Here is a 72089-nt window from a genome sequence, read left to right on the forward strand (position 1 = left end):
TTGATTGATTTGTGAATATTGAACCACCCTTGCAACTCAGGAATAAGTAAATCCCACTTGATCATTGTGAATGATTTTTTTAATACACTGTTGGATTTGATTTGCTGGTATCTTCTTTTTAATGTTTATTTAATTATTTACAGAGAGTGTATGCAAGTGAGGGGAGGGGCAGGGAGAGATTAGAGAGAGAATCCCTAGCACTGATAGTGTGGAGCCCTGTGCAGGACTTGATCTCATGAACCGTGGGATCATGATTTGAGCTAAAATCAAAAATCAGACACTTAACCAATTGCAGCCACCCAGGATCCCCTTGATTTGCTAGTATCTTGTTGAGGATTTTTGCATCCATGTCCATCAGGGATATTGGCCTATAGTTCTCTTTTTTAGTGAGGTCTTTGTTTTGGCAACAAAGTACTGCTGACTTCATAGAATGAGTTTGGGGGTTTTCCTTCCATTTTTAATTTTTGGAACAGTTTGTCAAGAATAGGTATTAGTTCTTCTTTAAATGTCTGATAGGGACACCTGAGTGGCTTAGTTGGTTGAGTGTCGGACTTCAACTCAGGTCATGATCTCACTCTTCCTGACTTCAAGCCCCACATCAGCCTTGCTGCTGTCAGCCTGTCAGTGCAGAGCCCACTCTCTCTGTCCCTCACCTGCTTGCCCTATCCCAAAAATAAATAAATATTTTTTTTTAATGTCTGATAGAACTCCCCTGGGAAGCCATCTGGCTCTGGATTTTTGTTTGTTGGGAGATTTTTTATTGCTAGTTCAATTTCTTTGCTGGTTATGGGTCTGTTCAAGTTTTATATTTATTTCTTATTCAGTTTTGGTAGTTTACATGTTTCTAGGAATTTATCTATTACTTCCAGATTTCCCATTTTGTTGGCATATAATTTTTCATAATATTCTGTTATAGTTGTTTGTATTTCTGTGGTGTTGTTTGTTCTTTCACCTCTCTCAATTTTTTTATTTATTTGGGTCCTGTCTCTTTTCTTTTTTTTTAATTTTTTTAATTGTTTATTTATTTTTGAAAGAGAGAGATGCAGAGTACAAGTGGGAGAGGGACAGAGAGAGGGAGAGCCTGCCTGAAGCAGGCTCCAAGCTCTGAGCTGTCAGCACAGAGCCTGATGCAGGACTTGAACTTGTGAACCATAAGATCATGACCTGAGCTGAAGTTTGACGTTTAACCAACTGAGCCACCCAGCTGCTCCTCTCTTTTCTTTTTGTTGAGTCTGGCTAGGGGATTATCAATTTTATTAATTTTTTCAAAGAACCCACTCCTAGTTTCATTGATCTGTTCTACTGTGTTTGTTTGTTTGTTTGTTTCTATATTATTTATTTTTGCTCTGATCATTATTATTTCCCTTCTTCTGCTAGCTTTAGGCTTCGTTTTTTTGTTCATTTTCTAGCTCCTTTAGTTGTAAGGTTAGGTTGAATATTTGATATTTTTCTTGTTTTCTGAGGTAGGTCTCTATTGCTATATATTTCCTTTTTATGACTGCTTTTGCTGCATATCAAAGTTTTTGAACTATCATGTTTTCATTTTCACTTGCTTCCATGTAATTTTTAAATTTCTTCTTTAATTTTCTGATTGACCCATTCATTCTTTACTAGAATGTTCTTTAACTCCATGTATTGGTGGTCTTTCCAATTTTTTTCTTGTGGTTGACTTCAACTTTCAGAACATTGTAGTCTGAAAATATGCATGACATGATCTCAATCTTTTTGCACTTATTGAGGTCTGATCTGTGACCTAGTATGTGATCTGTTCTGGAGAATGTCTTACATGCACTTGAAAAGAATGTGCATTCTGCTGCTTTAGGATGAAATGTTCTAAATATATCTGTTAACTCCATCTGGTCCAGTGTTTCATTCAAAGCCATTGTTTCCTTGTTGATTCTGCTTAGATGATCTACCCATTGTTGTAAGTGGGGTGTTAAAGTTCCCTTCTATTATTGTATTATCATCAGTGAGTACCTTCATGTTTGTTATTAATTGTTTTATATATTTTGGTCCACTCAAGTTAGGGGCATAAATATTTACAGTTGTTAGATCTTCTTGTTGGATAGAACCCTTTATTATGATATATTGCCCTTCTTCATCTCTTGTTACAGTCTTTTGTTTAAAACCTAGCTTGTCTTGGGTCACCTGGGTGGCGCAGTCGGTTAAGCGTCCTACTTCAGCCAGGTCACGATCTCGCAGTCCGTGAGTTCGAGCCCCATGTCAGGCTGGGCTGATGGCTTGGAGCCTGGAGCCTGTTTCCGATTCTGTGTCTCCCTCTCTCTCTGCCCCTCCCCCGTTCATGCTCTGTCTCTCTCTGTCCCAAAAATAAATAAAAAACGTTGAAAAAAAAATTTTAAATCTAGTTTGTCTGATATAAGTATTGCTACTCAGGCTTTCTTTTGATGTTCATATGCATGGCAAATGTTTCTCCATCCCCTCAATTCCAATCTTCAGGTGACTTTAGGTCTAAAATGAGTCTCCTATAAGCAGCATACAAATGGGTCTTGGTTTTATACCCATTCTGACAAGCCATATTTTTAATTGGAGCAATTAGTCTATTTACATTCAGAGTAATTATTGATAGATATGAATTTAGTACCATTTTATTACTTTTGTCATTGTTTCTGGAGATTTTCTCTGTTCCTTTCTAGTTTTTGTTGCTTTTGTTCTTTTTTCCCAAAGAGTTCACTTTAATATTTCTTGCAGGGATGGTTTAGTGGTCACAAACTCCTTTAGTTTTCATTTGTCTGGGAAACTCTTTATCTCTCCTTCTATCCTAATTGATAACCTTGCTGGATCAAATATTCTTGGATGCAGATTTTTCCCATTCAGCACGTTGAATATAGCATGCCATTCCCTTCTTGCCTGTCAAGTTTCTGTGGAAAGATCTGTCACTAACCTGCTATATTAAGGGTTTTCCCTTCTATATTAAGGGTTTCTTTTGCCTTGCTGCTTTCCGGATTATTTTCTTATCTTTGTATGTTGCAAATTTTACTATGATACATCTTGGTGTTGGCCTGCTTTTGTTGATTTTGATGGGAAATCTCTGTGCCTCCTGCATTTGGAAGTCTGTTTCCTTCCTCAGATTAGGAAAGTTTTCAGCTCTAATTTATTCAAATAAATTATCTGCCCCCCTTTCTCTCTCTTCTTCTTCTGGGACTCCTATGATATGAATGTTATTACATTTTGAGTTCCCTAAATCTACTTTTGTGATCCAGTATTTTTCTTTTCCTCTTTTTATCAGTTTCATTATGTTCCATAATTCTATCTGCTATGTCACTTATTGGTTCCTCTGCTTCTTCCATCCTTGTGGTCATTATACCCAGTCAGTTTCAAATCTCCATTATTGCATTTTTCATTTCAGCTTGCTTGGTTTTAAGCTCTGTTATCTCCGTGGTAAGGGTATCCTTGATGTCTTCTATGTTTTTCTCAAGCCCAGATAGTATCCTTATGATTGTTGCCCTAAATTCTAAATCAGGCATCTTATTATATCTGTTTCAATTAGATCCCTGGTCATGACATTTTCTTGCTCTTTCTTTTGGGATGAATTCCTCCGTCTTGGCATTTTGTCTGGGTCTCTGTCTTCTCCCGTGTATTAGGAAAGACTGTTATGTTTCCTGCTCCTGAGAGTAATGGGTTTATGAAGAAGAGTTCGTGTAGAGCCCTGGACCTAGCACTTCAGGAAATGTCACTGGTATATGCTATATACCTTTTGCTGTTGTATTATGGCTTCTCTATCCCTCAGGTTAGCCCTCTTCTTAGTTTCTCCTTGCCTGCAGTGAGGAGCGTACGGACCTTTGCCAAAGCGTAGTGAGTTTTAACTAGGTGTGCTCTGGTCTGCTTGTTAAAAAAGACCTGTGCTTGCGGCGCCTGGGTGGCGCAGTCGGTTAAGCGTCCGACTTCAGCCAGGTCACGATCTCGCGGTCCGTGAGTTCGAGCCCCGCGTCAGGCTCTGGTCTGATGGCTCAGAGCCTGGAGCCTGTTTCCGATTCTGTGTCTCCCTCTCTCTCTGCCCCTCCCCCGTTCATGTTCTGTCTCTCTCTGTCCCAAAAATAAATAAATGTTGAAAAAAATTAAAAAAAAAAAAAAGACCTGTGCTATTCCCACTAAAGCTCAAGCTTTGGAGAACTTTATGGTCAGTAGACATGGTGCATGCATGGGTTTGTGCTGGTCTTCTGAGGGAGAGGCCTCCTGGGCTAGTTCTTGGGCACACCTGCCCACGAAAAGCACTACTGGAAGAGCACTGCAGGGTAGGATTTTGTGTAAGCAATTTCGGTGGCTAGTGTTGATACTGTACTGTTTACTGAAGTTAGTTTATGCTGACAGGAGGGGGAAGGATATAGCACCAGCCAGCTCCTTTGTGCCCAGAAAAAGGAATTTGTGCTCCCTGCTGTCAGGGAAACTGTCCCAGAAAAGGAAATAGTTTCCCCTCCTGAGTCCTAGGTGTTTTTCAGATAGCTGCTTACACACTGTCTGTGTCCAGGTTGTTTGCCTGCTGGGAACAACACAGTGCATTCTGGGCTCTATCCCATCCAGGCCAGCTGGGTTTTAAAGCTCCAAACTTTAGGGACCTGGTATGGTGGGGACCTGTGTTGGTCTTCTAGGAGAGGGTCTCCACACTCTAGGGTTGATGCAAGTTTGACTCAGGAGGGCAGTTGCACCAGAGCTCAGGAGCATGCTGTTTAGAAGCAAAGTACATAAAAGAGCCAGTGTCCAGGTTAGCCACTCTTAGCAGGTGTCTTTGCACCTATGCTGAGGGGCAGGGAAGGAAAATGGCACCCACCAGTTCCTTTGTCCCAGAAAGGAAATTCCACCTTTCTCAGATGCAGTCCAAAATGTGGGAACCATCTTTTCTGGAGCACTGCAGCACCCTCAGGGCTCTATACCAGCCATGTCATAGGTCTCTAAAACTCTAGTCTTTGAGCCCCACTGGTTGCAAAAACTCACAAAAATCAGCCCCTCTTTTTTTCCCAATCAGTGGCTTTGGGTAAGTATTTTCCTTGTGCAAACTCCTGTGCATTCCTCTCACATGCATGCACATGCGTGTGCCTCTCTCCACAACCAGTGCTCCCTCCCCTCCACAACACCTGTGATCTGTTTCTCCCCCAAACCACAACTCCGTACCTCCAACCTTCTAGGATGTGGCCTTTTCTCTCCTCTTAGTTGTGCAGTTTGTTCTTTCTTAGTCCTCAGATCAGTCCCTTGAGTATTCAGAATGATTTGATATTTATCTATCTGTGTTCCAGGCATAAGGCAAGCTTAGGGTCCTCCTACTACTCTGCCATCTTAGCTCTTCCCTCCACATATTTATTAAATTATTTTAATAATCACAAATCACATTTGTTAATATTACCACCATGTCATTAGAAAAATCTTTAAGTATTATAAAGCTGTCAAGCCTATGACAAATCCAAGTTTCTCAAAATTCTATATTTTGCATGAAAGATTGAATTTTATCATTGACAACACATAATGTCAATGATTTTCCTTGAAGCTATTTTCTCAGTTAGCTGTTTTCCAAGAAAATATTTGCCAAATACCCAAAATCTGAATAAACGTAGTTCATCAGTACCTCTTTCTTTGTTTTTAGTTTATTTATTGTTAGAGAGAGAGAGAGACAGAGAGAGCATGAATGGGGGAGGAGAAAAGAGAGAGGGAAAGAGAGAGAATCCCACTGTTCATGAAGAGCCTGATGTGGGGCTTGAACCTATGAACCATGAGATCTTGACCAAAGCCAAGAGTCAAATGCTTAACCAAATAAGTCACCTAGTCGCCCCATATCAGTCCCTCTTTCAAGCAAAAATTCTGTTCCATAAGAAAAGCAACTAATTCCTCTTTCAATCCTAACAGTTGCATAAATGCTTTTCTTTAAGACAACCATTGTATTTCAGTATGCAACAGAAAAGCATTATAAATACTTTTGATTTTGCCACACAGAATGCCACAAAGACATGCTTAGGAGTCAAACTTTAATAAAATTAATAGTTCGTAATGTTGCCAAAAATTGCTTTTGCATTATATAGTACAGATGTTAACACATATAAAAAGCAAATAAATTCCCAACTTTACTATGAAAATAAATTTGACCTCATGGATCCCCTAAAGGTTTTGGAGACTCCCTGTCACTAACATCTATGTACCTTAATTTGAGAACTTCTAAGCTACAACATTAGAGTACCAGGAACCAAGGAATTGGCACAGTTCTCCCATTTATCTCCTGACAGAAGTGGGTAACTCATTACCAAATAACTGCAAATTTATGTATTAATCCCCATGCCAGACTAAGCAGAATGTAAAGGCCAAGTTTGTATAGAACAGATTAGAAGAAAACCAGGAGGAGGGCATTTGCAAGCATTCAAAAATAATCTAATAGGAGGTTGAACCTAGGGTAGTAAAAATCACAATAGAAAAAAGGAAAGATATCGAACAATTTAAGAAGAATTGGAAAAGTAAACATGTTAATAATGCCTTGGCTTTGAGAAAACATGGCAGAGATGAGGTAAAATACAATCAATTTCTCAAGTCCAACATTGGTGGTACAAATAGAATAAAAAGTAGAATCAGGAGAAAACAATGGAAAAGAAAAATAAAATAATAATAATAACTATAAGTGGCATTTACTGAACTTTTACTATTATATTAAGCTGTATTCTAAGCACTTTGGTTTTACACACCTTTTAATTTTTAGATTGGAGCTTTAATTTTTTTTCTTAATGAGAGAGGATGCTAATAAACTGACAAATTGTAAAATTTCTGTCCTGCCTCTTTGGTAGTGCATCTTTCTTCTTTCTCTTTTACCATATTACCACTATAGTATCTGGCAATTGTGTCATAAACACTATTAGGCACAAGACAAAGGGTAACATTAAAATCTTAGCATTTTAAATCTTTAATGTATAAAAACAAAAGTACATGCTTATTTAGTAAAGGGAATGTGGATCAGTCAACACGTTAGTCTGTGAAATTATTGCTATTAAATTAATAAATACAGATTATGTGATGTTAATAAAATGAATATCAATGGTCCCAGGAACCCTCTCCTGGTATTCATGCCCTATGTAAGTCCCTTCCCTTGAATGTGGGCTGAACTTAGTGATTTGCTTCATAAATAGAATACAGGAAAAATGGCAGACTATCACTTCTGAGATAAGGTTACAAGTCTGAGGCATGCAACTTGTTCACCCTTTCTTCCTCTCCCCCTTGCTCATTCTGATATGAGCCAGCTTTCATGTTGTGTGTCCAATAAAGAGACCCACCCAGTAAGGAATCTGAGGGAAGTCTTCAGCCCACAGACTATGAGAAACTCAGACACTAAGCCAAACAGCCCATAAGGATATGAATCCTGTCAAAAACCAGGGTGAGCTTAGCAGTAAATCCTTCCTTATTCAAGCCTTCAGATAAGATCACAGCCCTGACCACCCCTTGACTTCAGCCACAGGACTCAGTAAGCCAAACTCAGATTTTGGACAAACAGAAAATGTGACATTGATAGACGTTTTTTGTGTTAAGCTGTTGTGTTACTGAGTTTTGGGGAAATTCATTAAGCTGCCATCAAGAACTAATACAGATGGGAATAGTTTCTCAGCATTCATTCATTTGTTCAGTGAGTATATATTGGATGTCTTTGTGCCAGTCACTAAATCAAGGAGAGGGGAAGGCAATAGGACTATGACATGGGCCCTGCCCTCAAAAAACCAGTCTGGTGAAGGAGATAAATAGGTAAATAGATAACATGCAATATCTATAATGACATAAGAATAAATTACATAGGACTATAAGAAAGAAAATAACTAACTCTTTTTGAGAAGACTTCATTTAGTAACTGACATTTGGTCTAGATTACAAAGTCTAAGCACATTCAGATTCTATTACATGTACTGATTCTGTTGAAGCTGCTAATTCCAGAAACCAAACCAAGGAGACTGCATGTAGTCATTTTTGAGGCACCTACATACAGTTATTAGATAAAGCCATGACAGAGAATGAGACTTTTTCAGAGAAAAGCAAAGACTTCAAGACACATGTAGGTAAAATACAGGAAGACAATGTTTGATAAGATGAATAAAAACATGATTATAAAGTGCTTGTCTGGGATGACTTTGGACAAAGACCAAATTTTTCCAAACTGGAAAAAGCTTTCTGAAGGAGGTGATAATTTTAGGAATTGTTCAAATCATTTAATAATGAAAAAAGTGATTTTTTTCAATATGAAGGGGGTTAGTACCAAAATCAGAAAAATTGATTACCAAATTAAAACAGTACACAAAAACAAGTACTTTTGCAAGAAACTAAACAGAGAGATATGTAGTTTTCTAATTAGTTTAAAACTACAAAATGAAATCTTAAATTATAATTTAATCATTTTAAAAATCAATTTCACCAAAATAAATAAAAGCACAGTACCAAAAGTATATGGCTCTCAGTATATACAGGTTAAACAGAAAACTGAATACCAGTAAAATCTGTGCTGCCTAGTTACATAAAAACCTAGACTTTGAAGAAAAGTGTTCGTGACTCCTTGACTTACATAGGTGAGTCTAGACAACTAATGTGTTTTATATAAGCCTAAATTTTTTACTTGAAAACTTGAGGTTATTATAACTGCATCTTTAAAACCATATCTTTTGTGAGCTCATATTAGGTAACATAAGTGAAAGCACTCTGCAAATGTTTAAACCACTAAACAATTCTTGTAGCTGTTCAAGCAAGGCTATCAGACCATAAGCACCAAAACTAATTTTCAGATTACAGCAACTTAAAACCCTACTTTCTAAGCAACTGACAAAAAAGTGTATTTTGATTTTTAGCCTTGACATATGGAAATGAAACATGAATTACACATTGGATTCACACATAAATGTCAGAAAATTTCCTTGATTTTTTATATGAAAGTTACTCCATTTGGAGAATCTGTTGCATTTTCATAGGAAATCAATAACTTGATCGAAGCCACAAAATAAAGTTTGCTGAGTTTACACTGACTTCTTTCACACAATGGCTCTTTGAGATCTGGGTGTGCTACCTACCTTTGCCTCACAATATGGAAAGGAGACCATTTACTAAAAGAGACTATTTGCTCTGTGTATCTTTGAGTTTTGTTTGCACTTGACATTTGAATTAACATGTTCCAATTCTCACTCCAATTTACTTGAGTTTATTGTACCTGGTTAAAAAAAAAACCTGCAGGTAAGTCAGATAATAAACTGTGATTTACTAAGCCATTAATTTTCAGTAATAAGTAGGAGTCAGAAAGCTGCACACACTATTGGGCTATAGCATTCAATAAGACAACTGATAGTGAATTAACATGTCACTTCCTATATCCTATTCTGTATGCCTCAATGAAGCAACTGGCATTTTCTTCCTCTAATAAAAATTAGATAACCTACTCCTTTTAAAGAAAAATCCTTACCTTACAAGAACATACAGAAAAGAATATATTTTAAACACATTAAAAACCCCAATGGTGGGGCACCTGGGTGGCTCAGTGGGCTAAGCGTCTGACTTCAGCTCAGGTCATGATCTCACAGTTCATGAGCTCGAGTCCCACATCAGGATCTGTGTTGACAGCACAGATCCTGGCACCTGCCTCAGATTCTGTGTCTCCCTCTCGTTCTGCCTCTCCCTGGCTTGTGCTTTGTCTCTCTCTCTCTCTCTCAAAAAATAAATAAAAGCATTATAAAAAAATTTTTTAAAGCCAGTGGCATGATTTTCTTCAACAGTATTCAATAGGAGATGAACTGAAGAGGAAAGGTCCATTGTGGAAAGAGACAGAGCAAGGAAGGAAAGACTGGTCTGGAACGGCTGCAGAATGCTTCCCAGTGAACTCAAAAGTTACCTGCCTATCCACCCTGCTCTCCTTACCTTTACCCAATGATTTTTCTTTTAAGTGGACTATGGAAAAAAACTTAACATGTTTTTACCTTTACCTCCAAATACCTTTATTGTACCCATTCATACTCCATTTCTTCTGATTATAGGGACTAGTATTGTCCCAACCTTTCCAAGGAAAGCATGTCTTCCTATGTTCTCCATGCAATCATATTCAGTCCCCTTGACTTTAATTCACTTATAATGCTACATCTAGGCTGTCTTTGCCCTCTCAATCCATAAACACATTCAAGCTTCCCCAATATCTTAGATCGTTCCTTATTTTCATCATTCCCTCAATCTACATTTTTTTCTTTTACTGCCAATAACCTTAAGAGTCATTTATATTTATTGTCTTCATATTCTATTTGATTTTTCTGTTACTTTCATTATTACAAATGCTAATATAATGGATCATTTAGATCACCAGTGCCCTCCTAACTGAAAGGGCGGAACTACGCCGGCCCTCCATCTTGTTCTGTGTCCTCCACCTTGACCACCCTCCTCCCCTTGAGTAACCTCCTGCTCACCCGTTCAAACTTCCCGATCAAAACACGCCCAGCGACCTGCGTAACAGGACTCTGACACTTCCCCAGCCAATCGGCTGAGGCCACAGCCATTACCTCACCAACTGCCCCTAGACCCCAATAAAACCTTTGTGCTTTTGAAACTCGCTCTCCCCCCCTCCCCCCCCCCCCCCCCCCCCCCCCCCCCCCCCCGCCATCTCACCGCTGCGTCGGTGCAGGTAGGGGATTGAGCTCGAGCTAGCTCAAATAAAGGCTCTTTTGCTTTTGCATCGGACTCAGCTCCCTGGTGGTCTTTGGGGATCATGAATTCTGGGCATAACACTAACCAGAACCAAAGGCCTTTTCCAATTGTAGTACTTTCACTCACTGCATTTGACACTTCTCCTCCCAGAAATTCTCTTCTCTTGGTTTTGTCAGCACTGTTCTTTCCTTGCTTTCCTTCAACCTCTCTGACAACTCCTTGTCTTGTTTTCTTCAATGTCTTTGTATGTTATATCTTCCTGTGTAATGAATCACCCTAAAACTTAAAACAATAAATTTTATTTAGGCTTAAAACAATAAATTTTAACTAACTCAAAGTGTCTGTTGGTCAGGGATTCAGGAGCACCTTGGAGTGGGGGGATGGGGCCATTCTGGCTCAGGGTCTCTGATGAGAGGCAGTTAACACATTGACTGGGGCCACAGTCATCTAAAGGCATGAATGAGCCTGGAGGATCCTCTTTAATGATGTGTCTTCCACATGGCTTTTGGCAGAAGTACTCAGTTCCTCTCCACTTTTTTCAGATGATTCAGTTCCTCACCAGCTGTGTGCTAGAAGCCTCAGTTCCTCACTACATGAGTCTTTCTGTAAGTTGCCTGAGTGTCTTCACAACATGGCAGAGGACTTCCCCCAGATCAAGCAAAGAGACAGACAGACAGACAGAAAAGCTGCAATACCTTTTATGCCCTAGTCTCTGAAGTTGTACACTGCCACTTTTACTTTAATTCTATTTGTTGGAAGTTAGCCACTGAGCTCAGCCCAACACTCCAGAAGAGAGGAATTAGGTTCTACCTCTTGAAAAGTATCAGTTAATTTGTGGACATATTTTTATATTACCACAGACTTGTACATTTCATCCCTTGAATGTTACTGTTACCTAAGGGTTTCATCTCCATGCTCTTGCACTCTTGCTTTATTCGCTCTTTCTTGGTGATCTCAACTACTCCCATGGTTTCAAGTGCCGTCTATATTGTTGAATATATCTGTCTATATTGAATCTCAAATCATTATTTGAGATTCATTATTCTAGCACTGACCCCTCTTCCAAAACTTGTATTTGTAAATATTTATTTATTTTGAAAGAGAGAGTGTGAGGGGGGTAGGAGCAAAGAGGGGTGGGGGGGAGGGAGAACCCAAGCAGGCTCAGCGTTCTCAGCGCCGAGCCCAACACAGGGCTCAGTCTCACAAATTGTGAGATCAGGACCTTAGCAGAAATCAAGAGGAAGACACTTAGCTGACTGAGCCACCCCGGTGCCCCCCAAAACTTGTGTTTGTAATGTCAACTGCCTATCATACATCACCAGAAAGCCAATTCAGCCTAAACAAAATCATATTCTTGTTTTCCTCTCTCCTTGCTTCCAATTCAGCTTTCTTCTGTACCTTCAACCCAGTTATTCAAAATAGAAAACATGAAATTATCCTCAACTCACACCTCTCCTCACCTCTTATATTCTTTGATATATTCTCATTGTTTATACCTCCTAAATAACTCTCGATTTATTTCCTCTATCCATCATCACTATCTCTGTAAAGGGTGCCATCATTTCTCTCCAAGACTACTACCGTAGCGTAATCATTGATCTCTATGTCTAGTCTCTCCTCTTTCTAATTTATCTTTTGTCAGATTTATCTTGGCTAAAATATATATGTGAGATCATACATCTCTATAAAAACCTTGAATGGCTCACTAATAACTTCAATTTAAAGTCCACGTCCTTTAAAATGATATACAAGGTCCTTTAAAATCTGATCCTAAAACGTTTTTAGCTTCATCTCTTGTCACTGTGTTAACACATCTTCACCAAATCATTGGTGTTCCCCAAAAGTGTCATCTGCTTTCACAGTCATATGTTTGCACATACTATCTTCTCTGTCTGAAATATCCACTACTCCCCACTCTGCTTGGTAAATTTGTATATTCAGAGTTCAACAGCACCTCCTCTAAGCTCCTCTCTCTGACTTCTGAGGTGTGAAGTCATTTTTATCACACCATTACATCTTGCATATACTGATGGCATATCTTTGTCACCTATATATATAATGAATGTTTTTAGGGCTGCTTCAATTTCAGATGTTCTGTCTTTATTTCTGTACATGAATAAATTTGTCAGACTATGTTTCCCACTTTTTAATTCAGAAAATGTTACTCCTCGTGACATTCCTTATACCCTCTAGGAATTCCAGAATAACTAATTGCAGGAAGACACTTTCTCTCACAGAATTTTTGGAATATTGTTAGATTTTATGTTGCAGACATGCACCATTAAAGAGGCAAGAGTCATTTCAAGCCCAGAGCACAAGTAAATATTTTATTAGCATTTATACCCTTCTCCACATTGCCCATTCCCCATCTACCACAACCCCCAACACACCTTTGCAAACCCACATTTCATAATAAGCAGCTGAGATGTCATCAGGAGAACTGGAAGAAAGGAAGCCTACAAATGTGTCTCTATACCTAATTAAAGATGTTTATCTTCAGAAATCTCATCTATTAATTTTGTCCTTTTCTTGTGGAATGTTGGCATTTAGTGACATATATAGCACATCTCCATAATTACTGGAAAATTCCCCAGATGGAACTGGATGCTCAAAACATTTCGGCCCAGAGGCTTTTATTAAATTCATCTCCATAGATAAATACCAAAACTAAATTTACTCTTACAGAGAAAATGGGAAGGAACTCTCATCTCTCACCTTAGTTCTCAGCCATCATTTACTTTTTTTTTTTTTTTTTTTAACACATTTACGGAGTTCCTTCTAAGAGACAGGTTGTGTTAGGCACTTTTAAGGCAAGAGACTCAGGATCCCTACTCCCAGGAAGCCTACATCCCAGGGCAAGAGACTAAGAAACCAATTAAGAAATAAAGAAACAAAAGCACAAAGTAATTACAGATTGTGGCAAAAGCTATTAAAGAATTGAGGGCTAATGAGATAGAGACTAACTGGGAGCAGGGGATGGGAGCCCTTTGTATATAATGGTCACAGATAGCCATTTGGAGGAATTGGTATCTGAACTGAGACCTCTGCCAAGAAAATGAGCCAGGCACGTGGAGATCTGGGAGAAGAGTATATATACCCCAAAGAGGGAACAAGGGCAACCATACCCTAAATGGTTACCCTAACCACAAAATGCAGGTTACCAGCAGATGGCAGTATCCATATATACAAGAAAAGAAATATAGACCAAGACTGAAATATCTAACATCAGAATTTCATGTCTTAAATTGAATGTCCAGTGCAATTCATCCTAACTCTAAACGTGTAGCCATATTTTTAAACCAACTCCAAAGTCAAAATTACCCTGTCGACAACCTCCTACATGAAAGATTCCTAAGTATCCCTGTCACAGTTGCCTCTTCTCACTTTCCTCCCTGAGCTGCTTTTTCTATATTTGCCTTTTAAATGTTGTTCCCCTGCATTCCTATTATTTTTGCTATATATTCCCTCTCAAAGTTGTCTATTCCCACTGACACCCATATGTTCCAAAGTCTCTCCTGAGTTTCCAATAAGCCATATGTCAAATATCCACATGCTATTGGATTTCTCCACATGAATGTCCTGCTAGCACCCAAAATTCAACAGAACAAAAACTGTGTACATTACTGCCTGCCTTGTCTGCACACTCCATGCATTACCAATGTAACCTACCTAACATCATAACTGATTATTTGGCCATGCTTGACACGTGGAAATCCTCTCCTTACTTTCTGACTTCTTCCCCCTCAGCTCCCACACCTAGTAGCCCAATCTCTCAATTTTGCATTCCTGATATTTCTTGTAACAAATTCCTTTAGAAATTAATGAGTCAACACTAACTTACTTCTTTACACTATGACTTGGATCATATAGTAATATAAACTAATAATGTGCTTACTATCTGCCAGGCACTCTAATTCACATGCATTAGATCATTTCATTCTTCTAACAGCTTTATAAGCTACGAACAGTATTAGTATTTCACTTTTATATATAAGGACACTGAAGCTTTGAGGCATTCGGCAATTTGCCTAAAATCACTTACAGAAGTGGAAAGGATGAGGTTTAACCCACACACTCTGACTCTAAAATTTGATCTTTTAAACACTGTATCACAGAGAAGTAGAAAGCTAACTTTCATAACAGGAAAATCAAGCAATTAACTTGATGGTTCTTTCCAGGAACAAACTTGCCACCTCAAAGGTTTTAGCATTCTGGGATAATTGGCACTAAAAGCAGATATGTAGGTGACATGGTATTTGATTAATTAAATCAGTTATTCTAAAATGTGTTCAGGTAGCAGACGTCTGGAAGTTGTGGTGTTATTTGGACAATAACAAAAAATGTATACATTTCACAAAAACCTAGATATGTGTCTAACAGAAAATAAGACTATTTTATATAATATCCTCAGATTATTTGTAATGTATACATAACATTCTTTCATCACATGAAATATTTTATCCATTACTACTTGTTGCCTCTTTGTTCATTTGATGATCTGCTAACTAAAAATGTAGCAATCTACTAACTTTTTAAGAATAAATGTGAGGGAGAAAGCTTGAAATTGAGAAAAAGACTTTCTTGCAACAGCTCAAGCAAGAGATGTGGTCCTGATATAAGGTAGTAAGGTGAGAAGGGCAAAATTCGAAAAATATTTAAGAGGTAGAGTAATTAGGACTTGACTGGATTTGGAGGTTGAAGGAGGAAACAAAGATAACTCACCAAAGTTTCTATTTATGGTGCTTGGAGAAAAGGTAGACAGTTTCTGTTACATACATAAGGCTATATATGAAAAGCTCTAAGAGTGTAGAGAATATATTGGATACAGAGGGGATAGGAAAAGTTGACCTAAAATGGAGAGTATAAACTGAAATAACCAGATGAAAAGTAGACACTCTTGAGCTGAGGAAAGTGTAGAATCCTCAGTATTGAATTCAGAGGGGCGTGGGAAATCATCAGAAAGCTATTACTAGGGAAATGACATGAGTGATGGGAAATGGTTTTAACTTCAATGAAGCAAAAAATATTTGGAAATTGTACATCTTGATATCTTGACAAATGCCATAATAACTATTATCAGAATGACACCAAGGAATATTTCAAATAGCAACAGATAAGTCACCCACACAAGTCACCCATTTAAGAAAATTTTATGTCAGTGTAGGTTGAAGTGAAAGTTTACAGAATTGAAACTCAAACTGACAAGTTGAAAGAGATTTTACATGCTCTATTGAAACATTAGCAAATCTTTTGTAATAGTTTATTATTTTGGAGAGAAAAAAATGTCTTAAAGGAAACTGCCTACATGTCAGAAGCTTTTTGAAGAATCCAACACTTAAATCAAAATACTTTCTAATATGTACTGCCTCAACTCATAAAATGCATTGGTAACTTACATGTCCAGATTAGTCTTGTCTCTATGACAAGACTTTATTTAGAAAAGCTAGCAGTCCTGTCTCTGCTCACCATCAGAGCAACAGCCACAGCATAGATCGGTCCTTTATCAGTCAGGGTCTATTTGCTAGAGCTGCCATAACAAAATATTACAGACTGGGTGGCTTAAACAACAGAAATTTAGATTCTTATGACTCTATAGGCTACAAGTCCAAGATCAAGGTATTGGTTTCTTCTGAGGCCTCTTTCCTTGGCTTACAGATGGCTGTTTTCTTGCTGTGGACATGTGGTATTTTCTTTGAGTGTAGGCATTTCTAATACCTCTTTGTGTGTTCAAATTTCCTCATCTTATAAGAATACCAGTTAGATTGGTTTAGAGCCAACACTAATAGCCTCATTTTAACTTAATCGGATCTTTAAAAGCCCTAGCTCCAAATACAGTCACATTCTGAGGTGCTGAGATTAGTGTTTTTAACATATGAATAAAGGGGGTATAATTCATCCCACAACAGAGTCCTTAGTTGCGGACAACTAAAATCAAGTCTAACTTAAGTCAAAAGGGAATTTATTGGAAAGATTGCTCACAGAATTTAAGGAATCCTGGAAATCTTAGTAAATCAGAATCTTGGGAAGCCTAGAAACTAGGCTAGGAAAACAAAAGCAGCAAGAGATAATAGCAAAGAATGCAATTAAAGTCTAGTACAGATGCTGCCACTGGCCTACCACCACTGGACTTGTAATACATTTAATGCTCTTTAGGGGAAGAAAGGAAATGGGTCAGAGGGGAGGGATATAAGCTAGAGTTTGTCAAATATAACATCTTTTGTAGCTTTGCTTTTAGAGCCATGTAATTATTTTATAGTTATGAAACAAGGGTTGTGTCAAAATGGCTCGGGGGTAACTTTCAAAACCTGCCAATGGGCCAATATGGGACAATTTGAGGATCAGTGCAAATTATAACTCTATTTGTATGAAATTATACCAAAATAAAAGTGAGTATCATTCAAAAAGAAACAAAACAAAACGAACTCCTCAACGCTTCCAGAGTCTTGTCTCATTCCTTTGAGAGCAAAAGCCTTACGCATAGGTAGGGGATAACAGGAAGAATCTGCCTAACTCTAAATTATGTATCTAGGATTTGGTTGAGATAAGGGAAAAGGAAAAACTTGCCCCTTTTAGCTGGTAAAGTAGGAATTTTAATGTAATGGGGAATTTCTCGCTCACACATACACACACAGGGAGGACCTTTGCTTTGTTTTCAATCTTGGATCTCTACCCCTTTCTCTTTCTTCCCCCATTTTTATTGATACAAGTAACATATAACACTGTGTAAGTTTAAGGTGTACAACATGATTTATGCATACACTGTAAAGTGATTACTACTATAAAATTAGTTAACACATTCATCTCACCTCACATTCACCTCACATAGTTACTTCTTTTTTATGTGTGAGAGACCTTTTAAGATCAACTACTCTCTCAGCAACTTTCAAGTATACAAAACAGTATTATCAACTATGGTCAGAAAGGACCTTTGGATGTTGGGTAGCAAAAAAAAAAAAAGGAAAAAAAGAAAAAAAATTCTACTTCAATACCAAATCTCCTAGAGCCTAGTGACTCAGGTTTGAAAAATACATTCTGATGTCTTCTAAAGATGTAGTTTTGGGAATGGTATCCAAGGCAGTAAATTCGCAGCCTGTCCCTCAAATCAGCCAGACATTTTTTGCATCTTTTTTTTTTTTTTTTTTTTTTTTGAGCTCTTTTATGGTGGGCATTTACTTCAGGTTTGGTACTGGTCCCACTATTCCCTAATGTATTTCACTCATCTTGACACCCAAGTTTATATCCCTGCCTTCTGGGCATTTGAATTTGTAACCCCAGACTACAACATCAAACTTCATTTAGTGTAAGTTCACTTTGAATTATGAAGAAGTAGAGTAGAAGGTCATCCCTACTCCTATTGCCATTTTCTATTAGAGACCGCAAACAAGAATTACCTTATTTCAGAAAATAGTGAATTCAATGACTGAGACTTATTTCTAATCTATGAAGAAATAACTATGAGAGGGAGAGAACTATCAGAGAAGATACCACATTTAGAAATGTATATATTTCCACCTGAGGCCAGGAAGGATCTTTTTTCTCTACATATCACAACTTCAGGGCAGAAACAAAAGCAAAGGCTATAGGCAGAAGGTATAATAAGAATTATGAGCCTGGGGGCGCCTGCGTGACTCAGTCGGTTAAGGGTCCAACTGCGGCTCAGGTCAAGATCTCACAGTTCATGGGTTTGAGCCCTGCATTGGGCTCTGTGCTGACAGAGCTTAGAGCCTGCTTCAGATTCTGTGTCTCCCTCTCTCTCTGCCCCTCCCCTGCTCATGCTCTGTCTGTCTCTCTAAAATAATAAACATTTAAAAAAAAAAAACAGAATTATGAGCCTGGGGCGACTGTTATAATTTATGAGATTCTAGATTCTTTGTATTTTCCCTATACTTGTTACTTATTATTATTCATTAGTTTCATGATTGCCAGTAAAAATTCTTCAAAAAACAAAGGACCCAAAGTGTATCTTTGAAAGCACTAAAAAAAAAAAAAAAAAAGAATAAATTAAGGCAACTACATTCCACCCCTACAGGAAGGCTTAAAGGAGAGGATCTCCAAAGAATCAAACTGATTATAACACTGAATAAAGGGGGAAGCAGGCTGGGTCCCTCTGTGCTCTAAGAACAACTACAAGAACAAAAGATAAACAAGGAAGTAAATAAGTAAGTAAAAGACAGCATAGTCCATCAACCTGAGACAGGAGACCAGATGAAGTAAATTTCATGAGTGTATACACAGACAGTCCCCAACTTATGATGGTTTCACTTACAATTTTTTTGACTTTACAATGATACAAGACTGATATGCATTCAGCAGAAACCATACTTCAAATTTTCAGTTTTGATCTTTTCCCAGGCGTTTATGTGATAAGATACTCTCTTCTGAAGCTAGGCAGAAGCAGCAGCCACAGCTCCTGGTCAGCCACATGATCACGCCATTCTGTTTTTATGCTTTCAGTACAACATTCAATAGATCGCATGAGCTATTCAATACTTTATTATAAAATAGGTTTTGCATTAGATGATTTTGCCCAACTGTAAGCTAATGTAAGTGCCCTGAGCACGTTTAAGGTAGGCTAGGCTAAGCTATAATGATCAGGAGATTAAATACATTATGTGCATTTCAACTTAGACGATATTTTCAACTTACCATGGGTTTATCAGGACATAACCATAAGTTCAGGAAGCTCTGTATATACACACTTCAACATTATCTATCTTAACATAGAAAGCTACTATTCAAATAATCAATTGCACTAAGTAAGGAGATTCCTAGTTCTCTTCTTATGGAAATTAATGGAAAAGATTTTAATTTTTTAATGCTTTAGTTTTAGTTTTGAGAGAGAGAGTACACTCGTGAGCAAGAGCAGGGGAGGAGCAGAGAGAGAGGGAGACAATGGATCTGAAGTGGGCTCTTCGCTGACAGCAGACAGCATGATGCAGGGCTGGAACTCACCCATCAACCAACCCCAACCGTGGGAACATGACTTGAGCTGAACTTGGATGCTTAACCGACTGAGCCACCCAGGCACCACAAAGAGATTTAAAACCTTTGTTTATAAAGATGACTTCTGGCACGACAATACTTCCTAACAAAAACAGTTTAATAATCATGGAACAATAACAGCCAAGCATTATATATTTTTTAAAAAATAGCATTTTGGTTTATATAAATATTAATGGGCACCAATCACTCATTCAAGTATTTTTTCAAACACGACCACTTTTGTAATGTTAGTGATAGGAATTTAGACTTCAGAGTTTAAATCCCTGTCTCAGCCTTTACTATGACCTTGGGCATGTGCCTTCCTTTCTGTACTTCATCTATAAAATGCAAATAGTAACAATTCCTACCTCAAAGTCCTTGTAATAACTAAATAAAATAATGTGTGCAATGTTCCCAGTAGTTCCCAGACTTTCAAGCACTTCATGAAAGCTGTTGAGATGTGCTCTTCACACACAAACTACGTTTGGTTAATTTCACATTAAATTTGGGTTTTTAGGTTTCATCTAGGCACTTTCCTAAAATCTGAAAATAACTTGATAAGTATTGGACATCAAAAGATTTCAAGTTCCCCTTCTCTGGGAGGTTACTCCTGGCGCCCTTCAAATGAAACTTTCTCATTTCTTTATAAACCTTCACAGGAACCTGAAGCATGCTGTGCTCGCCGGCCGACTGGCCCTGTTCCATCTGTGCACGAGAAGAAAGTAACTGCATAGTTTGGCCCTGAGTTTTGGTGGCTGCTCGGTGATCATTCAGGATAGAGACAGTAAGGGCGACCATTAACCGAGCAAGCAGGATAAAAGAATCTCCCATCTTCAGCGAAAAAGAACGCGAAGGAAGGACCCAAGCGCAGCCGGCACCAACCAGCTCGCCCCACTGATCCTGAGGCCTGCCACAACCTAGAGAGCCAGGTGGATGAGCGACATCACAAGTGACGCCAAGTCATTTTCCCACGTCCCTTCCCTGCCCCCTCCAGGCCTGCCGCGGCACAAGCGCACGCGCAGCTCCACTTCCGGGCTCCGCTCCTCGCTACCCACCATGCTCTGCGGCACCGACCTGTCGCAAAGGCCGCGTTTCTGTGGTGAGTGAGCGCCTCGCTTTCCGTGCGGTGCGGCGGCGACGGAGGCCCGTGTCCTCTTCCTCCTGCCGCGGGGCCAGATCCCCTGACGGTGTCCAGCTGCGCTTAAGTCTGGCCGGTGCCACCTCTCTCCGCAATGCCCCCCAAGAAACAGGCTCAGGCCGGGGGCAGCAAAAAGGCGGAGCAGAAAAAGAAGGAGAAGATTATTGAAGTGAGTACCCACCCCCCTCCCCCACTCATGCTGCGAGCCCTCAGGGAAGCAGCCTCCTGGTCCCCGGCTCCATGGCTCCTGCTCGCGTCTTCCGGGGCGACGTGTCCCTCTGTTTGACTCTGTGTAGCCCACTGCCCCTTCTCCAGCCCCGTGATGAAGCTCGCTACCTCTCATCGCTATAGTGACGCTGCTGGCGCCCCCGCACCCAGCCTTTGCTTTGCTTCTCCGCCCACACGCCCGCCTTCGCCGACCCCGGTTCAAGAGGGCACCCCCACTCCAGTGCCCGCTTCAGGGATTTTGTCCTCCAGTCCTTAAAATTGAAGACGTTTCTAGGCTTGTGTTTTTAAAAAGTACGCTGAATGGGGTCGGGCTAGACTCCTTCTAGCAGGCCGGCTCAGGACGAGCTTTGTGTTCTTTTTTTACCTAACACTTAGGAGTACTAGTTACTTCTTTCGAGCCAACAAATTACCATTTCGTGGTTTTCCGATCCATTTCTAAACTGGTACAAGTTGCATAGAGAGTGGAGGTTTCTTTAAGGTCGCAGCCCACCGATTTGTACATAGCTCTTGATATATACGTTGTAAATTACGTCGACAGTGCTTGAAGAGATTACGTTTCAATGTCACCGGCTGTGTTGTGTCGTATCTGAATTTATTATATATATTCATTTAGCGCACTGAACCTATATAGCTCTTTAATGGCAGAGAATACTGTTGACGTTTTTGAATGTGTTGTATTTGCCTTCCAACGACTGCTAGTGAGTTTCTGAAGAGAGTGAACCATCAGTGAGTTTTAAGTAGTTCTTCCTGAGCTTTGGATGTAATTGGAAAAAAAATGACCATTTTTCTGCGTGTGGTATACCGGAATAATGGACAGTCTTTGTGGAATCGTTACTTTTTACTACAGCCCGACCAAAATGCCTGTTGGGTGTTTTGAAATGATAAGTTTATTTATAAATGTTTACTATTTTTAATATTTGGTATTTACAGCCGTGAAAAATAGCATGAAAGCGCTCAGGGCTGCATAGTATAAACTTAATCAGTACTTGTGTTTGTTTCTTTTCACATAATTTTTAACGTTGCTGGTTTAACCTGCCTATAAAGAATTCTAGTAATCTTGGCCAAGTTCCAATTCTGAAGCAGAACCTGTGTTCTAATTGCCAATTTGTACTATTTAGAACTGTGAGGAAGCAACATAGCCAGAACTTTAAAGGCAGACTGACTGTCATCTTCACATCTGTGTCTAGTATTATCGTTTTGAACAATCTGGACTACTGGCACTTAAGTAGATCCCTGGGAATGGTGATCTGCTAGCATTCAGTGCTGTGTAAACCAAGGATATTTTAGGGATGACATTTTACTTGTCAGTTTTCTTTACTGAGAATGAATTAACATGATACAAAGTGAAATTTCCTTGTAGATAAGAAATTAAATGTTACCTGACAAAGTACCTCATGTATTATTGAGCTTTAACTCTATGAAGTTATTTGTTTCATTTGTAATTGGTAGGAGTATTTTTGTTTTAAGTAATTGTGAATGAAAGTCATTGATAGTATTTATCAACTAAGAATGTCGATAATGGCTTTGTTCATCTTGTACAAGGTTATTCTTAAGGTAAAGAGGAAGCAGCCTTAGTTTCATTAATGAAGACTTAGCCAAAGAAAAAAACAAAATTAAGACAGTTGCATTCTTTCATTCTTTAACTGACCAAAAAAACCCTAACAGAGTGGTGAACTTAGCCTGTCCCCCCCACTCTCATTTATCATAAATGATGAGCACCTTTTTTAAATTTTTTTTTATTTTAATGGATGTAAGGTTTTGCAGATGGAAGTGTGTTGCATGGATATTTACTACCACTCGAGAGGTACAACAATACTGTGAATTAGTGTTAAGTTTTATCATTTGTTGTAAAACTAGATTTATAGAGAAAATTCTGTTACCCAGCCTAGTTAGGAAATAATATATTCCTTTTTGTTAAATACTATAATAGGTGCCTTTTGTTTTTGTTTTGTTTTGTTTTTAACTTTGCAAAAGCCCTAGCATGTCTTGATGGTTAGTGCATGGGGTTAAGGATAAAAATTGATTATGCGGAGCTAAAACTGATGTACCTCTCATCAGCAAAATGGAGTGAATTTCTGTATTACAGAGTTATATGATTCATGGGTTAAATGAGATGACATGTAAAATACCTGACATATGATACATACCCAATAAATGGCAGCTACTATTATTTATTAGAATTATAAATAAGAACTAGTTAGGAGAAATAATCAGACTGACCTATACTGTCTGTACAGGGCTTACTTTCTGTCACTTGAAATAATTTCTTTCTATTGCCTACATTTTTTCTTTCCTTCTTTAAACCTCCCAAAATTTATGAATTCATTTGGATTAATAGGTATTTTTTTTCTGAAATGAGTATATCGAAAAGGTTATGGTTCTGTTAGACGTTCATGCAGTTGTCCCAAATGGCATATAGCATTTGCTTTCTTACAGCTAACATTTAATAAACTGAAGTCAGCTTTGAGAAATAAAGGGTTTGATTATGGAAAGAGAGAAATAATCTTTGTGTTTGGGACAAGTCAATAAAGGATATCCAGCCAAGGACTTGTAGCAGCAAGGAAGTAGTAATAAGACACCAATAGAGATGGGATCTAGATGTGTGAAGGATGGAGGAAGAGAAATGATTGGTTGCCAATGAAAAACTTAAGTCCAAATCAACTGTTGATTACTTGAAGCTAGATTAACCAGCTGCAGAATATCTCTTGTGTGAATGGACAACAAAAATACATTAGACAGTAAGTACGGGGGGGGGGGGGGGGCGGCGGTGGGTGAGCGTGACCAATTAATGAAATAAAACAATGCTAGCCTCTATTTACTCTAGTGACCCAAAAGGTAGACCACAGTTATCTTGGAGCACTAGTCAGTATTGACCTGCTTTCCCAAACCCTTCCTTTTTTCAGATATTTTGTTTAAGGAGTGGAGGCTGGCTGTAAAAGAAGCATGAATATATAATAAGGTGGGAAAGGGAAGAAGGCTCAGTTTTTTTTAATGTTTATTTATTTTTGAGAGAGAGACAACACAGAGTGTGAGCAGGGGAGGAGCAGAGAGAGGGAGACACAGAATCTGAAGCAGGCTCCAGGCTCTGAGCTGTTAGCACAAAGCCCGATGCAGGACTCTAAGCCATGAACCTTGAAGTCATGACCTGAGCCAAAGTCAGATGCTTAACCAACTGAGCCACCCCGATGCCCCAGAAAGGGTTAGTTTTAAATGAAGTCTGGAGTTCACTGAATGTTAAGGCTGTGGATCCTCAGGGAGCCATCCTTTTTTAAGAAATACTACCTGTTTTCTAAACTCCTTTGTATTCAGTTTCCCAAATCTGAAACACGCACACAGACACCTACACACACTGTTCCTTCCTTATAACCTAACTTTTGGGGCCTTATTGATCCAGTGAGGACTATTTGTTTTATTTTAACCATGATTTGGATTTGATTGTAACCTCCAGTCTTCCTGTCTCATATCCCTCAGGCCCCCAAATCCAGGGTAATCTTCAGGTTAGTGTTTGTCCTAAATTCAAGAAAAAGGGAGAAAGTCCTTTTAAAGTATTCCAAATTATAAACCATTCTATTTTCACTAGGTGTTGTTGATATCCCAGATCAACAATGTGGTATTCAGAAAGTTTTTTTTGTACCAACCTGCACAATAACCTAATTAGGTTTCTCTGGGAAATAGTTTTTCACAGTGGGAAGAACAAAGACTTTGCTTGGAGTCAAATATACCTTGGTTCGCATATCATCTGTGTCACTTAATAGTTAACTCTTACTGAGCCAGACATAGTTATCGATGTGTTGGAGAAAGGAGAGAAGACAGCCATCTACAAGTGATAAACTTATGCAGCTTCTTTAATTCTCTCAGTAAGATAAGTATTATTACCCTTTTTATAATTGGGGAAACAGGAACAGAGATTAAGCAATTTGCCCAAGGTTACTAAACTGGCCATTGGCAGAGCCAGGATTTCAACCCTGTAGGTTTGGCTGCAGAGTCCTTACTGTTAACCAGTGTGCTATACGACTTCTTTATAGTGAATCTTTTAACTTTTGGGGCGCCTGGGTGGCGCAGTCGGTTAGGCATCCGACTTCAGCCAGGTCACGATCTCGCGGTCCGTGAGTTCGAGCCCCACGTCAGGCTCTGGGCTGATGGCTCGGAGCCTGGAGCCTGTTTCCAATTCTGTGTCTCCCTCTCTCTCTGCCCCTCCCCCGTTCATGCTCTGTCTCTCTCTGTCCCAAAAATAAATAAAAAATGTTGAAAAAAAAATTTAACTTTCATAACAATCCTAAGAGGTTAGAGTGAGACCCACTTTATAAATAAGAAAACTGTGGCAAAGAAGGTAATTTGCCCAGTTTTGTTTGAGATTAGAACTTTGGCAGTCTGACTCCAGAACTCATAAATCGTCACACTATACAGTCTGACTTAAGAAGAATTATTGAAGATTTCTGAGCTTCAGTATCCACATTTATGGAGTGAGATAATAGTACATCATAGAATCGTTAAGAGGATTCAGTAAAATAATATTGAGGTGTTTAGGTTTCGTGAATGCTAAATGGATGTGTCCCCTGTCTCCGTGGAAAAAATAATTTCTGAGCTCCAACCTAATTAGAGACTTTAAAAACACAACTCATTCATTATCTCTTAGGCTGGTTAATTATGTGCTAAAGCAGTGTAATTAAACCTGAAAAACTGTTTTTCTTCAGGGATCTGGAGCTTATATACCTCCACCAGAATCTGTTGTCATGAGTACTTCTTTCTAGCTGGTCAAGTCCCCTTAGAGGACTTTTGTCTTTCCTAAATCTTTATATGTCAGTATCTGCCTTGATATTTGGCCTTGTTTATTCATAGTTTGTTCATTTTCTGTCGTTAACGTTTGGGGCATGGTTTGAACTCCAGTTATGCTTTTCTCTGGCGAGGCATATGTAGATGCTGTTGCACTTTTGATACTGATTTCTTTTTATCTAGGGTTTTCCATCTTCCTGCCCCCCATGAGAGCTCACTTTTTGTAAAAGGAAAGTATGGCATTTCACACTAGTTGATGTATGTCCTCACCTCTCTTCATATGTCACGTTATACTTGACCATCTTTTCTTCTTACTGAATTGAATGTTAAATTTTCTTACCTAAAAACAAGGAAAACCAGCCATTAAAAAACTCAATTTCAGCTTGTATGTACCTTCTTTTTAAAAAAATTTTTTTTTTAATGTTTTTTTTTTATTTTTGCGACAATGCAAGAGACAGAGTGCAAGCTGCGGAGAGCAGGTAGAGAGAGACACAGAATCTGAAGCGGGCTCCAGGCTCTGAGCTGTCAGCACAGAGCCCAATGCGAGGCTTGATCTCAAGAACCGTGAGATCATGGCCTGAGCCGAAGTTGGACACTTAACCAATTGAGCCACTCAGGCTCCCCACCTTCTGTCTTTTTTTTATATGTACATAGGTTATAGAAAATTCATGTAGAATTTTGTAATATGGGATATTAAAACACGAGAATAGAAATTTAGGGGAAAGTGAGATTTTGATATATGGATGTGTGATATATGGATGTGATATATATATATCATATATATATGATATTTGATATATGGATATATAGGTGTGATGAATGAATAAAAAGAGAATTTTGTAGAGCTAAACCCCTCTTCAACTTATAGTCTTAAGAACATTGATCTATTTTATTGATTCTGAGATTCTGCAAAGTTATGTTGTGTTGGAATGTCTTCACATACTTATCCTATCAATACTGTTGTTCTTTTCCAACTTGTCCACATAGGTATTCTTTACCTATAATACTTTCTTCCTATTATCTTGTCCCTTTCCTCAGAAATAATACCAAAATAAAGGCTTCAAAATAGTCCATTTATTTCAGACTAAATTCCTCTCAGAGGGTCTCAGGTCCCTTTCAAAAGTAAAGACCTTTTTGCCTCTTCTTCCTTTTTCAAACCCACCCATAACCGAGAATGAGAAAGAGATGCAAACTCCATTTTAAAATTAAACATCTAGGGGTACCTGGGTGGCTGAATTGTTTAAGTGTTCAACTTTGGCTCAGGTCACGATCCTCATGGCTTGTGAGTTCAGTTCTGCTTCGGGCTGTCTGCCTTGAGTGTAGAGCCTGCTTGAGATCCTGTGTCTCCCTCTCTCTCTCTGCCCCTTCCCCACTTGCATGCGCTTTCTCACTCTCTCTCTCTCTCTCTAAAAAATAAACACTAAAACAAATTAAACTTCTATTTCAACCTCAACCTACAAAGTTTGGTAGTGTATGGATAAGTGGGTAACTGGCTCAGTAGAACAGAGCATTCAGGCCTGAGTGCCACCTAGGATTGTGTCATTAAGAACCAAGTGGATTTGCTCTGCAGAATTCTGGAAAAACTCAATAATGGAAGGCACTGGTTAATGCAGAAGATGAGAGGCTGGAAACTGAGGGTTATAAGTCTTAGAAGTAGCTGATGGTTCTTATCTACGAAGACTAAGCCAGATAATTTTCCCAATGAGAAATCAGGGGTGGAATAAATCAAGAAGCCTCTGTTTCTGGAACTCTAGGCACAAAGGAGGTGGAGGGGAGAGTAGGAGTGGGGGTGGTTAAAATATGAGACTGAAAGGAGTCTGTGCAGTGAAATGAGCTAAGAGACACTCTCTCTCACCTGCTCTCTTCTCAAGATCTTTAGTCAGGCTTAATGTACTCCTAGGCAGAGGATCCTTCTGAGAAACAGAAAAGCCATTTTAAAAAAAAAAAAAAGACTTCAGATACCAGTATTTGGTGATTTCCTGACAGCCTTGCCACCCATTCATCTAAGGATGGAACCCACACACCAAGCCTCCTGTATTAGTTTCCTAGGGCTGCTGTAACAAATTGCCACAAACTGGGTGACTTAAAACAACAGAAACTTATTTTCTCACAGATGTGGAAGCTAGAAGTCTAAAATCAAGGTGTAAACAGGGTCATACTCCCTTTCAAAGCTCTAGGAAAACATCTTTTCTTGGGTCTTCCAAGATTCTGGTGGTTTCTGGCACTCCATGGCATTCCTTAGCTTATACCTACTCAAATACACACTCAGACTTGTAGAGTGGCTTCTGAATGTTTTTGTACTAAATGCTTATGAATAGATAGCCAAAGATCATTAGTGCCTTGCACATAATAAGCATTCCATATGTGATAGCTGCTATCATATTAATAGCTTTCACAAATTACTATATTGATATTCCAAATTTAAATAAGGTATCGCTTTTAGTTAGGTATACCTCAATTTTAGTATTTGCATATTAACAACAGCTAGGAATGTGTACGTTTCAGTAATTTGAGTTCTATAAATTTAACTGTTTTGAAGGTCTCCTGGCTGGCTCAGCATGCAACTCTTGATTGTGGGGTTGTTAGTTTGAGCCCCACATTGGGTGTAGAGATGACTAAAAATAAACTTAAAAAAAAGTTGTTTTGAAAAGATAACTTACCAAAACAGAACAAAACAGTGCAGAACTTAATGTATCTTATGCAGTATTTCCCAAAATGTGTTCAGCACTACATAATCCTGTAGGATACTCTGAGAAGAATGCATTCTGAGGTAAAATAAGATGTGGAATTGCTCCTAACTATATCCCTTCTGGTAAAGACTCTAAGATATTGTACACTTAAGAATTAAAAATACTGTTAACCAAGCATTTTCCTAAACTTACTTGACTGTAGGTCATCTTGTCATGTATCACAATTCTGCACATCCAGAATTTATATTCAGAAACAGACTTTGGAAAAAGCATCATAGAGTAACAGGTTTAGTAATGATAAGTATGTATTAAATTGTAAAGAATCCTGGGTCATATGTTGCCTTGACTTGATGTTTTAGCGTTTTGCATGTCTATATAGCATAAGAAGGAATAGTTTTCTTACCAATAATTAAATGAAAGAATGACTTTTAGATATGACTGAAAAAAAACAGATAAAAAATAATATAAATTGCTAAGTTATTTCTGTACTCTTTTTCATTCAGGATAAAACTTTTGGTCTAAAGAATAAGAAAGGAGCAAAGCAACAGAAATTTATCAAGGCTGTCACTCACCAAGTTAAGTTTGGTCAACAAAATCCACGTCAGGTAAATAACTTAAATTTCTGCATTTTCTTCATATGAATGTAATAAGGCATCTGTTACAGATAAAAGTATTTGGCATGGTAATTGTATTTCAAAATGTAATCCTCCTCTAAAACTTTTCTGCATCTTCCCTTTGTTACTCAGCAATACCTCTTAGATATTCCTCCAAGCCATTTTGATATAGCTCTAATTTATTCTAATGGCTGCGTACTGTTCTAGGATGTGGATGTACTATATCCATCTGTTTCAACTATTTATAAATGATCTCTTTGTTTCCAGCGTTTTGACACTAAGAACAATTCTGCAAGAAGTATCCTTGTACATGTGTTCTTATAGGCATTTGTGCTTTTTTTTCTGTGGCGTAAATTATCTATGACACATTTCTAGATCAAGGGAAATGGATTTCATTTTTTCTTCCAAAGGAAATGGATTTCTAATTTAATAAATTATGTCCCTTTCTGTAGAGATTGTAATACTTCACATTTTCATTTTCAGTACATGAGTTATAGATACTAAAGTTCTTTTTAAGGTTTTCCAATCTGGTAAGTATAAAATGAGATCTCATTTTTACTTTGTTTCCCTCACTACTAGGAGTTTGAGTATCTTTTGGTTTGGTTTGGTATGTTTTTGTTTTGTTTGAGTATCTTTTCATATGGTTGTTGACTGTCTGGGTATGTACTTTTCTGACTTGTCTATTCATATCCTTTACTTTTCTGGATGTCTTTTTCTTGTCATTTATGAGAGACACTTTATGTCTGCATTACAGATAATTTGTGATGTTTCTATTATATCTGCTATACAACAATTTTTACTTTTTGTATTGTTAGATATGTCTAGATTTTTTAAATAATCTGCACTACTAGATCTTGTATGTTTTCTTACAGTCTATAATTTGTCATAAATTTTTATGTCACAAAGTTAATTTTCTTTCAAATGAATAGCCACTCATACCAGCATCATTTACCACTGAATTGAGATACTACTATTGACATATAGTAAAGTCTCAAATATGTTAGGATCCATTTCTGGATTCTCTTTTATGTTCTATTTATTATATGTCCATAAACTAGTGTCACATTGATTTTGATTCTTGTGGCCTAACATATTCTATTAGATAATAAAGGGAGTTCTTTCCCCCAGATGTTACTCCTTTTATATTTTTCTTGGCCAACTTAGGCATTTATTCTTCATATGATTTTGAAATAATTTTATCTATTGGCAGTGCATTCAAAAAAAGTCCCTTTTCTTCAAGTTATTTAAATCTTTCACTTTCTTGAATTTAAGATTTTACAGACCTGCATCTTTACTTTTAAAATGTACTTTTTTCACCACTCTGTCCTTTTTCTTAACTTTTGGAAATACTTTTCATCTGTGATATCAGAATATATATTTGTGATCCCAGTCTGAAACAAATTTCTGTCACTCAGATTATCTCTTTAAATTAGTGCCTCCAACATAGAGACACAGCCAAAAACTATTAATCTTCCATGGTGCTAATTTAGTAGCCTGGTTTAATAAAAACTCATGCTGAGATCTTGGAGTCAGATCAGTTTGGGTATGAATTCCCCTATCTTCTTTGTTATATGATCTCAAGTTATTTAGCAACACTGGTCTTAATGTGTACAGTGGAAGGGCACTTGGGAGGGTGGAAGGAACCCTTGTAAGGTTCCTATGGTGGTTAAATGAGAACATAACATAAATCTTCTCGTGTAATACAGGTGTGTGGAAATAATTCACTTTTCTTCCCTTATCCCTTTTTTCAATCCTATTCTGCTCTCCATATTTTCACTTGTGGGAAGTATATTGACTGGTAATTTTATATTTCATAGACCTGAGAAAGTCATAACATTCGTGGTGGTGGTAATTGGGATTCGTAGTACATTCAGGATTATATTTTTTGATAATTTCTTGGGTACCTGGGCTTTTATCTGTGAAATGAGCAGCAGTCCTGCTGTTAGAGCCAGGCAATAGGCACCCTATTGTAGGCCTTGTGTTGCAGAGGATGACCCTACTCTTTTGCCTCCAGACATAGCTCTCCCACAGGCAAGGAGTCAATGAGGTAAAGGGAATTTGTACCATCTCTCTCCACAATAGTTCAGGGCCTGCAGAGGTCATGTTACCCATGTTTATCTTAGAGTATCCTGTGCTGCCAAGTAGCACATATGCCTGAAGTAGTCAAAGGTAGGGTGTGTGTTCACTTCAGTGACACATGTATGACAAAAGAAGGGTGTGTGCTAGGAGTGTGGACAGAGCCTGAATCCACACCATATCCTACCCCATACCTTCCACCTTCATGCACTCACATGATGGGATGAAATTCAGGGTGGGAAGAGGAGGAGGAGGAAGGCGTTGACTGCTGCTTTACTGCCATGCTCCAGTGTAGAACTCCATGGAACCTGAGCATTTTAAATTTGAACCTGTCCTTCCAGGTCACAAGGTATATTTCTTAAACAGAGGTATAAACCGTACTTTGTTTAGCATTAGCTTGATTTCTAACTTACAAATATTCTAACTTACAAAAATGGTTTATGAAGCCTCCATTGTACTCTTGCTCTAGGCCCCATAAATGTTAGACATGTGCCTAGTGAGCAAAAGATATTTTCATTAAGATAAAATGACTTAAATTTTTTCTTTTTAAAAAATGGTTTACAATTTTTCTGTTTAAACACATCCCATCACATCATCAAAGTCAGGATTTGGGATGTCTTTAACCTAGCATTTAGTCATTCCCTTCCTAAAATTTCTTCTTTCTCCATGAATACTTCTTTGTGCTGGATTTCTATCTATTTCTTTGATGTTTCTTGGACCCTTTTGTAGGCTTTTTAAGGTTCTGTTGCCTCATTTAATATTAGTATTCTTCAGGGAACTGTGCTCTTGTCACTTTTTTTTCCTTGTCACTTCTTCATGCTGTCCTATCTCATATACCCTAAAGTTTTAATTATCTATAAGCTGTTTCTAAAATTTTTATTTTAAAGCAGACCCTCTCTCCAGATACCAAGATCTATGTCCACTTGCCTTCTGAGTATTAGCTCTATCCAGATGCTCTGTAAGCATCTCGTACTCAGTATGTCTAAAACTGAGCTCATCTCTAATTTCTACCCTGAAACCTGTTCCTCTTGTATTCCCTGTCTCGTTTAACAGCACTAACCATAAATGTAATAATTCTAGACTCCACCCTCTCGCTTACATTTCATATCTAGTCAGTCACTTAGTAGTGTCAGTTCTGCCTCTTTAAGAGCTCTCTCTCTCACTTCTCTCATCTTTTCTGCATCCTTGCTACTAATGTCTATGTTAAGCTCTTGTGTTTTCTTGCCTACAGCAGTTGCATTAGCCTCCTAATTTTCCTTGCCATTCTTTGGCTCCTTCTAGTCCACTTTTCACACAGTTGCCATTGTGATCTTTATAAAACACAGTCTGATTATGTCATTGACTTACTTTAAGCCTTTGAATTTTCCCTGTCACCTACTGATACAGTCCAAACTTTTCATTGATGTTTCTCATACCCTGTTCCTTCTGGTCCCTGTATCTTTGCATTGGCTGGCTCTCTCTGCATTCCTTTCCTTGCTCATCAGAAGAATTCATCCATAAAGTATTAGCTCAGTCTGATTTTTATAGGCATGTAGGTAGGCATTCCTTGTTCCCAGAGAACCACATATTATATTATAGTTGTTGACATGTCTGTCTTCCCACTAAATTCTGAGCTTCTTTAAATAAGCATCTTTATCTTTTCATCTTTGTATTCCCTGTCATCTAACATAGGACCTGACATATAAATATTTGGATGAATCCTCTAATCATATTAGGTATGTAAATCGTGTGCCTGGGACTGTGTCATATGTCATATTTGTTTTGTTTAATCTCCCACATTGACCTAGCTCAGTGTTTTCCCACAGGGTACTGTAGGTATTTTGGGTGGTACAGTTCTTTATTGCGTGGGACTGCGCATTTCCTAATGTTGGCATTTCTGATCTTCAAAACGCACCCACATGTTTCTGGGGAGTGGGTGGTTGTCATAAGAAAATCCCAGGTGAGAACCATTTACTAAAAAAGCTGGGCATGTAGCAGATGCTTAATAAATGCTTATTGCTGTAAGCTTTTGAATATGCTTTTTACTTGGCATGGTACCATTTATAAATTTTTTTAAAAGTCAACTGATATAAAATCTCGCAGTTTCGTTTAAAAGTTTAACCACACTATTTAATATATACGAAAAGCCATTGTAACACTGATACTAAGAGGTAAGGACTATGTACGTGTACATGTGTGAATGTTTTGTTATAATGTACTATTGTATAGTGAAAACAATTTTATTATATGAAATCAAATTACATATTATACCTGGCAATATTATAGGTAGCACAAAGTGAAGCTGAAAAGAAGTTGAAGAAAGATGACAAGAAGAAAGAATTGCAAGAACTAAATGAGCTGTTCAAACCTGTAGTTGCTGCTCAAAAAATAAGTAAAGGTAAACTTTAAATGTGAGGGTATTATTTTTATCAAATAATATCAAATATCAATATCAATAATATCAAATCAAATATTCATATTTTATGAATACACAGACAAAAAAAAAATAGCAGAAACAGACCCATAAATTACAGAGAACAAACTGATGGTTGCTAGAGGGAAAGGGACTGGGGGGCAATGGGCAAAAGGGTGAAGGGGAGTGGGAGGTACAGGCTTCCATTTATGGAATGAATAAGTCATGGAGATAACAGGTACAACATAGGGAGTGTAGTCAGTGGTATTGTAATAGTGTTGCATGGTGACAGATGGCAGCTATACTTGTGGTGAGCATAGCATACAGACTTGTCAAATCACTGGGTTGTACTCCTGAAACTAATGTAACATTGTGTTATCAACTATACTTCAATTAAAAAAAAAAAGTCAATTTGTTTTAATGTCTATTTTCTTCAGATTATAAGCTGATGTGTCTGCTATGGAAATGATCCTTCCTTTGTCAAAATCTGTATCAGTGACTTTTTTATGAGTCCTTTGTTTATCTGCTCAGCTATGTGATTGTACAACTATAACTCCAGCTACTAGCCCCCCACTTAAGGCAAAATTAAGGATTAGACAGTCCACTAATTGATCTATAATATCCATTCTTTGGTGGTGGCCAAGGCAAACCTATGGTTCTATAAATTGTAAGTTCTAAACTCTTGGCAGTATACCTCCATGTATATTTCTCTTTTGCCTCTGCTTCTTTGACTCCAACTAGACAATGACTGGAATGTGTAGGAGTTTGTTTGGTTTCCCACCCCTGGAAATAAGAGTAAGAACGGTAAGAATAAAAGAAACAAGTACAGATATGAAATGCTGTAGAAGGGACTTTAAAGAAATGTCTTAACAGTCACTTGTAAGTGGTATTTTCCTCTCACATCAGTGAATAGAAAAATAACCAGTTCACCAACAGTAATTATATCTCAGATAGAAGCTATACTTTGTGATCTGGCAGATTGTAATACAAATATCGTGTGCCATTTGACATAGGTGCAGATCCCAAGTCTGTGGTGTGTGCATTTTTTAAGCAAGGACAGTGTACTAAAGGAGATAAATGTAAGTTCTCTCATGACTTGACTCTGGAGAGAAAGTGTGAGAAGCGAAGTGTTTACATTGATGCAAGAGATGAAGAACTTGAAAAAGGTATTTTTTAAGTCCTTTTCTTAAAACTGTCTTTTGGTTGTTACCAAGATATTTAGTACTTGAAGAATATTTTGGTCTTTATGAGGGCTGTGTTTGTATAGATAGATAGATAAGTAGATAGATAAAATTGTTTTCCATAAAGCCTGAATTTATAGCATTATGTCTTGATTAAATGAATTTTGAATTTTTCTCACCCTCTCTTCCAGTACCACCTTCTTACTTGTCTAAACTACGTAGGATTTTGGTGAATAATTTCATAACACTGTTTATTCCTACCTATGGCATAATTTAAAGAAAATGTGTTAGGTCATAAGTCTTATGATACAGTTTTCCTGTTTAAGGAGATATGCAATATGTTTTGGAAACAGTAGATAAAATTATAATATTTAGTTTTCATATCTCTTTTTATTTAGATACTATGGATAATTGGGATGAGAAAAAACTGGAAGAAGTAGTGAACAAGAAGCACGGTGAGGCGGAAAAGAAAAAACCAAAAACTCAAATAGTATGTCCTTTTCTTGAATTGAGTTGCTGTGATATTTATCATTAGGGAGAATTATGTGGCAAGGTATTTGCTGCCATTTTCTACTGGATTATTTTTTAAATTATTGGATCTTTTGATAAAGATAAAGTGCATCAAGCTTTGTTTTTGGAATTTACAAGTGTAAGTTATATAAAATTAGATTCTTAATTCAAAAGTAACCTTTGAAAACCATGTGACTAAAGTCTTCAAATACCATTTTTTAAGGTGATTTTACTTTCTATCAAATATGGATGAATACAATTACATATTCAGATAAGAATTCTTTCCTTATTTTTTTGTGCAAAATGAATGGAAGGAGAATTGATAAACACTCTGTTTTAGTGGTAGGTAGACTTTAAATCAAGAAGGTTGAAAATATTGTGACATTATGAATTGCAAAATGAGCTTTGGGTAGGTAATGGCTCTAGTATTCCAGGAAATGTACTTTTAAAAATCGGTGCCTGTTTCTCAGACCTTCCATTCATGTCCACATATTTATCTGTAGGGAGGTTATGGTGAAAAACTGTGGCGTGCTAGAAAATTTCTGAGTACTAGTTTAACTTATATCTGTTGTATTTTTTCGGGAAAAGAGTATTGTTTGTTAGTCAGTTTTTCTTACTTCTGAAGTTTATTACATGAGGCTTCAATACAGTTGTATCCTTTGTTGTTCCTTTTGTACCTTGCTTCCTTTCTCTCTTCATAGATGTGAGAAATTGCCTATAATTTCAAATAATTCAAATAATGTATCATTACTGCACGTAATTAGTTTTTAAGAAGGATCAAGCCAAAACAAAATCATTGGTTTTAGTTTTTTATAACCATTTATATTTTTTCACTTCTTTAAAAATCAGACTGGGTGTATATTTACAAAGGCTAAACTGAGACATGTCCTTTTGTATAATACAGAATTTGGAACAGTGTTGAAAATTTTATGTAGATCCTCTCTAAAGGGAGTTTGCCATTGTATTAAGAATTTTAAGATTATATGTACATTTCTGCACAAAGTGTGCTCTGTACATAAGTGAGTAACATAAGGATGTGAATAAGAATGTACTTGTTCCATAAACTTCAGCATTTACCTTGGAAATGGACTACGCTGAGCCACTACTGGTGAATATTATTGTCTCTATAGGTGTGCAAGCATTTCCTTGAAGCTATTGAAAACAACAAATATGGCTGGTTTTGGGTATGCCCTGGAGGTGGTGATATTTGCATGTATCGTCATGCACTTCCTCCTGGATTTGTATTGAAAAAAGATAAAAAAAAAGAAGAGAAAGAAGATGAAATTTCATTAGAAGATCTAATTGAAAGAGAGGTAACTAGAATTTTCTCATGCTATGAAACTAAAGCAGTATTTATTGGGAAATTATAATATTTACCACTTGGGGGCATTAGCATGTTATGAAAGGGGAAAAAAAATGACCTTTTCCCAAAGTTGCCTTACTTTTTATTTAGTTTTTTTTGTATGTCTAAAATGTAAACTTAGCCATAATCGTTAGCCCATCATGACATTAATTTTGGGATTATAAAATAACTTCTAATGCTATTGGCTTATCAAATAAATTCTTTCTGTAAGATTGATATACTAGTATATTCATTAAAATAATATTCAGATTGAACTTGAAGTTTTAGATGTTTTTCCTGATGTCTTATTCTTTAGCTATTTTACTAATCAAACGTGTTAAAGGAGACAACTTCTACAGTTTTTCAGTTCATGTTTTTTCATCATTCCTGGACTCAAAGCACTCACTCTGTTGATAGAGGGGAATATGTCTCATTGAAGAGAATCTTCCACTATTCATTTCTGGCTCAGCACAAAAGAGGTTTACTCCATGAAATAGTAGACACGGCTACTGAGTTAGATACGGCTTTTGGGAGTGACAGGAAAATGTTGAGATTATTGGAAATTCTAGATTTAGGGTTGGATATTTCAAATTATATCCAGTTTTCCCTTCTTTTGGATAACCTAAATATGTTGTATAAATGTCTAAGGTTGGGCTTATATATATTTGTTCTTAAATGGTCATATTGTTTAGTGTCTCAACGGAGGCAATATGCTATAATAGAAAATACAGACTTCACAGTCAGGTATATTTGAGAATGTTTGTATGCTAGTTCTACAACATATTAGCTGTTAACCTTTGGTAAATTTCCAATCTCTTTCTGTTCGCTTATTTGTGGGGATCAATGTGGTAGCATATGTGTATAAAGCATTCAGTACCAAATACCTGGCAGATGGTCAGCAAGTATTATTTTTCCATACATTTATTACTTGATTATTGGCTCTGAGGAGATGATGTTTTTGCTTAGTTTTTTTCCTCATCTCTTGAGGAACACAAATGAAATCTGGGTATTGTCATAGTGTTTTTCATATTTTTTGTTTTCATCAGTTAATTTACATTAAAACAATTTCTCCTGACAAGTTTTCCTCACTTTCAATTTTGAAAAGAAATCCAGCTCAGGATAATATATTTTACTGCATTTAGAAATGTTTGTTTTTCTGGGGCACCTGGGTGGCTCAGTCGGCTGAGCATCCAGCTCTTGATTTCACCTTAGGTCATGATCTTAGAGTTTGTGAGATCGAGCCCTGCATCAGATTCTGTGTTTACAGCATGGAGCCTCGTTGAGATTCTGGCTTCCTCTCTTTGTTCCTCCCTCGCCCGCACGCACGTTTGTGCTTTCTCAAAATAAACATTAAAAAAAATAAACATTAATGTTTCTCAAAATAAACATTAAAAAAATGTCTCTCTGGACACTCGTTTTGCTCATTGCTACATAAAATGAAAATGAATCAATTTATTCTAAATTTGATGTCTTAACAGTCACAGGTAAAGACTTACTTGCATTAAGAGAAAACTCTTAAATACTATTAAAGGTGATTTGGTGGGGGGAAAAAAAACAACTCTTTTCTCTTTGCAGCGTTCTGCCCTAGGTCCAAATGTTACCAAAATCACTCTAGAATCTTTTCTTGCATGGAAGAAAAGAAAAAGACAAGAAAAGATTGATAAACTTGAACAAGATATGGAAAGAAGAAAAGCAGACTTCAAAGCAGGGAAAGCATTAGTGGTATGTCCCAAACTCACCCTAATAGATTCTTTATTCTTTCTTTCATTTTATAATTTCTGTGCCATGCAAAATTTATTGTAACTTAATCATGTGTATGTCTGAAATCAGTAACCAAGAAATGTTTGAAATTTGCCCTGAGTTGATATGTTTGTGTACCTGAATAGATTAGTGGTCGTGAAGTGTTTGAATTTCGTCCTGAACTGGTTGATGATGATGATGAGGAAGCAGATGATACCCGTTACACCCAGGGAACAGGTGGTGATGAGGTAAGAGGAAGCTTTGGCACTTCTGCTCATGTTGATGGAGAGAGCCGATAGAAAGTAACAGAGTAACATGGGTTAAGAGTAGCAACACTGGGACATTGGTTCAGATCCTGACTCTAACCTGAGAAATTACCTATACTATAGGTCTCCACACTCTTCTATAATAGAGACATGCAAGGTACTTGTGAGAATTAAATGGATTAATAAAATTATAATTCTTAATAAATTAGAACAGTGGTATAGTTAAGTACCTGTATGTATTAGCTGTAAAAAGTATGTGTTTTATTTTCCCTCTAAAAGAAAAAAAAGATTTGTTTGTTTTCTAATATTTTATACTGAAAAAGAAAGTACAGAGTAGGAAGCAGGAGACAACAGCAGAATCATTTAGTTATAGGTAAACGTAGCTGACTATTCATTCTTGGTATGGTATAAAATTCTGACTTCTGTCTTTGAGTTGAAAATAAAAACATCATATTCTATATGTCAGAGGAAGAAGCTTGAAATATGGCATTGCTTTTCTTTTTCTCAAGTTTAGAAAAAGGAATGAATTTTGACAGTTGTCAATCATTTGTTTTCACTTGGCATTAGCAAAAATTTTGTTTCACTAAGATAAATGTCAGAGGTAAAAGGCAAGTAATTTATGAAAACTGTCCTCCTAAGTAACAACTTTCTTTTCTGTGTTTTTAAGGTTGATGATTCAGTGAGTGTAAATGACATAGATTTAAGCCTGTATATCCCAAGAGATGTAGATGAGACAGGTATTACTGTAGCCAGTCTTGAAAGATTCAGCACATATACTTCAGAAAAGGATGGTAAGTATGCTAATTTGTGTGTAATTTGAAGAACTAGGATTCTGTCTAAAGAGGGAAGGGGGTAGTTTAGACCACACTGGCAAACTTGGATGCCTGCAGGGACCAGACTGGCAACATAAATGTGTGGTTTGACTGTATATAGAAATAGTGAACAGTGGAAGCTGTAGAAATGGGTGACTGGGTGGATATTGAAGCCATTAACTGAAACTAGAAGGGGACAGAAATGAGTTTGGAGATGTAGGTAATCAGTTTGGGATCTCATGATACGAGAACATTCTAGAACACACTGCAGACCTCAGTGTTCTGGAGTAGTCAAAAGAGGGAAAGCTTAGGAAAGACACTGAGAAGGACAGAGGAAAATTAAGAAAGAAGTTTCAGAAAAATCAAGTAGGATGAGAACTGGAAATAATTCTTCAGTTGCTGTTAGGGAAGAAGTTGTAGGAACAGGGTACCAGTTTTCATCAGGACTGCGATGATAAGAGGAATGAGGAGAAAAATAAGCACATATGTAATAGTGCCATGACTGAAGAGTTTGAAGAGAAGTGAAAGTTCAGCATGGTTAGTATGAGAGAAAAAGGTAGGAAGAATACTAATCAAGGCAAAGGTTGAGAGAGCAAAACTAAAACTTATTTTTACAATAAAGGAATACAAGTTATAACTTGAAAAACTGGCTTGCCTTCCTGAGATCCAAGTGCTGTTAGACAATATTGTCTTAATGCCAGTATGGAGACCGATTTGCTCCTTTTACAAGTAGGACTTTGGTGACAGTAGGTATCATTGTAAGAACTTCCAAGGCTATAATCCCTAAGATTTTTGTGATCAGAGATGTTTGAAATAACTAAAATCTACATTAGGCTATTAAAAATTATCTTTGTGTAAATACTGGTGTCACGAACACAAAAAGACTGCATTTTTGTTTTCTCAGTCTTTTCGAGCCTGTAAGGAAAAGTAGCTGCATAGCCCTAGTCTAGGTTCTTTTTTCACAGCTTGATGACAGGATGAAATGTTTTTGGATTCACATGTATTTGCACCGTTACAACTAGTGTGATTTAACTACTGTTACCCCAACCAAAAGCTAAGCGGCTGCTTAAAACATTTTTTGATTCCATAATTATTTATTCAAATAAAATATGTGGAAGTTGACCGTTTAAAACCTAATTGCTAGGTCAGGTAGGAAACAAAATTGTATAAGGTAAATCTTGTTCTCAAATGTATAGACTGTTAAGCAGTTAAATGTCTATAGTACAAGACATACCTTACACTAGGTCTAGGTAATTGTCACAAATAAGCTTAGGAAAAGAAAGATCAGTTCTTGGTGGAATAATCTTAGGGAAGGCTTTCATGAGAAAAGGAAAAGAAATGTAGTATCAAGTCTGTGACTATCAATTGCTAATGGAATAGTGTTTTTTGTTTCTGGGCCTTATTGATTTCAATATTTATTTTTAGAAAACAAATTAAGTGAAGCTTCCGGAGGTAGGGCTGAAAATGGTGAAAGAAGTGATTTGGAAGAGGACAACGAAGGGGAGGGACAGGAAAATGGAGCCATTGATGCTGTTCCTGTTGATGAAAATCTTTTTACTGGGGAAGATTTGGATGAACTAGAAGAAGAATTAAACACACTTGATTTAGAAGAATGACACCAAACAAGTCTGAAAAAATTAAGCCAGCTCGGCATGAGTTGAAATTGACTACAGTAATTTTTTTCCACCTAGAATTCTTCAACAGGATGTTTATTTCCCATGCTGATTCTGGAGGGCTTACTCTCCTCCCAAAAAGGAATATTCTCCCTACGTCTTGTCTTCTGACTTTGGCTACATCTCATAGTAAGTTCAGAGTAGTTCATGATAAATTGAAAATATAATGGTCATTGCAGAAAATGATTGTTGTAACTGTCCATTCAAGTAGGAAGTGTAACTGCTTTTCCAGCTTTTGATTTTCATTGGGCATGTATTATAAGAACAACATAAATTTAAATTTAAAATACCTTTCATTTAATGCAGTTTTTAATGAGTGATTTCATTTTCTTTGTATTTATATGTTTTAAAGACTGCCTTTAAAATATGAGCACTGTATTTCATAAAGGAAACTGCATATGCAGATTCAGCATTGTATATCTTGGGACAATTAGATGGACATATAAAAGGAAACTTCTTTAACCTGACAGAATCAGCTGCAATGCCCTGTGTTAAACTGTTTTAAATGTTTCCCTCTTCTTTTTTGCCAATAAAGTTGTAAATAAAGACCATCATACATTAAAATCCAAATATGGTCCTTTTTTTTTTTTAAGTTTTTATATGAATATTGTTTTAAAACCTGTAGCTTAAGGATTTTAATTAAATATTATATCTTATAGTTACCACAGAAGGAACAGACATTTAAGGATTCTCTTAACTGGATATGGAACTGTGTAGAATACTGACAGTACTACTATGAGTTTAGTAAACTGTTACGAATTTGGCCTTAAGAAGACACTGTAGGTAATGCTACAGGCAAGTCTAATTTCCTGAATTGATAGATACCAGCCTAATTAAATATCACCCTACAGTTGAGCTAAAAACTGCTTAGCATCATTGTGGAGATGGCTGATATTATAGTAGTATATATTGAAGTTTGATTACTATGAAAGCATGTAAACAAATCCACCAAAAAACTGAGCTGAGGGTCTTTGTCATTGAGTTCCCATGAAAAATTAGGGTGATACATTTAAAATAATTTTTTTTGATGTTTATTTTTGAGAGACAGAGTGTGAGTCGGGGGAGGAGCAGAGAGACAGGGAGACACAGAATCTGAAGCAGGTTCCAGGCTGAGCTGTCAGCACAGAGCCCTATGCAGGGCTCAAACCCACAAACCATGAGATCATGACCTGAGCCGAAGTTGAACCACCCAGGCGCCCCAAGGGTGATACATTTTAAATGGACATAATTTGCAAATGACAGATTTGTACTAGTTAACACCTTTCTGTCACTTTATTTTCAAATATTAGTACAGTGCTTTTGTTATCTGCAAGTATAAATGGATTTTAAAGCAATCAAGATAACATAGTATTAACATGTCGGGTGACCTGAGCCCTAATCTCATTTTTGCCTCAGATAAATTGTATGATTTTTAAATCTGAATCTTAGTTTCTTCATCTGCCTATAGCAGTTAAAGTGCTTCTTAATTGTAAAACCTAAGAAAAGATTATTATAAATCTTGTCAAATGATATCAAAGTTGATAATGAAATAGACTTTCTATCAATTCAGTACTAGTACTGACACTTTTCAGATGTAGAACATGAGCCAAGTTTATTTCCCATATGCAATGAAAGTATACTGAAATACTCTGCATATAAAAAGACTGCTTGAGTTTTAAAGTTTTTATCTATGAAAGATTTGTTTCATTCTTTATACAAAAGTTTTAAATGTTAGTAATTACTATTTTAATAATGAAACATTTTCAAAATAATCCAGAGAGCTTAAATCTTTCTAAAGCTATAACCCAAGTAATCTTTTTTTTTTTTTTTTGAAGCCATCTAAAACTTTTCTGAATAATTATTTTTACCTTAGACCCTACCTTTAGTCCATTTACTTTAGACTGTAAGGCGTTTGTGTGTATGTTTAATGTATATGGTATAAAGTATTACTAGCTTGGGGCACCTGGGTGGCTCAGTCTAAGTGTACGGACTCTTGGTTTTGGTTCAGGTCATGATCTCATGATCTCACAGTTCAGCAAGATCAAGCGCTGCATCAGACTTTGCTCTGACAGCTCAGAGCCTGCTTAGGATTCCCTCTCTCGCTATCTGCCCCACCCCCGATCATGCATGCACATGCACACACACACTTTCAAAATAAATAAATAAACATTAAATAAATAAATACTATTTTACAGCAAACATGATTTTGAAAACCCACATTTTCTTTAATAAGTGAGTCAAAGAGATGATGCTACAGTGGAGGCAATTTTTGATATCTACAGTTCCTTAAAATCTAAGGTGGTCTTCATCTATCTTGCCCTTAGGTTTCTTCCATTATAAATACAATCAAAAATGTTCAGAGAATGCAAAAGTATTTTAATATGAGAAAAAGTACAAAATTAAATCTTCTAAAAATAACATTTCAGAGGCCAGTAGATAGAGTTTTGTATTGTTCACAGTACAGTTACCTTATATTGGTACAGTAAATGTGAAAATGGCTCCTCTTTTCAAACCCATTTGCACATAACTTTACGTAGTTTTTTCTTACAAATCGTTCTTTTATGTATATCCCATGATTAACAGTACATCTCTGTAATCTAATTTCAGTTATATGTCGTAGCTTCATTTTTAAAGTTTGTGGTGTATGGGACTCCTGGGTGGCTCAGTCAGTTGAGCTTCTGACTTTGGCTCAGGTCATGATCTCATGGTTCACGATTCAGGCTCACTTTGGGTTCTCTGCTGTCAGCGTGGAGCCCACTTTGGATCCTCTGTCTACCTCCCCTCCCCAACTCATGCTCTCTGTCTCTCTGTCTCTCTGTCTCTCTGTCTCTCTCTCTCTCTCTCTCTCTCTCTCATAAATAAATAAATAAATAAGTAAAAGATTTGTGGTTTAAACATTCAGAACTTAACAATGTTAAGCCTTCCTCAGAAGGGGAACTATGGCTTTGCACTTATTTCCTTATAGTCTATAAAATGAGATTCTTTTCCCAAATGTAACAACTTCTCATTTTCTCCTTAACCTAGGAGATTTCATCAGCCCTCACTCTTTATCCTATTTACCATTTCTTTGGTAGTTAATCTCTAGGGAATACTAATGTTTTCAAAGGAACATACATCAGTTTCATTCTACATGTGCAGATTTGTGAATCCTTGAAATTATCTCTTTTTTTATCTTAGTCTTAAGGATCTGTATTTCAGTGACAAAGGTCATCTTACCAGCTTTACTACTCTACATATTCTAAGAATTTTATGGTGTTTCCATATTTAATAATTATTCATTTTGAGTAAATTTGTCTGTAGCATGTATAGAAATGTAGTATCAAAGAATGCATCATTGAAAGTACTTGAGTAATGGAGACCCCTCAATTTAAAAGTACAGTGTGTAAGGGCACCTGGGTGGCTCAGTCGGTTAAGCGTCCAACTTCAACTCAGGTCGTGATCTCATGGTTTATGAGTTCGAGCCCTGCGTCAGGCTCTGTGCTGACAGCTCAGAGTCTGGAGCCTGCTTCAGATTCTGTGTCTCCCTCTCTGCCCCCCCCACCCTCCCGTCTCTCAAAAATGAAAAAAAAGTTTAAAAATTTTAAAAAGTGTAGTGTATAATACACTAATTGTGTAGGTCTCTTCATGTTTGTGCATTATTGTATATATTGTGTGTATTTCACTTAGAAAAGTTCTGTGTAGAAGAAGTAGAATTAATTGCATTAGTCGGAATGTTCATCCTTGAAATTTTACTCAGTATTGAATAGATAATGAAAATAAAGACTTAGAAAGAAAGTAAAGACTGTAGTAACTATATCCATTTCATAATTTTGTGAATTAACATGAGTGAGAAGCCAGTTAATTTGTGGAGACAATGTATAACTATACCAGCTGTCACCCATTCAGTTGTATTCAAGCTAGATTAGCCAACTACATTGGTGGCTCACTCCATGGATCATTTTCTTCTAATATGCTAAGAATTATTAGCTATTTCTATATCTCTTGCACTGATTACCCATCATGGGAGGAAAAGTAAATATTTAATTAACCTCTTTATACTCCAGATCTGTCTTCCACCCCTGGAGGGGTGGAAATCAATTGCTAATAGCTGCAGCCTATTTATCTTCAATAAAAAAGTAGGACCAAAAAGAATTATGATATAATCTAGTTTGGGCTAATCATTGCCATTTGTTAATTACTTGCTTGGTCTTCTACATTTTTTTCCCCAGCTCAGTCTTTTAATGGGAAGGGTAAAGCCTCAACTATTTAATATGCAGCCTTCAAGAACCCTTAGATGTGTGAAATGGCTTATATACAGGAGACCCCATTCATCCCTGACACCCATCTTACCCCTCCCCTCTCCCAAGAAGATTTTTTGGCAGCAAAGAATTATTTTTAATTATTGACCATTCAACATTAGAGGTAACTAAAAAATTATTTAATTTGTAGGTTTATTACCCATGTGGTTTCAGATTGATGATACGTATAAAAGTCAACACCATATGAAGGATAAAAGTAGATACACTTTATTTAAAAAGCCAGTAGAATCACTATTAAAAGTGACAGGGAACTATCAATACAGGTGAGTTATCTATAAGAAAATAGTATTTAGAAGACTGAGAAGACATTCAGTGGAACAAGTAGTCTTATAACGTGCTAGTCATAGAATTCTATGGGAGTGCCTGGGTGGCTCAGTCGGTTGGTTAAGTGCCTGACTTTGGCTCAAGTCATGATCTCATAGTTGGGTGGGTTCGAGCTTAGAGCCTGGAGCCTCCTTCAGATTCTATGTCTCTTCCTCTCTCTGCTGCTCCCCAACTCGCACTCCATCTCTCTCTCAAAAATAAACATTTAAAAAAAAGAACCGTATATCCATATATAGCATGTTACTGTACAAACAATATTCTTTAAAAACAAGGGAAATGGTTTAGGATCAATTTTCTTAATTCATTTGCATGAAGTCAAAAGGTTTCATCTGGGCAAGAGCATAAATACACTTTTGATCTTTTACATGTGTCATGTGCATGTAAAAGGAAGAAAAATCGTTTAAGGTTTCTAAAACTGGGTATGAGAACATCGTACTTGATTATTACAAGCAAGCATGATGAATTCCACCTGATAAATTCACTTTAAATGAAATACATTAATGCTAACTATAACATTTGAAAAAGCACAGTTCCATGCCCCCATATTTCAAATTTGAAGAATATCACCAGACACTTAGCAATTAATTTCAATCAGCTATTTCTATTAAGGAGTAAACTATGATAAAATTCCCAAAATTAGAAGAACAAACTTACCCTGTTCACATGTCTTTGTCCCCTCACACCCCACCCCACAGTTTATGTAAACACAATTATTCAAAGAAATACAAGATGAAATAAGGTAAACATTTGTTGAAGAGAAGAATATCAGATAGTATTCTGTTGTTTGCAAATAATTGAGTTTGAATTTTCAAAGGCGTGAATATCAAAATAATGATAATATAATAATAATAAATAAGCCATACCAAAATGCTGTGTGGTTTTAGCAAGCACTCTGAAATTTTTCATGGAAAATTGGAAGTGCTACAGAAAGGCACTCTAGAATTTTTTTTATTATGTTTGAAAAAACATTTCTTCAAATCATTTTTTTGATAGTATTTAAATCTTCAAAAGACAGTTTTCAGGTCATTTCTATAGATTAATGTTTATTTTTGAGAGAGAGAGAAACATGAGCGGGGGAGGGGCAGAGAGAGAGGGAGACACAGAATCTGAAGCAGGCTCCAGGCTCTGAGCTGTCAGCACAGAGCCTGATGTGGCGTTTGAACTCACAAACTGTGAGATCATGACCTGAGCCAAAGTTAGATGCTTAACTGACTGAGCCACCCAGGTGCTCCCATATCTGGAAATTTTAATCAGAAGAAACCTAGTATGTGGAGGAGATAGTGACAATGGTAAATATTTATCACTACCCCTTCCCCCCCACCCAAAAACATGCCATTCAAAGAGTAGAAACAGCAAAATTGTAATTTAAGCTTTCCTGAATGAATTTAGCCAATTAACATTTTAAAGTTAAGAGATATGATTGACAGCCATAAAGCCTGTTACTTAAGCATCATTAGTCTTTATTTTGTCTACTTTTACTTAGCTGTATGTAATTGGAAATTGAACCTGTTCAAATTTTTTTAGGTTTTTTTTTAATTTATTGTTTAATTTACATTCAAATTAGTTAGCATATGTCACCCTATTGAAATTTAATAGGAGCTTTCTATGCTGTCTAGAACTCTGCCAGTTTATTTGAATTCAAATGAAAATAACCAATTTTTTTTTAAGTTTCAGATTCTTAAATGCATAATGTGAGATGTCACTTACTGCTCATACTTCCTGAACAGAGTTGAGTGGTGCTAACAGTTTTCAAAAGCCTGTCCATCTTTTCATCTTCTCTTCCCTTTGATAGTTGAAGATCAGAAGAGTGAATGCAAAATTGACTCTCAGAACTTGTCCAGAGGCAAAAATAAAAGCATAGGAAAAAATTAAAGTGAGCCAATAGTATTTCAATAATATTTCAGAGGCTTTGACAAGAAACTTAGGCTGCCAACAGGTTTATTCTTGTACTTCTATTTTTGTATCTGATTCAATTGCATACATAAGTAAGAGTCATCATACTTGTGTGTAGAACTGAAACTGAGCTTTTCTATGAGAAATAGAATAATATGTTGGAATTTGTGGTGCAGTAGCTGTGACATGGAGATTTTTGCCCCAGGTTTTTTTTTTTTCTTTTTAAACTTTTATTTAAATTCTGGTTATTTAACATATAGTGCAATATTGGTTTCAGGAGTAGAAGTCAGTGATTTATCATTTACAACACCCAGTGCTTGTCACAACAAGTGCCCTCTTTTTTTTTTTTTTTTTTTTTTTTATGCAGAAAAGTAATTTTATTAAAGCACAGAGACTGGAACCGTGGGCAGGAAGACATTCCTTTTTTTTGGACAAGTGCCCTCCTTAATATGTATCACCTATCTAGCCCATCCCCCACCCACCTCCCTCCATCAACCCTCAGTTCTCTCATGGTTCATTTCTCTTTTTTTCCCCATCCTGTATGTTCATTTGTCTTATTTCTTAAATTCCACATGATGAGTGAAATCATATGGTGTTTGTCTTTCTCTGACTTATTTCGTTTAGCATAATACACTCTAGCTCCATCCACGTAGTAGCAAATTTGCCAGTTTTATAGGAGACTGATTCTTTGAAATGTGAGCTTATAGAGTTATTAACATTTAAAGGTGTAAAATAAGCCAAATTTCAGAGGTAAATTGATAGAAATGTCTGAATTAATTTCTTTGATAAAACTAAATGGTTTTCTTTTCATAAGTCTTCAAAACAGATTTATTGAGGTATAATTGACATAATAAGCTATACATATTTAAACTATACAATTTGGGGCACCTGGGTGGCTCAGTCGGTTAAGTGTCCAACTTTGGTTCAGGTCATGATCTTGCAGTTTGTGAGGTCAAGCCCCACATTGGGGTCTGTGCTGACACCTCAGCCTGGAGCCTGCTACTAATTCTGTGTCTCCCTCTCTCTCTGCCACTCCCTTGCTTGCTCTCTCTCTCTCTCTCTCAAAAATAAAATAAACATTAAAAAAATTTTTGACTATACATTTTATGTTTGATAAATGTATGTACCTGTGAAATAATCACAATCAGGATATATTGTATATATTCATCTCCACCAGAATATTTCTCATGGTCTTGGTAATCCTTACCTCTGCAAATAAGACCTCAACACATGGTTTAGTTTGCATTTTTCATAATTTTATTTAAATAAAATCATATGTACTCTTTTTTTAAAAAATGTTTTTTAAGTTTATTTTTGACAGACACTGTGAGTGGAGGAGGGGCAGAGAGGTAGAGGGAGAGAATCCCAAGCAGGCTCTGCACTGTCAGCACAGAGCCTGATGTGGGGCTTGAACCCACCAACTGTGAGATCATGACCTGAGCCAAAACCAAGAGTCAGTCCTAGATGCTTAACCGACTGAGCTACTCAGGTGCCCCCTCTTTTTTAAATTTTAACTCAGCATAATTATTTGGAGATATATCCATGTTACGGGAGGTATCAATAGTGTATTGTTTGTTTGTTGCTAGGTAGTATTTTCTTGTATGGATATAACATAACTTGTTTATTCATTAATCTGTTGGTAGATTTTAGGTTTATCTCCTAGGACTATTACAGTTACTGTGAACATTTACATACAAGTCTTTGTATGAATATATGGTTTAATTTCTTTTGGGTAAATACATAAAAGAGGAATGTGTAGTTCGTATTTTTAACTTTTTAAGAAATTTCCACAATGTTTGTTTTTTTTTTTTAATGTTTGTTTATTTTTGAGAGGGTGACAGAGTATGAACAGGGGAGGGACAGAGAGAGGGAGACACAGAACCTGAAGCAGGCTCTAGGCTCCGAGCTGTGAGCACAGAGCCCAATGCAGGGCTTGAACTCAAGAACCACAAGATCATGATCCAAGTTGGGGTCAGACACTTAACCCAGGCACCCCTCTACAATGTTTCCTAAAGTGGTTAATACTGTTTTATACTTCCACCAGCAGTTTATAAGAGTTCTGTTTGCCTCACATTCTCACTAACACTTGTGGTCTGTTTTAAAATAGATCTATTACCCATTTGGGGTTAATTTTTTTATCTTGTCCAAAGTATAGGTATAAGTTAAATTTTTTGCACATGGTGAACAACCTAATTGTTCCAGCACCATTTATTGGAGGACTGTTCTACACTGAATTGCCTTTATACCTTTGTTGACCATCATTGATAATTCAGCTGTTTTTTTTTAACTGTATTTTGATTCATGTATCTGTCATTACATCAATACCATACTTTCTTCATGACTATAGCTTTATACTCATAAAGTCTTGAAATCAGAATAATCCTCCAACTTTGTTAATCTTTTACAAAGTTGCTTTGGCTATTCTAGATTCTGTGCGTTTCCATGTGCATTTTAGAATAATGAGCTTGCCAATTTTTACCAAAAACTATGGAATTTTGATCAGGCTTGCATTAAATCTGTAGATCAGATTTGCAAGGAGTTGACATCTCAGTATTGAATCTTCTGATCCATGAATATGGTATCTATCTCCATTTTATTTAAGTCTTTTTTAATATCAGTGTTTTGTAGTTTTCAGTATGTAGTTCTTACACATCTTTTGTCATATTCTTCAGTATTTCATATATTTTGATATTACTGTACATGGTACTTTTTAAAATTTTTTTTAATGTTTATTCTTGAGAGAGACAGACAGTGTGAGTGGGGGAGGGGCAGAGAGAGGGAGTTACAGAATCAGAAGCAGGCTCTAGGCTCTGAGCTGTCAGCACAGAGCCCAATGCAGGGCTTGAACTTACGAACCATGAGATCATGACCTGAGCTAAAATCAGATGCTTAACTGACTGAGCCACCCAGGCGCTTCTGTACGTGGTACTTTTTAAAATTTCAGTCTGCAACTGTTGATGGTTAGTATACAGAAATACAATTGATTTTTGCATTTTGATTGTATTCTGTAACCTTGCTAAACTCACTTATTCTAGTAACTCTTTTTGTAGATTTCATGTCTTCTACGTAGATGATCATCTGAGAGTCATATGTGAATAAACACAGTGTTCTTCCTTTCCAATCTGGATATGTTTTGTTTCTTTTTCTTGCATAATTGCATTATTGTGCATGAATCAAGAAACCTGTTTTTGTAAATGAAGTTTTATGCAGAAACACTTGTTTGTGTATTATCTTGCCTGCTTTCATGCTACAAGGATAGTTCAGTAGTTGCCACAAAGATCAAATGGCCCCACAAACCTTGACTTATTTACTACTTGACCCTTTATAAAACATTTTTAAAAGGCCAAACTGCCTTATTGTACTGGCTAGAACTTTTATTAAGTATTGAATAGAAGTGTGAAAGCAAACCATTTTTACTTTGTTCATGATCTTAGGTGAAAAGCATTCAGTCTTTCACCATGAAGTAATGTTAAGTGTAGATTTCTCATGGATTCCTTATATAGATTGAGCAGGTTATCTTCTTAACTTACTAAAAGTTGGAGGAGTTTGTTTTGTTTTAATGAAACAAACTATACTTGATTCTTATGTAATTTTTAAAATACACTGTTAAATTTGATTTGATAAAATTGTATTTAGAGAACTTATGGCTATGTTCATAACTGATGAGTTAGTCTGTAGTTTTCTTGTAATGTCTTTGGTTTGGGGATCAGAATAATATTGTTCCTGCATTATGGAATGAGTTGTGAAATATCTCCTTGTCTTCCTTTCTGGAAGATTCAGTGTATTATGTCTTCCTTAAATATGTATAGTAGAATTCACCAGTGAAACCACCTTGTGGAGAAAGGGTTTTTTTGTTTGTTTGTTTGCTTATCTAGAGTACCACTTGTGCGAGTGGTGGAGGGAGGGGGCAGAGGCATAGAAAAAAAATCTTAAGCAGGCTCAGGAGCCCAGTGCAGGGCTTGATCCCAATCCCATGACCTGGAATCATGACCTGAGCTGAAATCAATAGTCTACACTCAACTGACCGAGACACCAGGTGCCCCTATGGAAAAGGTTTTAATTACAAATTCATTATCTTTAATAGATATTGGGATGCTTACATTATTTCTTCTTGTGTGAGTTTTGTTAGTTTGTGTCTTTCAAGGTTTGGCCATTTCATAATTTTTTTTAGTATCATAGCATACATTTATTTACTTCCTTCTAATTACTGCTTTAGCTGAATTTCATAAGTATTGATATACTATATCTTATAAATTTGCATTTTTATCCAGATTAAAAATACTTCCTAATTTCTCTTGGCCAGTGAGTTATTTAGAAATGTGTTATTTCAAAATATTTGGAAAACTTCCAAGAATCTTCTGTTACTTATTCCTAGTTCTATCGTGACTGGAGAACATACTTTTTAAATTTGGATCCTTTTAAAATCATTGGGACTTATTTTATGACCCAGAGTATGGTTAATCTTGGTGAATGTCCCATGTGCATTTCTGCTGTTGTTGGTTGGTGTTCTATAAATGTTTATTAGGTCAAGTTGGTCAATAGGGTTTTTCAGCCCTTTTGTGTCATAACTGATAAGTGCTAGCATTTATCCTATTTGTGTCTTTATATATACTTTTAAAGTTCATTTATTTTAAGAGAGAGAGAGAGCACACTGTGCACACACACACATACGCATGCATGAGTGGGGGAGGGACAGAGAGGGGGTGGGAGAGAGAGAGAGAGAGAAAGAATCCCAAGCTGACAGCACAGAGCCTGATGTGAAGCTCGATCCCACGAAACATGAGATCATAACCTGAGCAGAAATCAAGAGCCAGACACTTAACTGACTGAGCCATCCAGGTGCCCCCGTGTCTTTATATTTAAAGTGGGTTTATTTTAAGGCAACAAGTAGTTGGGTCTTTTTTATCTAATCTAATAATCCCTGCCTATTAACTGAGGTGCTTAGACCATTTACATGTAATGTGATTACACATACAATTGGGTTAAAGTCTACCATCTCGCTATTGTTTCTGTTTGTTCTTTGTGTCCTTCTTTCCTTTTACTACCTTGTTTTTAGGTTGAATGTTATGTATGATTTCATTTTATTCCTTCTCCCTTCTTAGCTATAATCTGTGTTAATTTTGATTAAGTTTTCTTCTCATTATGGGTTATATTTTCCTTCTTTTTTCACCTGAGAATTTTTTATTAGATATTAGACATTTTGAACTTTTCCTTGTTGAGGGCTGGATATTTTTGTATTTCTGTAAATATACTTGAGTTTTGTATGTAGTTAAGTTACTAGGCACAGATTTAGTCTAGGTCTAATTTTCCCCACAAGTAAGGCAAAAGCTTTATGAGTACTGTGCCAGATGCCCCATGAATTATGAGATTTTCCTCTCTGATTGTTGAGAGCAGGAACTATTCTGGCTCTATATCAACTCTGGGTATTATTCTCTCTAAAATTTTAGGTGGTTTTTCCCTCCAGCCTTGTATAGTTTCCTGAAATGCTTGGGCTTGTCTTAGTTGAAGACACAAGGGGGACCCTCTGTATATCTCTAGAGTGGCTTTGTGTGTGGCTTTCTTCTCTCTGGTACTCTGTCTTGCAAATTGTAGCTGCCTTCGCCTTCCTGGACTCCCATCTCCTCCTGGGTTTCCCGTTCCTGCCCTATGGCCTGGAAATTTCAGGCAATAAGCTGGGAGCAATCAAGGGACTCACCTTTGTTTTCCGTCTATTAGGGATCACTACCTATTGTCTGATGTTCAGTGTCTTGAAAAGCATTGTTTTATATATGACATCTTTTTAATTGTTTCAAACAGGAGGTAAATCCAATTCATTGTGACCTCTTAGCCAGATATGGAAGTGAAGTCTAAATTTAGATTTGCACTACTTCTTTGATACAGAATATATTTGACTGAACCTTGCTGATGAATTTTCTCTTCAAAACCTGACAGAACTGGGGGGATTCATAAAGTACCAAATCCATCCTCTCCCCCCCCACATTAATTCTTCACCACAGATCCTTATGTTTACCCAGGTAGCTTATGTTTCTAGGCAGTACTACTTGTAAAATCTACTTGACAGAAATAGTTTTGTAAATATAAGAGTGTTCATATTCAAAAAAAGCAAGTTGCTTTATTCTATTAAGATTCTTTTTTTAATAGCTAAACATTTAGTAGAAAAAGTCTGTATGTGAATATAGTATGAAATATTAAAATCTCATGAAAACTCAGGTGTAATATAAGTAAATGTCAAGAACTTAAGGGGAAATTAACAAAAGGGTCTACAGAGTAGCTGAAAGTATGATCTTGTTACAGTACATAATTGCTTTGAACTCACTGTTAGAAAGATCTATCTGTACTTAAAGTGATTCTGTGAAACTGGGACGCCTGGGTGGCTCAGTTGGTTGAGCGTCTGTCTTCAGCTCAGGTCATGATCTCACACTCCATGAGTTCAAGCCCCGCGTCGGGCTCTGTGCTGACAGCTCAGAGCTGGATGGATCCTGCTTCAGATTCTGTGTCTCTCTCTCTCTCTCTGCCCCTCCCCTGCTCATGCTCTGTCTCTTTCTTGTCTCAAAAAAAGATAAAAACATTAAAAACATTAAAAAAAAAAAGTGATTCTGTGAAACAGAAAAGTTTCCCCCCAAATTACTGCTTTATCTTTCCCAAGACTTTTCAGGTAAAAGCCATAGTAACTACCAACAAATTATTTAAAACTATAGAAATTTATAGAAACTGAAATACTTAGTGGATTGCCTTCTCAGAAAAGACACATACATATTTTTATGTTTTGTTTTTATTTCCATATATTTGGATTTAAAGCTGTTGGTTAATTTATTTTTTTTTTATTATTTTTTTGTTTTGAGAGAAAGAGAGAGAAAGAGAACAGGGGAGGGGCAGAGGGAGAGAAAGAATCTTCAGCAGGCTCAATCTCACAACCAACCATGAGATCATGACCTGAGCCAAAATCAAGAGTCAGATGCTTAACTGACTGAGCCACCCAGGCTACCCCAGAAGTTGTGGCACCCCAAAAGCTGTTGCTTTAAATTGGATCTTAAGAAATATTTTGGCACATTTGACCACTTTTGGTTTCTTGGTTCATTTACTTGTCTATACGTTAATGATGAAAACTGAAGTTAATGCCATCCTAAAAATGGAGAAAACATTTGAAGTGAACTGTGAAGTCTGTTCAAGATCTCCACCTTAAAAATTAGGTTCTGGAATGTCTGGTTGGCTCAATTGGTGTCCGACTTCAGCTCAGGTCATGATCTCACTGTTCGTGAGTTTGGACCTCACATTGGGCTTCTATGCTGACAGCTCAGAGCCTGGAGCCTGCTTCGGATTCTGTGTCTCCCTCTCTCTCTCTCTGCCTCTCCCTTGCTTGCACTCTGTCTCTCTCAAAAATAAACATTAAAAAAAAATTAGGTTCTAGAAAGTCAGGGAACATACAGGATGGCAGTTTATTTTGCCTTATCCTCTGAACATATCATTGACATAATCATTTAGGTGTTTAATCCTGGAAAAGAGAAAACTTCTCAGCTCTGTGTAGGCAATTCTTTACTAAGCACATTGCCAAAAATGGTTTACAGAATTTTTGTTAATAACATGAATGTTGTAGTCCATTTTCAAAAAAAAACAAAGATGAGGCCATTAATGTCAAACAACATAGTGACTGGCTAGAGCTATTTGTTGACTGTTGACAACTTATTACTGTATGTGTTTTTTACCATCAGGAATAAGCTTCCCATGGTGACCATACTACAAATTTTCAGTTTTACATGTGAAAAATCCCAGTGCCAACCTGGAAGGGTTGGTTGCGTTGATGAGTAATGAGCTCTGCATATTGCAGATTGCCATGTTACCTAAGCCCATCTCACAATATTGGCAAAGACTCTGAATTCTTGACACATATATTTTTTTTCCAAGCAGGTATTAAAAACACATCGTCTGCTATTCAGAGAGTCTTAGCAGAGTTGCTGTGCAATTTGTCTTTTTGACAGTAGGTTAAGGTTTGAAATGTATTGAAATTGCTTGGAAAGATTCATTACACTGCTCTTTTTTCTCCTTCGTAAATTAATTCCTAGTGGGCTGTCATTTGTTTTCAGATAGATGGAAAAATATGTTGTCTACTTTAAACTGTTTTTACTCCCAAAAGTGAATTTTGTTAAATGGAGGGGAAAGATAGCATAGAAGTTTCAAAGTCACTGTTTTCAGACTTGTAGTTAATTACAAATGTTGGTATTTTCTGAAACATCCAAAGTTTTTTTTTTTTTAAAGAGATAAGTTTAGGTCGCCTGGCTGGCTCAGTTGGTAGAGCATGCAACTCTTGATTGTGGCATCATGAGTTCAAGCCACACATTGGGTGCAGAGATTACTTAAATACATACATATGTACATAAGCACATAAAAGACAAGTTTAAAAACCATGCAGGAACTCCTGCTGTTTAATTTCAACTTTCTGCACAGTTAAATGAAGTTTTGCATTTGAAATGCTTTCATGGCTTTGTTTTAAGGGCAAAAGAATATGAATTTGTCTTCTAAAATGTAACATTTTAAGTGTACTTTTTTCTCATTTATCAAAACAGCCTTAAGATTATTTTCTCATTTATCAAAGCAGCCTTAAAATTAAATTCAAATGTCTTTTTATAAATGTGTATCAATTTCATATAGTAATTTTAAGGTATATCTGGTCTTCTGTGGGTGAGACTTTCATCTCTATATAAATCAAACAGTGAGTCATGGGCTTTCACATATGAAGGCTAAACAATTTGTCAATATACCATGTAGTTCTGAATGCGCTGGTAATACAGACCTAATTCTGTTCTTTAGTGTTCATGTCATCACTGATAAATTGTGGGCAAACCCTCAACTTGACAGTCTATGGCAAGTTATGTGGGAAACAGTATTATTATCCTTATACATATGTTAATGTACAGGAAAGTGAGTGACAGAGAATGTATATACTTAGGTGGTTCACATCATCTACTGTGATATTTACCTTCTATCTGGGGCGGAGCAGAATATGCCACCCCAAACTATGCCATGTCAGCATTTTGATTGTTTTGAATTAAAGTTACTTAACAAGGACACTGTGATCCTCTTGTGTCCCTCTGGAAGCAAGAAATAAATCTCCCATGTGAAGGTATCCTCCCTATACCAAGAAGGTAGAATGTATTCTTATCACCAGAGATAGGGAATTCAAGGCCAGGAAGGCTGCACACACACATTTTGTTACTTCTTCATTAGTTTGTTACCTCAAGCCCAAACCTCTTTGTTTTGTCAAATCTTCACAAATATTGTTTCTTTGTCTGAAAGATATACTGCCTGCTTTGGTCACTTTTTGAAGTTACTTATCTTTGGGGCTCCCATGAGTACAAAATTAAATTTATTTTTCTCCTGCTAATCTGTTTTATGCCAATTTAATTATTAGACCAGCCAAAGAATCTAGAAGGGAGGAAGGGAAATTCACCTACATATCAAACACTTCTAGTCATGGGCTAAGAATATGTGTATAACCTAACACTTGGGAGGAATTCACATTCACAAGAAAAATGTTGATGCAAATGTCATGAAATGATAACAAGCAGGGAAGTTTATGAAGTTGCCCTTTGGTTTCTTGACCAGCTACTTTCAGACTCATTCCACACAGGCAGTTGTTGATAATTTTGACTGGGCTCAAGATGATCAGGTAATTGTAGAATTATCTATTAACTGTCTATTAACTTAGTATTTACAATTTGAGAAATCTTCTAGATAGGCCTTCCTTGAGGTCCTCTAGGCCTCTTTGCCATCTTAAATTATTCCCTATTCTTTGGAAATCTCATTCACTTTCATGATTTCAGTAATCACTTCCATATGGGCAACTGTATCTTCAGCCTCACGTTTCCAATAAGCTACCACACCGCTCAGCTTGAATATCCTGCTGGAGCATCAGATTCCAAGCTAAAGTCATCATTTTCTCTCCTAAATCTTCATTCTTATTTTCTTTCTTTTGTCCTCCTTGTTATTGAGATTTCATTATCCAGCTGCTTGAACTAAAAAATACCTATTGGTTATTCTACCACACCAAGATTTCTCTCATATCCATCCTCCTATATTACTACCCTGTATTACTCAGGCTCTCAACTCTCTTCATAATTAATCATATTACTTATTTTCCAAACTGGTACATTTTTGAGTGTGAAAGAGATACCATGGAGAGTGAAGAGACTCTTTTAATACTTACACTAGGACAACTGATATACATTGAAACTGCCCGTTACAGTAGTAATAATGATGATGATGATAGCACTTTATATCTATTGAGCACTTACTGTGTACCAGTAAGCATCATGTTTTATTTAGCATCATGCTAAATTCTTTGCATGCTAGTCTCCATGTGTTCCTTACAAGAACACTGTGAGCTGAGTACTATTATCCCTATGTTCCATTAAAAGCAAATGAGTCCCAGAAGGTTAAGAAAATGTCCCAAGGCCAAATAGCTACTAAGTGTCAGAAGCAGAATCAAATCTCAGTTCAGTCTTTTGGGCATTATTTTATGAATAGCTCTTTATTTTCAACCTTAGCTGGTGTACTGTGGGGGTATTGTGGTTATCAATACAAAAATCAAAATTACTATGATTTAATTAGAAGACTATCTGAGTATTCAACTACTCACTTCTGGGCAGTGGATCTGCAAGATGAATTAACTGGGCAAAGGCACAGCAGGTTCATTCAGAATGAATACTGAACCCTGGGACCCAAATGATTATGCACTGATACCAGTGAACTCCCAAGGCAAAAACTTAGCCATTTAATGAATCCATTCGTTCCATTTTTGTGATCTACTCATTTCCTTCTTTTCAGTGTAACATTATCCTCACAATAGTCTTTATAACTAGAACTTTATAGTTAGAATGACCAAAATGTGCTGTGATTATATATAGCTTTAATTAGGTGCTGTCATTATATATAGCATTAACTGCAGAGTATTTCACCTGAAATCATTATAGGAGAAGGAATCAGCGTAGAAACTGACCACTGTTTACTTACCAATGACTAGTTCAGTCAAGCATGGAGGAAAAAAAAATAGTCAAATGCCCACAGTTTTGTTCCTTTGTTAAGCATCTTAACTTTTTCATTTATTCAACAAACACTTGTGGAGGTATCATGTACAAGCACTGTGCTAGGTATTGGGGATAACAGAGGTTAAATTTAAAAAAAAAAAAAAACATCGCGTCGGCTCTGGGCTGATGGCTCGGAGCCTGGAGCCTATTTCCGATTCTGTGTCTCCCTCTCTCTCTGCCCCTCCCCCGTTCATGCTCTGTCTCTGTCCCAAAAATAAATAAAAACGTTGAAAAAAAATTTAAAAAAAAACAAACAAAAAAAAAACCTCTTCACGAGGCCCCAGTCCAATGGGGAAGATGGAAAAATAAATGGGTGAATTTAATATAGTGTCGTAGATATGTACGTGTGCTATGAGTGGATGTGAGATGAGTGCCTAACTCAAATGGGGAGGACCTGAAGATATCCAACAAGAAATAATACTTTATTTAACTAAATCTTGACATGCAGAGGGACAGAAATGTGAGCAGTTATGGCCCGTAGTTCAGTATAATCAGAGGAGAGGAGGAGTCATGAGCGATTTCTGATTTCATGGTTGAAAACATCGTAAGCATAAGGAAACCATAACAGATTCTGGATCATAAAAATCCAAAAGCAAGTTTGCACGGTCAAATGACATTGCTGAAAGAATATTGTAAAGGAACATTGCAAAGGAATATTCTAGGCTTGGTATTTTTTCCAAAATGATCAAATTCTTGGATTCTTCTAAGGCTTTTTAACGACTTAAGTAAATCAAGTACTGCTGGCCTTTAGATAAGGCCAGAAGTAAGATTTGAAGTCCTGAGGTGGTCTGTGCAGGAGAATGAAGACTACAGTAAGGCTCATTCCTGAGATGGTTCAAGAAAAGAGCCCACACAGCAGAGTTAATCAGCTCCTGTTCCTTAAAATGGCTAAAAAGGCCTTGCTGCCTACTGAGTCCTGAATATTACCAGATATGGTGATCTTATTTAGCAGTCAATTCCCTCAAACCCAAGAAGCAGCCAAGTTAATTCTATTGACTATGTTGCACCATCAGAAAGGGTCAGATTTTGATCTCTAATATGTGGATTTTCTTCCTTACCTGCATATCCCACGCACTCCATCTTCCTCCAATTCTTAATGAATTACTCAGCTGTTGTTAGTGTTTCAGTCGAATATACTAAAATCGATAGACATTAGCCCATGTACAGAGCATAAATTAGATTTGCTTTAACTACATTGATCAAATTTTCTTGTATTTATTGAGTTAGATAACCCAGGAAAAAAAGAATTAAATAGTACTATCTAATTAACCTGTTAAATAAAAATTTTGAAACAATGGATTAAGTTATACATATCCAGTGTAAAAATACAAAATTTATTCTTGAGTTATTTCACATATTCAACATTAAATGAAAAAAAAATCTTATTTCCAGAGTTTACCCCAATTCAAGTTAATTTCTAGCAACTTTGAAGGTCTTTCAAACATTTTACTTTAGGTTTTTCTTTCTATAAAAATAGTAAAATGACATGTTAGAACTTAATATTTCCCCTTAAATTCAAAGGTGTTATTATAAATATGTTTTGGAGTCTCATGTTTGAACATAGAAGAAATGTTGCTTTCTCCTTACATTCTTCCACACTGCCCCCCGTACTTACGCAAGGACCACAAATTGACAAAGTTGTGTATTCCATAACTGGATAAAGAAAAAGATTAAAATTATTTTTATATCATGGTAACCATTTTAAATCTTGGTAGCCATGGTTTCTCGCTTCTTCAGGTCCCTGAAAATTTCATCATACCCGAACACATTCACAACAATCATAGGTGCCTCACCCAGTCTCCAGAAACCATATAAGCCATATAAGCAAGGCATGGCTCCCAGCACTAATAAGGGTTTCTTGAATCTGGACCGTCGGAATCCCAGAGTGGATTGAAGAGTGCAAAAGCGCAGGCCTAAGGGCTCTCTTGGCTTCAGAAGCGAAAATTCATAGCCAGGGTGTCATCCCTCTCCCTCTCCTCCCTGAGCCGTGGTGTCGTCTTGTGTGCCAAGTGGTTTTCCCATCCATGTACAGATACTGCTATATATGTGTGTTGAAAGGTGTGGCTAATTTGGACTTGAATACGCTTTTTCTTGGAATCTTTCAACTGTATGATATAACACCATGAACAACTTCCTTGTTATATGAAAGGAAAGCATGTAACACACTGGTGGCCCTAAATGGAGATTGGCTGCTATTACAAATTCTTGAGAGGGCAGAAACAAACAAACAAAAATGTTATATAGATTAAAAACTTGTTTTAATTGGCACGGCACAAAATGTTAATGGAGGTGAGGACATTTTCAGCAACAAATGAACGAAACGTTGGATCTAAAAGGAAAAGTAGGTATCAAACTAACATGGCTAGAATATCAACAATAAATCTTGCTATGCCACCAGCCCAATGAAAACCCCAAATGATGACTTTTTAAATATATATGTTTTTCATAAGAATTACTGGAAAATTTTTGTGTCCATTTGTATCTCAGTACTGAGAATATATAAAGTATTTTGGCATTGATTCAAAGAATAGCAATGAAAGTAATTAATATGCAAGACATTTTAATTTAGAAGACATTTAAAGGATTAATTGTACGTTGGTTGTGCAAAGGATTTTGAAAGCATACTCTGCCCTTATTTCAGTTCTCTTATTCCACGAAGGAGGTAACCTGGCCCACTTAAATGCTTGCTTTGTGCCCAGGATATATAGCTCATCCCAAATAGCTTTTGCATTGCCTGGGAACTCACAAAAGAAGGGGCCCCTCAAGGACTTCTAGAGGCTATGGACTAGTTTGAGTACACCATAATCTCTTTGTACATAGTATCCAACTGAGTGCAAAGCCCAAATAGACACTTAATGAGTAATGTTACTTGAATAAACTAACCTGGTTTTTTACCATAATTTGAAGTGAATCTCTCTTGGGACAGATATCAAATTATCCTTCTTTAAATGTCTCTAATATAATATACTTTAAACCACAATGTAACAGGGAATAATCATAATTTCTTAGACATATACTGTTCGAAAATTTTTGCTCACTAAAAAGAAAGTTCAGGGAGGTTCTTAAACCAACACTTACTCTAGATACTAAATTTCACTGCATCTGATAAAAACTGATGAGTTGATTTTTCTGTTTGTAGTTGATTCATATCCTTCTCTATCATAGAATGGGTTCCAAGAAATAGGTGGGTTATTGTCCCCGTAAGCAGTAACATTTTATCACTCTTTAATTAGTTAAAAGTGCTGATGGAAAATTTCTTCTGTTCCTCATATTTTCACAAAAGCCTGAGTTGCAAGATTTTAAGCTCAATGGTAAGAACACAGCTACATATTATCACCCTTGACATTTGCAGACTGAAAAGAATTTTTTTTTCCCCCGCTTGGTTTCTGGCTTCACTCACTGACTCAATAAATAGTACTTATTTATTGTAGAAAGATTTAAAGACCAAACCCAGCATGGTGAAAATGGCTTGTTTTGGAGTAACACAGCCCTAGTCACAAGTGCTGACTACTCCCGTGAATAGCTCGATGACCTTAACCTTCTGACCTTCCTCATCTGTAACTTGTGGAGAAAAAGTCTGCCCTGGAGTTGCTGAATTTTAAAGAAGAAAATGCATGTGAAGCACTTAACACAAAACCCGACGGTTTATAACCGTCAGCTCCCTTCCCTTTGTCTCCTTCCCCTGTCTTTTCTCTTTTCATGTTGTACAACATAATAATGTCTTTAGAAGAAAAGATTAAACAATATATTTCTCCATTCTTTGTTTACACAAATTACAATTTTCTTTTTGCTAATACTCATCATTATACAATTCTACCACATTAGAATATGAACAATAATACATTATGATTAAAATATACTAATGCTAATGATATTTTTCACATACGATGCATTCCAAGTTGTTTGCCAGATATTGTAATAAGTTCTAAAGGGCATGATTGCCTCATGTAACAGTCCAAGGGTACGGCTGTCATTAGGCAAGGCTTAATCTAGATGCTCAAAAGATGTCATCAAGAACCTGGTTTTGAAGTTTTAACTTTGTCTACAGGCTAAGTCCTCTCCTGGTGGCCGTGATGCTGTAAAAGAGAAGAAAATTCTTTGAGAGAGATACTGGAGAAGGCAAGAAGGGATGAGCAGAAACATTTGAGCAAATTATCTGGAGGAAGGACATTCTGGACAGAGGGAAATGAAATGCAAAGTAATGGAAGGAGGAATATATTTGGTATATTTGAGAAACAGCAAGGAGGCTAATGTGCTGAAGTAGAGTGGACTACACAAAGAATGAGGAGAGATGAAATCCAAGGAGCACAAAGCCAGTTGATGTAAGGCCTTGTAGGCCATCATTGCACAGATACTGACTGTTGCCCTGAATAAGATGCACAGCCCTTGGAGGATTTAGAACAAAAGAGTGACATGATTTGACTTACATTTTAAGAGGATCACTTTGGTTGCAGTGCTGAACTAGACCAGAGGGAGATGAGAGAAAGTGGGGAGACTGGTCAGTAAATTTACAAAAGAGTGGGTGGAAGGTCCTTGGACAAAGAGATAGTGATGAGAATGGGAAGTGTTGAGTCTTGAATATATTTTGAAGGTAGAACCACCAGGGTTTTCTCATAGACTAGATGGCAAATATGATAGGAATTAAAGAGTTAGGGATATTTGGAAAAGTCTACAGGAGCGAGAAACCAAGGGAGAAAAATTGGAAATTTGATTTTGAACATGTAACATTTGTGATGCCTATTAGACAGGTAGCAAGTTTCTGGCTGATTATATAAAGTGCTTATTCTGTTCCAGATGCAGATTTAAGTGCTTATATATATTAGCTCCGTCATTTAAGTGCTTATATATATTAGCTCAGTCAACTCTCCCAAAACCCCATAAATTGGGGGTTTTGAATTGAGGCATCATTATTAGTTATCAATATTAATTAAAACCACAAGTCTGGATGAGATCACCAAAGAGAGAGAGTATAGATACAGAAAAGAAGACCAAAGATTGAGCTCAGTCCATTCCAGTGCTTGGCATTTAGGGACGTGAGGGGGAAATTAGTAAACGGAGATTAAGAGTGGCCCATTAAGGGAGGGGGAGAATATTAAAAATGGGTGGCCCCAGGAACCAAGTGAAGTAAGTCTATCAAAAAAACTGAAATATCACTGTGTCAAAAGCTGCTCACATTTCAGGTAAGATGAGGACTTTCACATTTTTGGTGAAAGAGGGCAAACCCTTGGTGCAAATAGATTCGAGAGATGGGAAGCAGGGAAATAGAAATGGCTAGTGACTGTAGGCAGCTCTTTTAAGGAGTTTGTCTCTAAAAGGGAGCAGATAAATGAGGTTGTGGTTGGAAGGGAATGTGAGATCCAGGGAGGTTCTTTGTTTTGTTTTTGCTTTTGTTTTGCTTTGCTTTTAAATTAACTATTTTTTTAGATCAGTTTCAGTTTATAGCAAAATTGAGAAGGTACAGAAGTTTCCCATACACCCACTGAGCACACATACACATAGCCCTCTCCACCATCAAAATCTCACATTAGATTGGTACATTTATTACAATTGATGAACCTATATTGACATTTCATCATTCTAAATTCATAGTTTACACTGGGGTTCACTCTTGGTGACATACGTTATACAGGCCTAGATAAACGTACAATGGCATGTATCCACCATTAAAGCATCCCACCTAATGTTTTGATGGACCTAAACACCCTATGCTCCATCTATTCATCCTCCTCCTCTTCCTCCCCCAAACCCTAGCAACCATCAATCCTTTGACCTTCTCCATAGACTGGCTTTCCCAGAACCAAATTCCCTAAAAATCCTCTGCTCTCTGCTTATTCGTATCTTCACCCCCACCCCACCCTTGAAACAGCTGATCTTTTTATTGCCTCTACAGTTTTGCCTTTTCTTAGAATGCCACATATTTAGAATCATACAGTATAGCCTTTCCCAGTTGGCTTCTTTCACTTAGTAATATGCATTTAAATTTCCTCCACGTCTTCTCATGGCTCAATAACTCATTTCTTTTTAGTGCTGACTAATATACCATTGTCTGGATGTGCCACAGTTTATCCATTCAACTACTGAAGGACCTCTTGATTGCTTCCACATTTTGGCCATCATGAATCAAGCCACTAGAAACATCTTCATGTGCAAGTTTTTGTGTGGGCATAACTTTTCAGCTTCTTTGAGTAAATACCAAGGAGTGCAACTGCTGGATCCCATGGTAAGATATGTTTACTTTGGTAAGAAATGGTCAGACTGTCTTCCAAAGTACCATTTTGCATTCGCAGCAGCAATGACCGTTCCCATTGCTCCACAGTCTCGCTAGCTTTTGGTATTGTTAGTGTTTTGGATTTTGACCATTCTAAGAGGTGTATAGTGGTATCTCATTATTTTAATTTGCAATTTCCTAATGATAAATGATGTTGAGCATCTTTTTATATGCTTATTTGCCATCTATGTTTTCCTTGATAGAGTCTCTGTTCAGGTCTTTGACTCAGTTTTTAATGCAGTTGTTGATTTTCTTATTGTTGAGTTTTCAGAGTTCTTTGTATATTTTGGAAAACAGTCCTTTATCAGATATGTTTTGGAAATATCTTCTCCTACCCTGACGCTTGTTTTCTGATTCTCTTGACATTGTTTTTTGCAAAGAAGTGTTTAACTTCAATGAAGTCCACCTTATCATTTTTGTCTTTCATGGGTCATGCCTTCAGTGTTGTATCTAAAGAGTCATCACCATACCTAAGGTCACCCAGGTTTTCTCCTATGTTATCTTCTAGGAGATTTATGATTGTGTTTTACATTTTGGCCTATAATCCACTTTGAGTTAGTTTTCGTGAACAGTGTAATTATCCTTTAAATGTCCTTGGAAACTGTGGTGATATTCCCTCTTTCATTTCTCTCTTTCTTCCCCTTCTGTTATTCCCATTATGTATATATCCCACCTTTTATAGCTGTCCTACAGTTCTTGGTTATTCTATTCTCTGTTTTCCTCACCCCCATCTTTTTTTCTCTTTGCTTTTCAGTTTTGGAGGTTTCCATTAAGAGATCACCAAGCTCAGAGATTCTTTTCTCATCTGTGTTCAGTGTACCAAGAAGCACACTGAAGGCATTCTTCATTTCTGTTACAGCTGTTTTGATCTATAGCATTGCTTTTTTTATTCTTTCTTAGAATTTCCACCTCCCTGCTTATATTGCCCATCTATTCTTGCGTGCTATTTACCTTATCCATTAGAGTCCTGAGCATATTAAACATAGTTATTTTAAGTTCCTGATCTGATATTTCCAACATCTCTAAGATATCTGAGTCTAGTTCTAATGCATGCTGTCTCTTAAGACTGTTTTTAGTTTTTATTTTTTTTGCCTTTTAGTACACTTTTTAATTTTTTCTTGTTAGCGAGACATGATGTATGGGTTAAAAGTAAATGTGGTAAATTAAATAGGCTTTTAGTAATGTGGTGGTGAGGTGTGGGGGGAGAGAAAGTGTTCTAAAGTCCACGATTAGGTCGTAGTCTTTTAGTAAGTACTCTAAACTGTGAACTTCACAAATGCTTCTCAGTGTCTGCCCCCGAGGTGGGACAAGATGGCTAGTGGGAGCTGGAGGGGGCTACTTCCCTTCCCGCATGTGTAAGGCTAGAAGGGATTGGGGTTGGGTATTTCCCTTCTCCCATATGGAAGTCTAGAGCTGGCTGGAATTGGGTATTTCCCTTCTGCTAAAATCTCAATAGCTTAGGCTCTATAATATAGTTTCTCTTGTGGGCAGGCCTTATTAAGAAGAGAATGCTCTTGTGTAATTCAGAATAGTTTCTTTTCTCTCCCCACCCCCTGCCAGAAGCATAAGCAGATTCTTTTCTGATATTCACTGTGAGAACCAAGTCAAGTTCCTAGAGATAAAACTCACAAAATTGGGGGGGGGGGGGGGAGAGCTCCCAATGCTTTAGTCGCCCTGGAGTTTTTAACTCTCAGCCTTGTCCACACTGAGCTCCCAGTAATTCATCAAGTCCAGTTCAGGTTTTCCTATTGCAACAATGGTTCTTATGCAGGTTTCTGCTCCAGTAAGATGTTACTCTCTATATTTGCCTGTCTGTCTCTCCAATTTGGAGGTAGTGGTTTGCCAGTGACCTCACTTCTCAGATGGATCTAAGAAAAGTTGTTGATTTTTCAATGTGTTCAGCTTTTTACTTATTGTTAGGACAGACTGACAATTGCTTACTTCTTTATGTGACAGACCAGAAACCCAGAAAGTCCGGTTTTGTTTTTAATATAGGAGAGAGTACAGAATATTTGTATACTGATGGCAATGATTTAGTAGAAGTAGGAGAATTGATGATACAGTAAAGAGCATAGATTTGAAAGACACTAATCCTGGAGAAGGTAAGGTAATGAGATGCAGTGCATAATAAGAAGCTATTGGATTTAGACAGGAGCATAGACATTCACCCATGGTAAGAGGTCAGGCAGCAAACACTGGGCCCAGTGCAAGTAGATCTGCAGATGTGTTGGTGGGAACATGTGGAGGTTCCATTCTGATTGTTTCTATCTTCTCAGTGAAATGGGAACTTAGTCCTCAGCAGAGTGAAGACTGGAGAAGCACAGCAGAGGCCTGAAGAGAGAGGAGGCATGCAATAATGCACAAATGAGCTGACTTGGAAAGTAGAGTAGGCTTTCAGGGCTCTGCCAAGCCATGCATTTGAAGGTGAACAATCAGCATGATCATTTTGTTCCATTCTGTTCATCTTCCCAAGGACAGGCAGGGGGGAGTACAGAGTTGAATTCAACCAAGGAGGAGTTTTGCAGTAGCGTTTGAAGGCTAAGAGTACGGTCTCTGCAATCAGACTGCTCACAGTTGAATCATGGTTCTATCACTTTGCAGCTATGTGGTCGCCAACCAACAGCTTACTCTCTCTGTGCTTTAGCTTCCTCATCTGTAAAATGAATAGAGCCTGTTGCTCACTTACAGAGAGACTAGAAGCATTTATATAGATCTCTTTATGCTTTTTTATGCTCTGTCTCCCAACCTACCTGCATCTTACTCTGCCATATATTCACAGGATGTTGTTGAGTTACTAGGTGTACTACGTTTAGAACAGTGATTGGCAAGTAGAAAATACAGTAAAGGGCTTTATTATCTGCTAAGAGAGTAAGATGGAGAAAGAGAGGGGCAAGAAAGTGATTAAAGTGACAAGAGGAACTGAAATCCTGCCTCTTTAGATCTCCATAAAAGTGGAGGAAACGCTCTTTAATTTCGGGGAAACCCCTTCTTCCAAAAGAACACTGTGGAATTTGATTTGAATCCAAATGAGAGTGAGGCTGACTTGAAACATGTGATCTCTCCTACAGTTCAGTGATGAAAGGAGAAACATATGCCAAGAAAGTGACAAATGCTTAGTGCAAATCAGAGAAATTCTGCAACTTTGTTGAAAATGGTCCTTCTTTTTTCTACTGTAATTACTTTCCTGGTGTAGGATTGGCCATAATCCCTGCTCAAAAGCAGCTTTAGAGCTGTTTTCATACTACCAATTTCAGGAATCTAGAGTTACATGGTGGCTTGGTGCATATCTTAAGTGTTTCGTGTTCATTGGCCACAAAATTATTTCCATATTCTCATTTGTTGAAGAAAAGGCAGATTCTGCAGTTGTCCTGACAGAGGTCCACAAGAGTTTCTGTGTTTTCCTGCCAATTCAGTGACTCTATCATGTTTGTTGTGAGGACCTTTCTCTTTACTGTAAATAAGCAAGTCTGTTAGAGAAGGAAGAAGAGAATAATTTCAGGATGTAACAAGGCTTGGGCAGTCATGCACATGAGCAAGTGATGCCTAGTGTTTAAGAGCGAACGTAGCCTTAGAGGGCAGGCCGCCTCATGGTGGGATCAGTTCCCACTTCCCATCACTGCTAATAGCGACATATCTTTGGAGACTTCTCTTGGTTTTCTCATCTGTAAAACAGATGTAATAGTAGGGTTAGGTGTAAAGATTAAATAAACTAATATTTGAAAATGTTCAGAACAGTACCTGGCACAATAAATATTATTCATCACAAATAAATTAATTGCACTCAATAAATATTATATGTCACAATTAAATGGATACCACATGAATGGATTGTGGTTTTCAGTAGTTTTCTTCCTAAGTCCCATGCCTTGGGACTCAGCATGACCAAAACACATTTGCATACCCCCATCTTTTTCTTCTTTTCTCAAATAACCCTGGGCTTGTCCCTACAAAAACTGTGTATAGCTATCTGAAGGATAGCTCAGTATGTGAGGGGCAGAAAATGGTCAAAGAGGAGATTTTCAGGTAGGATCATGAGTTCATGTATTCTACCATATACTCACTGGGTTATTGTCAAGTTAATGCATATAAAGTGCTTAAAACAATGCCTCGCGGAAGTGTTAGCTGCTAGGAGAGAAAAAATGAGGAAGAGAGTAGCAAGTAATCTGAGAGAACTATCTCCAGTTATCCAAGTGATTACCAAGTCCTGTCTGTTATCTCCTAACGACCTTGGGGGATGTCTCTATCCCCTTGCCTCCAAGCTCCTGAGCACACAGTGCTTCCTCCTGCCACAGGACCCCTGTGAATGCTTACTGCTCTGCCTGGAATGCCGCTGCCCACCCACTCACTCTTTCACTTTGTCACGCCTCTCCCTCCTCCAGATCTCAGTTTAGGTGTTGGTTCTTCCTGAGAGAAGCTTGATTTGACTCCTCAGTCAAGTCTTCAGAGGAGAAAAGGGGGTGGGGGAGATATCATCTGGTAGCTACATAACCGGGGCAAAAGTGAGAAAGGCACGAAGCTCATAAAAAAGTGTAGGATATAAGAGTTGAGAGTGTTCTTAGAGATCATCTGGTTCCAACTTCTTCGGTATTGACAGCACAGGAAATCCACCATTTAGGCTTTTAATCAAGGACTTCAGCCAACCACCTTCCAAACAATAGCTCTACATTCAAATAAACCATGTTTTCCAAACTAGCCTAAATGTGACTCATCAACATCTGCTTTGTTTAAATATTTTCTCTCTCAGAGACTAAAACCACTTACAAGGATGGAGCAAGTTCTTGCAACTTACACGGCCAAAGACAAGGCTTTTATGCCACTTTTTTTTTTTAGTCCCCTCATTTTCAATCTCAAATGATTTTCCTTATTAGAATTCTTTTGTGAGCAATATTCAAAAGCATCTATTGAATCGTAGCTGTAGAACTGCTTGTCTAAGGTTGCTTTAATAAGAGAATAAACGAAGTATTGTCTAATTTCAGTGGAAACCTATCACATGTTGATGGACCTAGCAAGTAGCCCAAGTGTTCGAAGACAAAAAGAATTTTGGCTAAAGGGAGAAAAAAAAATCACAGTTTGCTTTGAGAACATTCTCTTTGTCTTTCTCCTTTCTTCTTACCTGACAAAGAGAAAATGTGCCTTGAAGCTCCCTCTCGCTATCTAAGCTCTCCACAAAAGTTCTTCAATAACACAGGCCAGGCACTGTGTGTCAGCGGTTCTTTGCTTTACCTGTACACCTCATTTCCTCCAATAAAAATTGATGGCAAAAACATTTAATCAGAGAACACAATCATTGTCAATACGGGAATCAGCTAATATGCCTGAGCAGGATAATAACATCCTTTGCCCAGTTAAAATCCAAGTTCCCAGAAAGTCCCTTGAGAGTGACTCATGTGGGGAACTTCAATGGCATCAGATTCCGGGGTTGAACTACATTTGAGCAGTTGGGTCTTTTTCTCCTTATCTTTTAAGTAACACTGTGTAGAGGGCTTCCTGTAATTGACTTTGGGCAGGGTTCACCCTAAAGATGAAACAACTAGTTACTGGAGTGAGTGGCTCAGTCAATTGAGTGTCTGACTCTTGCTTTCAGCTCTGGTCATGATCCCAGGGTTGTGAGATAGAGCCCGACATCAGGCTCCTCAACTGAGTGTGGAGCCTGCTTAAGATTTTCTTTCTCTCTCCCTCTGCCCTTCTCCCCCACTCATGTGCACGCTTTCTCTCTCTCTCTCTAAAATTTAAAAAAAAAAATTAACTTGAAAAAATAAATAACTAGTTACTGCCAGTAAAACAGCCTAAGAACCTAAGAGTGCCAAAAGTTCTGTGGAAATGAAAAGTTGTTTCCTACCATAGATGCCTTCAACAAAGCTAAAAGACAAAATATAGAAATAGCAATCAAAGATTGCCATGTAGTATCCAGACTATATAAAGAATTTCTGTAAATTAAGAAAACATGAACAACCCAATAGAAAAGCAAGCAAAAGTTATGAACAGGAAACTCAAAAGTAAGTGCAAATGACCCAGAACCATTTATTTGAAAGGGTGGTCAACGTCATTTTTTTTTAAATATATGAAATTTATTGTCAAATTGGTTTCCATACTGGTCAACGTCATTTGTAACCAGGAAAATGCACACTGAAAGAGCCATGAAATACATTTTTCATCTGCCAGATTAGCAAATATTTAAAAGTTGGATTTTATCAAAATTTGGAGAAGTATGGAAAGTTTTACTTTTATATACCACCAATGAGAGTGAAGAGCAAAGCAGTAATGCCATTTGTGAGATTCGACATTAAAATGTGCTTCTTTGGAATGCTACATCTCCCTATTCGTCCTGGAAAATACTTCACATAACGTTTAATGAGGCGTCTACAGGGTTGCTCATTGCAGTGTCATGTGTATGACAAAATATGAGATGGTACGTCTCTGTTGTCTTATTCCCCAAACTGAAATCAAGAGGTGCTAACCCCCTCACATCCTAAAGAGGTCCTCTAATGATCCCTCAAATTCATTTCCTGAGGGTACCTGAAACTGATGCTGCCACAGTACTGGAACCATGATGGGGAATAGCCTAAGCCAACAAGCAGAGACGGCATCTAGGTCTATCTAGGATATCATTAAGCCAGTGGCTCTAAGCTTTGGCATAGTTCTATCTGAGAATTTGTTTTGCCTATTGTTGAGGGCATTTTTTAGCTAGGCTTTCTAACGTTCTTTATCCAATTATCCACCTATCTCTCAAACCTGGTATTTTTTTCATCGACTTTCATACTTAACCCACAGTCTTCCTCTCCACCTTAAACCCTGCCATCCTCCCAAGTATAGACACTGATGTGTGATTCATGACAATACAGCAAAGTAACGCTAAATTTTAATAAAAATTATACTTTGAGCCCTTATTGGGTGTCAAATGTGAGACACTTTATGTTATCCCATTTAGTCTTCACAACAATTCTAAAAGTTGGGCACTAATATGATCCCCATTTTCCAATGAGAAAACAGATGTGGAAAGGCTTAGTAACTCCCATGGGGTCACCTAACTACAAAGTAGGTTGGGCTGATGTTTGGGGCCACTCTCACTGACCCAGTGGTTCATATTCCTACACTGCCTTTCCTCACTGCTTTCTGGACTTCCTGAAGTAGAGTTCTACTCCACTAGGGCTACCTTCTGACAAGGCCTCCCTGGAATTCATCTTACTT

At 37.1% G+C, this 72089-nt stretch overlaps 1 protein-coding gene across 1 annotated transcript; it reads left to right on the forward strand.

The window, feature by feature from the left end:
• The first annotated feature begins 20703 nt into the window (after positions 1-20703).
• On the forward strand, positions 20704-41628 carry ZC3H15 (zinc finger CCCH-type containing 15). Its single transcript, XM_015073964.3, has 10 exons — positions 20704-20930; positions 28956-29057; positions 33408-33519; positions 34548-34700; positions 35114-35205; positions 36356-36538; positions 38143-38289; positions 38454-38555; positions 39241-39364; positions 40811-41628. Exons 1-10 carry the CDS (start codon positions 20856-20858, stop codon positions 40999-41001), a joined length of 1281 nt encoding a protein of 426 aa, XP_014929450.1. The 5' UTR covers positions 20704-20855; the 3' UTR covers positions 41002-41628.
• Positions 41629-72089: the final 30461 nt, after the last annotated feature.

This window comes from Acinonyx jubatus, chromosome C1 (genome assembly GCF_027475565.1).
Source record: "Acinonyx jubatus isolate Ajub_Pintada_27869175 chromosome C1, VMU_Ajub_asm_v1.0, whole genome shotgun sequence".
Classification (NCBI taxonomy): Eukaryota; Metazoa; Chordata; class Mammalia; order Carnivora; family Felidae; genus Acinonyx; species Acinonyx jubatus.

What these genes read in the sequence shown, in the direction of transcription:
- ZC3H15 (XM_015073964.3), top strand. Translation starts at nt 20,856, where the DNA reads ATGCCCCCCAAGAAACAGGCTCAGGCCGGGGGCAGCAAAAAGGCGGAG. An exon ending in AAAAACCAAAAACTCAAATA is followed by an intron (nt 35,206 to 36,355) that starts GTATGTCCTTTT and finishes TTGTCTCTATAG; the next exon opens with GTGTGCAAGCATTTCCTTGA. An exon ending in AAGCAGGGAAAGCATTAGTG is followed by an intron (nt 38,290 to 38,453) that starts GTATGTCCCAAA and finishes GTACCTGAATAG; the next exon opens with ATTAGTGGTCGTGAAGTGTT.